At 45.8% G+C, this 72,089-nt stretch overlaps 2 protein-coding genes and 1 pseudogene across 2 annotated transcripts; 2 read left to right on the top strand and 1 right to left on the bottom strand.

Moving 5' to 3' along the window:
* Nucleotides 1-21,915: 21,915 nt before the first annotated feature.
* Nucleotides 21,916-22,251, bottom strand: LOC136466560 (uncharacterized mitochondrial protein AtMg00810-like). Its single transcript, XM_066465006.1, has one exon. It carries the CDS (start codon nucleotides 22,249-22,251, stop codon nucleotides 21,916-21,918), a length of 336 nt encoding a protein of 111 aa, XP_066321103.1.
* A 5,828-nt stretch (nucleotides 22,252-28,079) lies between these two features.
* LOC136546244 (transcription factor Y1-like) lies at nucleotides 28,080-32,839 on the top strand. Its single transcript, XM_066538210.1, has 3 exons — nucleotides 28,080-28,554; nucleotides 28,757-28,886; nucleotides 31,710-32,839. Exons 1-3 carry the CDS (start codon nucleotides 28,422-28,424, stop codon nucleotides 32,596-32,598), a joined length of 1,152 nt encoding a protein of 383 aa, XP_066394307.1. The 5' UTR covers nucleotides 28,080-28,421; the 3' UTR covers nucleotides 32,599-32,839.
* Nucleotides 32,840-35,655: 2,816 nt separating this feature from the next.
* Nucleotides 35,656-41,520, top strand: LOC136466569 (transcription factor Y1-like; annotated as a pseudogene).
* The last annotated feature ends 30,569 nt before the right edge of the window (nucleotides 41,521-72,089 follow it).

Here is a 72,089-nt window from a genome sequence, read left to right on the forward strand (position 1 = left end):
ACAACATCGCATTAAAACCACAATGATACAAAATCCTGAAGGAAATAACAGAGTAAAGTGCAAAATGCATTAAGCCTTCCAAACATCTACAAGGGCACGAAGGCCAGTCAAATAAATTGACATAAATCTAACACTAAGTCAGCAGTCGAGACCCTTGCCAAGCAAGGGACCTAGCAAACTCAACACGTTCATCATCTATATCGTTCATCATGAAGGCCCACATGTTACAAACAGAATGACTTGGGAAAGTCTCACGCCAATACCCCCATAGTTCGCCGCTAAAATAAACACCATCCTGATATAAAGTTAAAGGAAGCACGTCTTGCACAGGCCCAGAAGAAGAAACCTGTGCAGGACAAGTTTTATGATTAAACATCCACTAGGCGAAGGTGCCAACAAGACAGCAAAATCTTCAATATACATGGAGGACCATTGTCCCCAACACATATATCCTAACATGTATAGCTAACAGCTAAAAAGCCTAAAACACTACACCTCCAAATCAATAGGGGTAGGCATAGCTTCCCTAGACTTTTGTACTTTAGCTGCACCGGAGGGAGCCTTTGGAGTCATCGCCTCTATAGCCAGGGAAGACTACGCCCTAGCAGTACCATGCGCAGCCTCTGCCTTCTTCAACTCCTGCAAAACAACACAAAGCCTATAAACACAACAAACAAAGGACGTGCAACCTAGGGAAAGAACAACAAGCCACAAAAAAGGAGTGGAAGAGAAGAAATAACAAACCTCAGTGCGTCGTGCCTCTGCCCATCTAAACTTTACCCAGAATGACTTCATAAAGTTACGAACGGATGTTCTAACACCACGGGAAGTCGCTACAAGATCGGTCGGGCCATCAAGATCTTTCTCCTTCATGCCTTCGACGTGTGAGCAGACATCCTATGTCAGCATCTTGGAGAAGTTGGTGGTAGAAGATAGCACTCCAAAGTCAATAGCTATGCCAACAAAGTCAGGAAGCTTGAGGAAGTTGGCCTTGATCTAGGAGAAGATGTTGCACACCGAAGGATCAAAAGGCAGTGAAGACGTGGAGCCCCCGAATTGTTCAAGGGCACCCACATAAAGCTCAACTGCGGCTAGTCCAACAGCTTTGGCATCCTCTAGGTGCTTAGTTAGCACATCCACCTGCACCTTCAAGGCAACATCGGACTCCCTCTCGGCGTCCACCGCCTTGTGAAGGTTATCATCCGTCTCAATGGCCTTTAGGGCACGTTCGGCAGCCAATTGATCGGCAGCCTTTGTAACACCCTCGTGTTACACCCTAACAAACTACTGAACCATGTCATAAGCATCATGTTTACGTGATAATGCATGTGATAAAGTGTGTAGATAAATTTCTTGTAACAAAAAATAACTAATAAAAATGCTAAATGAAAGTTGATTCAATAGCTCATGTATATTAAGTAGGGTTAAAAACCAATTTTTCTTGAGCAAAGATACTATAGAACATATATGTGGCACCTAAATAAAGCTTGAAGTACAAACTTTGTAGATGGCAATGCAACCTTTGCTGTAGAAAAATAACATTGCTAGCTAGTCTTTCCAATAGCTTAGAAATGAAACTTGAAATCAAAACTAGCTTAAAGACTTAGAAAATTCTCAAGTTTAAAAATAGTTTGACAACACCGGGTTTGTGAATTTATTCTGAGAAATCTAGTTAAAGATTAGTACTATGTTTTAGTTTTTAGGGGTAGCCTAATATGTTCTCTTGAGCATGGTGAAGGTGGCTTGGTTCTAAGATCAATCATTTAGTTTTTATGGGTGCTTTAAAATTCATGCACGTACTCAGGCTCAGGCCCTTAGCCCTAGGCGCGTGGTCATCGCGCATGGCCGCACATCGGTCAGACAATTTCATGCTTGGTTTGGTTGTGGCTTGGCTACCCTTGGCCATAGTGCCTGCTGCCAGCCGCTGGCCACCACACCCGACGACCACCCTACCCCACCCGCTACTGCACTGCTGCCTAGCTACCCGTCCCCTCCCCACCCCACCTTGAATGGTGCCCGATCGAGCTCTAATTTTGGAGTTTCCCTGCCGTCGAGCTGTTAAGGCCATGTTCGACCGCTGTGGGTGGCAACCCGTTCCACTTGCTATTTGGGCTCAACCTGCTGCACCAATAGCCTCATCTTGACTCCCTCTCCACCTTGCATGTGCCAGTGGAACCTCTACCACCACCCTGACACCGCTGACGTGGCCGTGTCCATCGTGGTGCGCCACCGCACTGCTTGGTCGCACGTGGCAAGCCCAGCTTGGCTAGTCTTCACTCGAACCATCACCTCAGCTAGGTTCATGGTGAGTCCTAGATGCTTACCCGCTACCCTACTGCTCCTTTAGAGCTGTGGCTCATCGAAACACTACCGTCATTGCCACAGGTTGGCCGCCACCGTGGGGGAGCCGCCCTACTTCATCTCTAGTCTTCGAATCACTGCCCATTGTTGTGCGTTGGCACGTAGGTAAGCATCGGACCACTAGATGGGTCGAGGGGTCCCTAGTTGGCCGGCGTAGCAGCCTAGTGCCAGCCAATGCCGTGCCAGCAAGAGCAGAGGAGTCGGGGACCTCTTCGATGCGAAGATGGGTTAATACGAGGGCCTTCTTGCATAAATGTTGTCTGTAGAAATACTGCGTATAGTCGCCATGTTAAGAGAGGATAGCGCGGGGGCATTTCTACAAAAATGCCAGCACACGCGGGCTTCCCACTGTGGACCGCCTCGCGCGTGTGGGCCGCGTCACGCATATGTGGGCCAAGCAGTGAAATCGTCTTTCTTTTTTCTAAATGAATTAGTTATTGCTTTTCTAATTAGTTTCTAAGCTAAACTTGTATATTTAATATAAATTCGTGTAGATGTCTAAAAATTATGAAACTAATTTTATTAGGTTCTTAAAATCATTGTCTACCTGATAGTGTAGTTAGTTCATACATATCTATGTTGATGCTAAGGCCTATCAAATTAGTTGAAAGTACTTAATATTAGTAGGGTAAATATTGTAGGAATTTTTGTGGTAAATTGGTGATAGCTTTAATCCTAAAAAATTTATAGTAGCTTCATTATATTATTATGTGCTTACTGTAATTTTTATAGCCTTAGAATAGACCAAGCATTAGGGTAGTTAATTGCTCTTTGTTTCAATATACATTAAATCATTAGTAGAAATAAAGATATGTCCTTAATTTGTAAAGTTAGGTGTTTGTTAGTTGAACCCAACACTTTGCTTGATGAAGATGATAGTTAGCTTAGTATCTTAGTCATTAGACCTAGCTTAGTAGCTTAATATGTGTATCCTTATTTTAAGAGTTGTTTTGCCTAAATGCTAAGTGTTGCATCATCATCGCATGTATGTAGAGAACGAGTTGGCGGAGATTGTGACCACCGGCGATCATGAGTTCGAGGAGACCATCGAGGGGTACGAGGAGGAGATTCTCGTGTAGGAGGAGGTCCCAGAGCCACCATTGACTGAATTAGCTGACATCACGCCTACCCAAGGCAAGCCCTGGTACATAACCCCTTTTTTGATAATCACTGTATATATATGTTATGTGCATTTACATTATAGGAATTTTATGAAAACCACATGCATAGATATATCTACCTATGAGTCCTACTAGTACAGGTTCGAGTAGCTGCTATGCTTAGATTTTTGGTAGCGTGAGTAACCTACCATTACTCACAATAGGTGATTATTATAATTACTCTCATGATAAAAATAATGAAAGAAAAATGGAGACTGGGCAGAGATATGGTATGGGTATTTGTGGGTGTGACAAGTTGTGTCCCGCGGCCACGAGGCATAGCTTGGTTACACTGTTTTAGGTGATTATTATAATTACTCTCATGGTAAAAATGATGAAAGAAAAATGGAGATTGGGCAGGGATATGGTATGGGTATTGGTCGGTGTGACGAGTTGTGTCCCGTGGCCACAGGGCATAGCTTGGTTACACCATTTTCTCTATCCATGTTGATTGAGGACCATCCATTGCTGTGGATGGTAGTCAGGTCATAGACTTATTATCCTGAGCACATACTTGCTTATGGGAGTGGGAAGGCTTGTTATGCTCTTGTCATGGGTTCTGGCTCTTTTTCGGACCGACTGATTAGAGGTAGAGAAAGGTAGAGGTCTAAGCACCATATTGAGACCAGGTCTCAAGTGTGGGGGCCTAGAGTCTAAGTTTGGATGGGGACCCAGACCCCATGATAGGAGTGCAATGAGTTGGTCTTGTTTATGCCTGGGTACAAATGGGTCGTGTGTTTTGAGGTACTCAGTTAGGATACATTAGTTCGCAAATCGCCATTTTCGTGAAACGGTATGACTTAGCTATGGTCTAGCACCGTACTAAGAACTGGAATATAGAAGATGGTAAATTGGTTCTAATTGCTCAACTCTTGCTTAAAAGTAGAACAGGTGCTTACCTAGAATGGTTAGCTAATAAAGTAATCATGACTGCTAATTAAACTTGATCTTAAGGATGTGCTTCTAGTAATGCTTTTCACAAACAAAAAAGAAAACAACAAACTCATATTGCCTATCATACCCCTTGGAGTCAAGAAACTATTCTCACTAGTCGGGTAAGTCTTGCGAGTACATTGTGTGCTTAGGGTTTATTTTACCTTGTTGCAGGTACAGCTTGAGGTGTAGCTCTTGTGTGGAGGATTCTTCTGGTGGGCATAGACAGATCCTTGTATCGTTTTCGCTATATGTTTATTTTCATTCCGTTGCATAATTATCGCACTCTGAACCATAGTACTATAATAAATAATTCCCAAGAACTCTTGTTGTATGAAATGGACTAAGTATTGTAAGCTCATACTCATTATTGGATTCTGGAGGTAAAATATGGATTGATTCGAGTTCTTTCGTGGGGTGTGCTCGATGGAACTGTCCGATGTAGCTAACTTTCGGGGTGCTTAGTGTCTAGTGAAAGACGAGTGACTCTGAAAGCGTGTTATTTTAGGCGGTTCTACCATAGCCTTTGCACCCTCTACCTCCATGTTTAGGGAATCAACCCTCCCCTATTGAACCTCCAAGTCACCACAGGCAGCGCATGAGACCCCCAACCTCCTCCACAAGTCAGGTCTTCTCGGCCTTAAGAATTTCCAGCTCCTTCTTCAAGGCTTCGATGGCTAGATTGCGGTCGACCACCTCTTGCGTGCCACGCTCTTCGATGGCCTCTGAAAGATAGTGACTCTACCAAGACAAAGGTTAGCCGTAGCACAGCGAAAAAAGAGAGGAAAAAAATGAAATATACCACGCAATGCTGCTCCAAGTTCATCCGTAGTAGCTTGAAATAATTGACATGTTTTAGATGGTGGTAGAGGCAGCCTAAAAGCAAAATCAACCATAAGAAACATAAGATTAAAAGTAGAAAAACAAAAATAGGAAAAGTAACTTCCTATATCATTGTAAACAGCCTCAAGAACATCCGCCCAACCACTTATTGTGCTGTCAAAAGCCCCTAAAACAATAACTAAACATCAGCAAAACTCAAATAAAATGGACATAGCGCAGGAATTGAAAACAACAAACAAATATAACCTTCGCCACCAGCCTGGCCTAGGCCAGATAGCCTGGGAGCTGTGTCCGTAAGCGGAGGCCTTGGAGGTGCCCCAAACCAATCCGAGAAAGATCCACACCCACATGATCATTAGGGTTCTCAGCAGCGTTCCCCTGAGCCTTCGTCAAACCAGCTAAAGCAAGCAAAATAAGTCAAGTCCAGATAAAATTTAAGGCTGACAGCAAGGCACAACAGAGCCAAGTGGCAACTCACCCAGATGCAAAGGGCTCAAAGTAGCATCTACGGCACAAACATCCTCGGCACATTGCGCCATAGGCCAAAATGCCATCCTCTAGAATGGAGCAGCTAGAGAAAGCGCCTCTGCCTCGTCCTTAGACACCTCCACAGTAGGAGCAACCATAGGATGGCGGCGGTCCACGCTGTCGGCCTCCGCATCTTTTGACGAGGAGGCATTTCCACCACTGGCACCTTCGCCCTCGGAGCCAAAAGAATAATCACCCAAAACGTAGGGCATATGTGCCACGATGGAGGGTTTAGTAGTAGGGCCACCACCCATTCCTTGAAGGGTGGTATCGACGAAGTCATCTCCACCAAGATCTAAAGAGGCGACAAAGCGCTTGCCTCCCATTCTGGCAGCAACAGAGCTAGAGCCTCCACCAATGTTCTCTGCAACCTCATCATCATTAGCAGCAGAGGCAGTAGTATAGGCATCGGTGGAGGTGACAACAGAAGCGGTCAAGGTCTTTTGTTTCTTGCTGACGACCTTGGACGCACCAGCCCCCTTTCATTTCTTCACCTCCACCGCAGCAGTGGTGTTCTTGGCGGCGGCCTTCTTCGCCTTGTCCTCCAAGGATTTGTGCACCTTCATAGGAACATCATGTTCCTCGTGGTGGATCCCAAACTCTTCAAAAACCATGTTAAGCTAGGGCATTGTCCCAGCAAGGACCTGGTGCTCCAGATACTCTTTGTCAGACATTTCGTTGAGTATCTCACGTGCCCCCGCCTCAGTGGACTTTACCAACTTCTCAGCAGCCCGACCCTCCATCTTCTCAAAGCCAAACCAGGGGAAGGGAACCCCAACTCCTTCGCCAAAGATAGGAAGGTTAACCATCTCAATAGTCATGGCGGGTCTATTCCTGCCAAGCGGCCAGCAGTTAGCTACCACCATTTCCTCCACTAGATCCTAGCCTTCGGAGTACCGATAGGCCAAGGCAAAAGCCTTATCGCAGGCTTCGTGCCCCTCAGAAGTCCCTAGACCCAGAGTTCCTTGACTCGAAGGCTTCATTGGGGTCATCACAGACACCAACGGATAATGAGTATTCTTCTTTCCATCCGAGCCAATAGAAGTTAAGCCCCCGGTCCTCATGTAAAACCAGTACTGCATCCAATCATTCGACCATTTGTTCTTCTGAGCGAAGGAATTTTCTAACTTCTCGCCCTTCTGATTCCCCGTGGCATGAATGCGTAGCTCCCATACTAGGATATTAGCTGGTCTTCACCAACCCATTTGGGCTGGCATTGGAGTTTGTAGTACTCACAAAAAGTACCAACATTGGGCTCCGCACCATAAGACAAATAGGCCCAACAGAATTTACATTGGGCGTGAGGTGATGTAGCTGTACCTCAAACGCTTCTAGGACTTGACAAAGGAAGCGGGCCGCTGGAAAACAAAGGCCGTAAATGAAGAAATCCCAAAAAACCACGGCATCAGCGGCCTATGGCTTGGGAACCGTGTCACCTTCCGAAGGCTTCACCTTGGCCTCACCAAAACAGCCCAACTTCCGCTGCTCTTCGATCATGTCCGTCGTCATGAGCGAAGGCTGAAGTCTCATGTCTTGCTCGGGCCGGCCATATCCTTTGCCTCCTCTACAGTTATGAGATCTGCAAGAGAGGCTTCAACACTTTTGAGATCCTCCACTAGCTCCTACGCCTCCACACTGGCAACCATGCACTCCTCAAAGCACGTGGACCACCCAATCGCCTTAACGCCGAGAAGACGGCGGTACGGACTGAAGAAACTAGCCCGGTGGGGAGGAGGACTAACGGGAGAAGCCACTACCAAAGCGTTGGCCAAGAACCAAAGGGAGCGAAGGCTAAAAGCAAATAGGTGAAGGCCAAGAGCAAGAGTGAAAAGCTTGGAAAGCAAAAGCTGGGAAAGCAACAGCATGATCGATACAATGCAACCTTCACCTACTGCCCCCTTATATAGCCCCCGCCCTGCCACTTCAACTTTAGGGGCCAACGGTCACATCCGTTCAAAATGTTTTGGTTCTAGAGCCACGACAGTGAACCAAACGGCGACACGTCACCAGCGCAACGGCCTAATTCAGGCAATCCAGGGAGAAAGGGGGGAAGCCTCCGCATGCGCAAGATCCTCCGCGCATCAGAACCTAAGGATCAGATTTGGAGGACAAGGCCCGCCAGCATCAAACCATGCCCTCAAGGGGGGAACTATTGGGACACGGTTATGAGTCGTGGAGGCTCCAAGGCTCGTAGTGGCATTAAGAACTAACGATTAACAAAGTTCTGTGAGCGTTGTGCAGGCGAAGGTGCCCGAATGCAGCCAAAGGCAATGGCTCTGGCGACATAGGCGGAGGCTACGGTTCAGGCGTCGGTGCGAAGGCCCTGGCGAAGGCAACTCAGGCGGAGGTTCTAGGAGCCAGGGAAGCTCCTACGAGATAGCGGTGCTGGGCCGTGGGCCACATACGGACTCACAGTAGCGGCCCAATAAGCAATGGAGGTTGAAGAAGAGGATACCCAAACTACCCCGGGTGGCTTGTATTAGCATAGGGATATACCGAGAATGTACCACGGCCGTCCGAGGTAGAGTTGTAATACGACGCATTTGTAAGCAGTGCCCTATAAAAAGGAGGAACAAATCATGTAAGAGGGGGAGGTTGATATATACATTTATGAAACTCTAATTGAGCTTGGGCCCACCTTCCACTTCTCATACCGAAGGTCCAGGACATTCGGCTAGGCGAAGGCCTTTCGTGTCCTACCTGCTGGAAACCCCGGTTTTCCAACCGTTTTCAATAATTACTCCTAAAATATAGAAGACAATAATTTTATAATAGAAATCCTATATTATTTTTAAATTATCCTAACCAATTTTATATATTCTTTCTCTTTTGTACATTTGCATCAGGAACCCTTTTCTACTCTTTATTCTTTTCGACGCCCTTCCACCTTGGATTGGCAAACAGATATGCGCGTGGAAGATGCATGCATATATCCGCGTGTTTGGTGATTTTTTTAAGTGCCAAAAGATTAGGAGTTGGGATTGGGAACTCTTGGAGATGTGTTTCTTCTATTATTGGCAAAAATCTTAGATTAGGAGGCTTTATTCAGAACTCTTGGAAATGCCCTGATATGTGAATATGTGATTGAGGTGTACATAAGTTAATTCATTTAAAATGTCATATACCTTGGTGCAAATTTAAAATTCTTTGATACCTTGTATTTTAAGACGGGTGGGGTAATAGTTTGAATCCTAACAATACGCCTACTAAAAACGAACGGAGAGACAATTCCTATCCAATCGAAAGCCTAGAAGGCTAGAATGTTATTTGCTCCGAAAATAAGTGTATATCTGAGTGCATGTAACAGTAACTCCTGCTGCTAAGTGGGCACCAATTGTTTTCATCTAAACCTCACATCCTTTTTAAATAATGATTATTTCTTTAATTTCTTCACTTGGCTATATATGCCTCCGGTAGCTTCTGTTTTGGTTATTGACAATATAAAAACACATATATGGTGTGCGTATATATCATTAACATAAGACCCTTGTTAATCCATGGTCGAGCACCCAGGCATGTGAAAGGCGTGCGTATATATATCACAATTGTATGAGCTGATCGAGAGCTTCCTAATGGCCCGTAAAAACGACATTGTAGTCTATTGTGACATAAATAAAAAATAATAATTTGGATACTAGGGAAAACGAACGATGGACAATATAATAGACAAATCCCACCATGTTTAATTTGATACCCTTAGTCGAAAGTGGAGTGTGTCATTTCAGCCAAAATATATAAGTGTATCTGAAGTCCATGTGATAGTGACCCTACTGCGCTTATTGGGCATCAATAACTGCAATAAGGCCAGGCTCAGTGAAGATTTCATAGGTGTTTTATGACACTAAATAAGCTAATACGGCATAATATAGATGAAAAGAGAGATAATGAAAATTTTATAATGAAATAAGCTTCAGAGGATAAAACTTGTCTATACATTGTTTCTAGCACAGAGAAATCTTAGAATCTGAAACATATATTATAAAATTCCCACAGAGACTGGCCTAATGCTATACCGCTGGTAGCTTCAGTTTTGTTAAGAACTAATATAAAACACATCTCTGACTCCACATATATCATGTGCTATTATGAGTTGTGACCTCTTAATGGGCGGGAATACATACGACATTGTCGTTTATTGTGATGTACGTATACATGTCGGCGCAAGTATAGGTCGAACGTCATATTTGCAGTTTATTACAGAGAGAGCAACCGAGAGCACATCTCGTGTCACTATACACTAGTATTAGTCTCAATTCCGAGAGAAGTAAATAATTGCAACCAAGCTATATAACATATACTAGTAACAATTTGAACACGGTTAGACCTCCAAAGTAACGACAGCGTCATTTTGGGTACCAAAGATACAAGTAGTGTCAGATAGAGATAGGAGATTTCCAACTTTGAAGGATCAAGGAAGGAATATTCATCTTTGTAGTGTCAAAATATAAGGATCTGAATTCTCTTCCTAATAAAATATGTGTAAAGACCAAACAAATAAAGGACGTGCATACGGCCGTGTCTCCAGTGCTGGATCGAGCATGGAAAAGATGCATGCATGCCGTCGTCGTGCAGCAGCTAGCTAGTGTTAAACCATTCGGATCGTCTAGGTAGGGATCTAGCCGGGGTGCATGATAGATCAAAGACTTAGAACTAATTCTAGTACTACCAGAGGAAAAACAGAGAGGGCTAGTTGAGATCTTAGGACCTGACACCGCTGAAGGGGTAGATCCAGAAGCCTCCATCGGGTTCGCTGTCGTAGGCTGCGTACGGGCAGCGACGGTCGGTGAAGAGTCGGTGAAGTCCGGCGAAGGGGTGCGGTGCAGTGAAGCCGACGGTGATGACAGTGGCGTCTTCCCATCGCTGGCTGCGCACCCTTGCTAGATCGGACTTAGGGTTTGTTGGTGGGGCGGATTGGCTCACGGTGAACCTCGTATCTTGAGCCGCCGGCCCCCACCACTTTATATAGCGCAGTGCGACGGGGGGCCACCAACCATGTAGGGTTGGGCGCCCCCGATCAGGGCGCGTGACCAAGGCCCAATAGGCCGTTAGGCTTATTGGCTGGGAGATCAATCTAACATTCTCCCCCTCGATCTCACACTATTACTTTTATCTTTAAACTTTAAACTTTAATCCTTTTATCCTTACTCATTTCTTCATAGATGATGCATAGAGCATGTTTCATCGTCACGGTCAATCGCCGATAGATGTAACAACTACAATGCACGTCTCTGATCTGAAATAGTTACTTTAACTTTTGGGCCCTTTATAGTCTAGGAATCATAGGCTTTCCCTTAAACCCATGCCAGCTACATGTTCTCTGAATACGTTGGGTGGTAAGCCTTTTGTAAGCGGATCCGCGAGCATCTTTTCAGTACTTATATGCTCAAGACTTATCATTTGATCCCGGACTTTATCCTTCACAACATAATACTTTATGTCAATGTGTTTGGCAGCTCCACTTGACCTATTGTTGTGAGCATATTGTACTGTTGGATTATTATCGCAGTATAACTTCAGTGGTCTATTGATGTCGTCAACCACCTTCAAACCGGGTATGAACTTCTTTAGCCAGTTCACCTGGCCTGTTGCCTCATAACACGCTACAAACTCGGCATACATTGTGGATGATGTAGTGACGGTTTGCTTTGAGCTTTTTCATGAAATAGCTCCCCCTGCGAGAGTGAATACATATCTAGACGTAGATTTTCTATTATCTCCCGCATAATCAGAATCTGAATATCCCACTATATGGAGTGAATCAGATCTTCTATATGTCATCATGAGGCCTTTCGTTCCTTACAAATAACGCAAGACTTTTTTTACCAATTTCTAGTGTTCTATTCCAGGATTGCTCTGGAATCTGCCAAGTAACCCGGTAACAAATGCTAAGTCAGGGCGCGTGCATACTTGAGCATATTACAAGCTTCCGACAACTGAAGCATATGGAACCACTTTTATTTGATCGATCTCATATTGGTTCCTGGGGCATTGAAAATCCCCATATCTGTCGTCCTTCACTATAGGAGCAGGTGAGGGACTACATTTGTGCATACTAAATTTCTTTAAGACTTTTTCTATGTATGTTTTTTTGTGACAGTCCTAATACCCCTTTTCTTCTATCTCGATGAATCTTGATCCCTACAACGAACGAAGCTTCACCAAGATCTTTCATATCAAATTTTGAGGACAAAAACTTCTTTGTCTCCAGTAGTAGACTGACATCACTGCTAGCAAGTAAGATATCATCCACATACAGGACAAGGAAGATAAACTTCCCATTCTTAAACTTTGCATAGACACAATTGTCCTCAACATTATCTTTAAACCCAAAATTCTTTATTGTCTGATCAAACTTCAAGTACCACTGTCTTGAAGCTTGTTTTAATCCATAAATGGATTTCTTTAGGCGGCATCCCAATCGTTCTTTTCCTTCCATGACAAAACCTTTTGGTTGTGCCATGTAAACATTTTCCTCTAAGTCTCCATTGAGAAATGTCGTCTTTACATCCATCTGATGTAATTCTAAATCATAATGTGCCACTAATGTCATTATGATTCTGAAGGAATCCTTACATGAGACTGAAGAAAAGGTCTCATTGTAATGAATCCCTTCTCTTTGTGTAAAGCCTTTTGCCATAAGTTGGGCTTTATATCTCTCTATATTCTCTTGAGAGTCAAGTTTTGTTTTGTAGACCCATTTACAGCCTACTGTTTTGGCTCCTTTAGGAATTGTCTCCAAATCCCAAACTTTATTTGCATTCATTGATTTTATTTCATCTTCCATGGCCTCAAGCCACTTTGATGAATGATCACTTTTCATGGCTTCTTCAAATGAAGTGGGATCATCCTCTATTTGAAATTCTTTAGTGTTGTACATTTCATAATCAGCAGGAATAGCTGATTTTCTAACTCTTTGAGACCTTCTAGGGGCCTCCTCATTTGGCATATTTTCTATTTGAGGCTGTTGTTGCTCCACCTCATGTGTGGCAATAGGTTCTATACTGAGGAACAGGTTCCTCATCATCATTCATTGTTACCACAGGCGGAATAACAACAGGTGCTGGCACCACAGTGTCTTATACTGTCGGTGCAGCAACCGCAGGTAGTGAGAAAAATGGCTCATGAATTATCGGAGTGGGCGCATACACCAGCTTCTCTTCAAGGTCAATTTCTCGAGCTACCATGCTCCCCCTTATCAATTCATCCTCTAGGAAGACAGCGTGTCTCGTTTCCACAAACTTTATATGTCTATTTGAACAGTAGAAACGAAAACCTTTTGATTTTTCTAGGTAGCCAATGAAATGGCAACTCACTGTTTTGGGATCTAATTTCCCAATATTTGGGTTAAATACTTTAGCCTTAGCAGGGCTCCCCCACACACGCAAGTGGTTTAGTGAGGGTACTCTTCCTGTCCACATCTCATACGGTGTTTTGGGCACCGACTTACTTGGTACTCTATTGATAATATGAATGGCGGTTTTTAACGCCTCCATCCACAGACTCATCGGTAAAGTGGAGTAACTTATCATACTGCGCACCATATCCATCAGGGTACGATTGCGTCTTTCAACTACTCCATTCTGCTGAGGTTCGCCCGGTGTGGAATACTGGGCTACTATGCCATTCTCCTGTAAGAACCTTGCAAAAGGTCTAGGAACTTGGCCATATGGGATATGCCGACCGTAGTACTCTCTACTACAGTCAGACCTGACTATCTTTATCTTCAAATTGTGTTGCTTTTCAACTTCTGCCTTAAATATCTTAAATTTATCCAATGCTTATGTTCTTTCTTTGATTGGATAAATATAGCCATAACGGGAGTAATCATCTGTTAATGTTATGAATGAATCAAAACCATCCACACTCTTTACAGGAAAAGGATCACAGATATCTGTGTGAATAATCTATAGAATTCTTGCACTTCATTTGGCATCTTTCTTAATTTTCTTTACATACTTTCCTTTTATGCAATCTCTACATTGTTCTAAATCTGAGAGCTCTAATGGAGGAAGAATATCATTCTTAACTAGTCTTTCTATTCTCTCCCTCGAAATATAGCCTAAACGACAGTGCCATAATTTCGACAACACATCGTGAGCTCTCTTTCGTTTTCTGTTTGCATTGTTCGATGAGGATACATTCTCATTCACATCACATACGGAATTCACATTTTCACGAAGTGATAACAAATAAAGCTCGTCTTGTCGGAAGGCAAGACCAATACATCTATTATTAAACAATATCTAACATTTGCCATTTCCAAAATGGCAATCATAACCATCATGGTCCAACTTTGATACACTAATCAAGTTTCTTTGCAAAGAAGGTACATAAAGAACATCTCTAAGAAAAAGTATGAAGCCATCAGCAAGCTCTAGCAGAAGATCGCCAACGGCCTCAACATCTGCTTGTACTCCATTTGCGACTTTAATGAAACTTTCGCTTCTTTGCAAAGTTCTCATCGAACGGAATCCCTGTAATGAATTAGCAACATGAATAGTTGCACCTGAATCAATCCACCAAGTAGATTTTGAAAACTTGACATACAAGGATTCATTTACGAACGTAATAATGGTCTCACCTTTATTTTTCATAATCATCTTTGAGAAATCGAGACAATTCTTCTTATAATGTCCCGTCTTCTTACAGTAGAGACACTAGTCTTTATCCACTAAGGAATTGCTTGTTCTGAGACTATTGCATGGGACCCTTTCCAGATGACTTAGAGGAAGAGTTGTTATTATAGTTCTTTTTCTTATCTTTTAGGTAGTTGACAGTACCACCCTATGAAACTTTTATTCTTTCCTTCTCCTGCACACACATGGCTATGAGCTTTTCTAAATCCCATTTTTCAGGCTGTTTAACAACAAAGGTGTCAAATTCTTTGGGCAAAGAAGCAAAAATCAAATGAATAAGAAACTCATCCTTGAGTGCCAAATCCATTGGTTTGAGCTTAGATGCCAAATTGCTCATTCTCAGTATGTGCTCTCTAATGCCACTGCCACCACCAGAGTACCTTTCTGTGACCAGCTGCTTGATCAGCTGGGTTGCATATGTCTTTGAAGAGCCAGTGAACTGACTCTTTATTCTTTCTAGGTACTCTGTGATCGTGTCATAGTCTGAAATTGAGCCCACTATTGCAGGCTTAATTGTATTCTTTATCACAGCCAAACATTTCTTATTGGCTGTGACCCACTTTTATGTTCAAGGTCAAAAGACATCTTTACGGGAGCAAAGTCCCACTCTCTGTTCTGCCATGCAGCATCAGTCTCATCTGTCTCTCTCAACAGTGCCACAGATTTTTTGGGACACGGTGTGATGACTACCCAGTCCACCTCAGCCAATATGAAGGTCGAGTCGATCTTTTTCTTTCATTCAATGTAGTTATCCCCTTTTAGAGTAGGGATCTCTTTGATACAACTCATCAAGTTGTATCCGCCTGAAAACACAATTCAAATAGTGTGAGAACACAAATAATAACGACAACAATTGCATGCCTTAGTTCAACGTTGGTCAAAATTAAAACATACAATTGTTTTATACATTAAATTTACATCACCGTTGGGCAGAAATATAAATAATGCATAACAAAAACCATAATAACATCAACATTATAATATTGCTATTAATCAACGTTGGTCAGAATAATAACAACATTATAATAACTGTAAAAATTATCTATGTTTCAAAATTAAATTCTCCCGTTGGTTCGAATTTAATAATGAAAGCAACAATTTTTAAGTACGCAGCGAAAACTTTAATAAATCTTTTAATTCTATTTTCCAGAAACTGTTACAACACTTTACTATTCTCTGAACAAAATTGACGTTGGATCAAAATTGTACAGATTTCAACATCAAAATTCAATTTGAATTTATCAAATATGAATCAAATCAGTTTCTGGAAAAAAAATTATACTGTGCATTTGGCCCCGTCCAGCAGCATTGCTCGCGGCCCAGCGCCAAAAGCCCGTTCGCGCAGACACGCGCGGCGCCTCCCCCGCGCCCAGGTCGCAACCTGGGCTTGGGCCGGGAATCCGGCCGAGCAGCATCGCCTGCTTGGGCCAAAAGAGGCCCGAGCCGCGGCGCGGTGAATCTTGATCGTCCAACTCGATCGGACGGTCGGCCTTCATTTTCGCTGGATCAAAACCAGCATTCGCCGTCGCTCCCTGAACCCTAACCCTCATTCCTTTCTCTTTCTCTTTGCCTCACTGCTCTCTCTTCTCTCCTACCGTAGCACCGAGCGAGCGAGCAATCCACGGCGAGAGCAAGCAGCGAGCCCCGGCGCCGTCGCTGGCCCCCTCGCCGGCGTGCGCGCTCCCCAGCGGGTGAGCGCGCCGCCGTCGAGCGGCCTGGCCACGGCGCCTCTGTGGTCGAATCCCGATGAGCAGTGCCCCCGGCCGGCCTTTCTTTTCCCCGCGCGCCGGCGTGACTACAGTGCCGCGCAACGGCGAGGTAGGCCACCCCCTTCCCTTTCTTCCCCTTTCTTTTGATTCATTTGTTCGGATTTCATCCGATTTCCTGATTAGGGTTAGGGTTAGGGTTTGGGATGGCCACTGTTTTTCTTTTTCCCCGATTTGATTTCTTCACGGGTATGATGTTCGGTTTCCGGATGAAACCATGTAATCATCTCTGTCCCAAAACCCGATCTAGGGTTTGGTTGTATCTGTTCTTCACTTTTCCCGAACCCGAGCTAGGGTTAGGGTTAGAGTTTCATTCATCCGAATCAAAAACTTTTCTCAGATCCGAAAGGATCGAAGTTAGGGTTCAACCGAACCCTTTGTCGGCCGAAGCCCCTTTCTAGTTTCTAAAACCACACTGGATTTCTAATCATCTTTTCCCTTTTCTAATTAATTCATCCGTTCTAGATCAAAACCCTAGAAAACATGCTCTGGTACCATTGTTAAACCATTCGGATCGTCTTGGTAGGGATCTAGCCGGGGTGCATAATAGATCAAAGACCTAGAACTAGTTCTAATACTACCAGAGGAAAAACAGAGAGGGGTAGTTGAGATCTTAGGACCTGACACCGCTGAAGGGGTAGATCCAGAAGCCTCCATCGGGTTCGCTGTTGTAGGCTGCGCACGGGCAGCGACGGTCGGTGAAGAGTCGGTGAAGTCCGGCGATGGGGTGCGGTGCAGTGAAGCCAACGATGATGATGGTGGCGTCTTCCCGTCGCTGGCTGCGCACCCTTGCTAGATCGGACTTAGGGTTTGTTGGTGGGGCGGATTGGCTCACGGTGAATCTCGTACCTTGAGCCGTCGGCCCCCACCACTTTATATAGCGCAGTGCGACGGGGCCCACCAACCATGTAGGGTTAGACGCCCCGATCAGGACACGTGACTAAGGTCATAGGCCGTTGAGCTTATTGGCTGTGAGATCAATCATGGATCCGGCCGGACTCTCACTTGTTGGTGGTTATTGGAACGGATCGCGTGACGACGTGACCGGCTGATCGGTCGACCTAATACTGCGTGTGCCGTGTGCCCCGCCGTCCCGGCCGAGCCGCTCTCGATCGATCGCGCGCGCACGGGGCCTGGAGCTGGCGGAGCCCTGGAGACGACGAGTAGGCAGCAGTCGTCCTCGCCTCATTGTGCATTATTGACTTATTGTGCCTGTGCAGCCATCACGCGCGAATAGTAACGCGCGCTGGTACGTGTAGATAGACGTCGCTTGGGCGTACAGAACAGAAGCCCGCCGGGCCGGGGGCGCGATGCGGCCGACGCACCTACTACCCGGCCGCTTCGATCGAGCTACAGAAGCTCCGTTTACGCGTCCGAATTCGATCGAAAGGGAGACCGTACCGTATGTATAGCGCGATATCACCGCCGTGAAAACGTAATAGGCATCGGGCCGGGGCGGTCCGCGCGCGTACAGCGGTCTGAATGGCAGGTGTAGGAGTAAAAATCAGCCGACCTACCTCGTGGTTCACGATCGAGCCCGGCCATTCGCCGAGCCGCGATTATTACTGCAGTCTTCCCGGCGGCAGCAGCATCAGTATTGGAGATTAATGGCTGCACAGGCTTTTTGCCAGCGTCGAGGCTACTGTCCGCCCGCGTGCACCACGAGTATGGTGCAGGTTTTTGTCCGCTGAATGCTCACGAGTTAGAATGCACATGCAAGCGGAGGCGGCCATCCTATTGGCGCCCAAGCTTATATCATATTACATATCATAAAAATATATGTACCTACAAGGCTAGCGCGTCCCCTTTAATTTTCTCAAGATCCGTCACTGCGTGCAAACTGCATGCTTTGGTCCGGTGAATGGTGACTGACAGATTGACTGGACAAGTTAGGGCATCTACAGCCCTATAGACAGCTGATGTCGGTAAGTAGACAACTTGTACAGTGTTTGTCGTTCGTTTAAATGTCTATCTATCTATGATCAACTGTAAATAAGATCTATATATGCTATTTTATTGCTTATTTTTAATATATACCTATATCTATCTATGATCAAGCGTAAATAAGCTGTATGTATGCTATTTTATTGCTTATTTTGATATAAGTGATAAGAGCATCTCCAAGAGTACCCTATTTTATCTTCCCAAAAACATGTTGTTTTTCAACTCCTAAAAAGGTATTAGGAGGAATAAATAAGATCATCTCCAACAGTTTGTAATAATCTACTCCTAAAATAAGAATACAATTTTGCATCAGGAATCCTATACTATTTCTAAATTATCCTAACCACTTTTATAAAGTGTTTCTCTCTTGTACATTTGCATCCGGAACTATTTACTGTTGTTTATTCTTTCCACGTCCTTCCACCTTTAGATTGGCCAACAAACACACACGGGGAGGGAAGATACGCGCGACTCGGAAGCGCGTAACTTTACGCGAAACAGTGTGACTTTTTTCAAGTTCTAAAAGATTAGGAGGATGAATTAGGAGTTGTTGGAGAGGGTCTTTTTCTCACCTTGCTAAAAAACAAGGATTAGAAAAGGGATTTAGGGAACTCTTGAGATGCTCTAACAAACATAAATAAGATAATCATCTATCTCTAATAACAAAGAGGCAAAATTTCTTGCACATCTAAATTTTCGTCCAACCTAATATTCCTGAAGTGACTCGACTTCGGCTTCTGCGTGTTCTAAGACTTCCTGAATTGAAATTCTATTCGAATCAGCCCGAGCGTCGTCCTGGCGTTTTGCGTCCTAGCTGGAGCCAAAATGAGGAACATAAAAGGAAAAGAAAAACTGAAATGAAATAAGAAAATCCCGGAAGGAAAAAACACGGGAAAGACACGGAAAAGGAACACAGGACGGAAAAGGGAAAATATGGAAGAAAACCGAAAAGAAAAAGGGAACTGAACATAGAAAGGAAAAAAGTAAGCGTGAAAAATAAAAAAACGTGAGAAAATATACACGAAACCGAAAACATAAAACCAAAAAACCAATCGGAACACAAAAGAGAAAAAAAAAACAATCGGAACGCAGGAAGCCAACAGCATGCCGACACGAGGGGAACGAAACGAAAACCAACTGGACACGGGAACATAACAGGACCCGTGAAAGAAACACCAGTGAAAAGACGAAACAAAAGAAATAAAAACGAGGTGGGAAAAAAGGGGGAAAAGACAAGAAAAGAAAAGATATAAAATGAAAAAGAACTAAATCAGGAAGCTCTTTGTGGTTTAATTTTGAGGTAGGTAAGATAAGATTAAAGTAAGATTTGTCTAATATGACCGTAAACTAAAATGTTGAGTTGTTTGCTATCCAATCCTGTCTAAATTAATATGTTTCTGCATTTTACACATGTACCGGTGCAACCCTGACGAGTGCCACCACATGTAAAATAGAGAGAAGTCTCGGTCTTGTCATAATCATCCCAGTACTTTATATATCGGCAACTAATTTCTTGTTGACTTGAATCAAATGTTAGAATAATGCTTTTATGGGTCTTCATCAAAGGAAGCACAAAAATTGATATTACTGTAATAATACATGTATACTATGAAAATTATACGATTAAATATTTTTGTGTTGTGCATGGGAAAAAACTTTCAAAAGTGTACTTTTGTATACAAAGACGTGCTATGATTGATATAGGTTTAATAAAACACTATCATATTATTAGCATCATTAACTTATACTATGGATCACAATAAATTATAGCTTTAAAAGTAAAACATAAATAGATGTATGCAGTTCCTGTTCTTGTTTCCTTTGAATATTTGATCGCTTATTTTCTCCCATCCCAACGCACGGGTATATTTGTTAGTAACAACAAAAATATTAAGAATCGTCAGTACAGTAGATATTTTGTACATATTCGTTATATCAAGCTGGGCCAATCTTCACAAAAGCATGATAAGATGGTTCCGATAGTACTGTACGTATGTAGGAGCATGCAGTCTACCTATTGTCGCGCCAGTGGCAGGCTTTGGGGTTTGCACTTTTGAGCCTCTCAGGTCTAGCTCATCAGTCGGCACAAAGTTGTGCATGTAATATGTATACGGAGTACGTAGTACTGCCTTCGAATAAACGAGTACTCCTAGTGCGGAAGTGCTCCTGTGTCCTATTCCGGCTTTCAGCGGCACAAGAAATTTGCGCACACGTGATCAGGTTATCCCACCGTCCAAAAAAGAAGGGTAGTTTTTCTTTGTAAAGAGTTCCGCGCTTTTAACTTTGATCAAATATATATAAAAATATTAATATTTATAGTACACAATTAGTATTACTAGATACATCGCTGAATTTATTTTTATAATAAACTTATTTATTGAAGACACAATTATTGTTAATATTTTTTAAAAATTTAGTCAAACTTAAAAAAATAACTGGCATGATTATCATAAAGGCACTTGTTTTGGGGACGACGATGCCTACAGCAGGGCTCCACCGTCGGTAAGTTCTGGGAGCCGCCCCCTTGGTCGCCTCATGAAACCACGACCATTCTCTCCCGTCTCATTTAATTGCCTCTAGGAAGGACTAATTTTCAAAAAGGACGCTAAATAGAGAGCCTAATAATGACCGTTGTACGTGCCCGTAGAATGCAGCTGCAAGCGGCCATCCTATTGGCGCGCAAGCGAATTTCATTTTGTGTGTGCCATTGATCCCAGGCAGCCAGATGTGCAATGCAACTATGCAAGGGGAATCTCTTGCAGGGCGAGGGGAGGGTGTTAGCAAGTGAATTCTTACTCTGGGTAGTAGTAGAATTCTTATTCTTATCGAGAGAGGATGACATTAGAAGTTGAGATAATTTTCTGATTTATTTCTCACACAAATGTCATGTCAACCTGAGGGTTTGGGGATACATATTTATAGGCTGCTAGCCAATCAAGCATATGCCAAGATGCTATATGCTAATATGCTGTCCTAAAACAGATGTTGTCCTATATGCTAAGATATTGTCCTAGACAGTCAAGGATGTTGTCCTAAATGCTAAGATATTGTCCTAGGCAGTCAAGGATGTTGTCCTTCATAGGCAGCAAGACCACCATGCGGCCACAAGGACCATATGCTGCAGTCCCACAAAGACCAGCCAACACAGAGATTTATCACATCATTCTTTCCCTAAGTCCTGTGCGTCGTCTTGTGGAAAAGTTGAACCATCCTGGTCCTGTAGCAGAGCTCAAGGAACTTGATCCTCCCAACAAGCTTGGTAAGCAGATCTGCAAACTAGTCCTTGGTGTTGATGTAGCTTGCCTTGATGCTCCCTTCCTCCAAACAGCCTCGGATAAAGTGGTACCTCACCCGGATGTGCTTACTCCGTTCAGGGAAAACGGGGTTCTTTGCCAGGGCCAGAGCGGGCTTATTGTCCATCCTGAGCTCCACCGCTCTAGTGTCTCTGCCGAGGAGATCACCAAGCAGTCGAGCGAGCCAGAGCGCTTGAGTCGAAGCGGTGGAGGTCGCTATGTACTCGGCCTCGCAGCTAGATAGGGCCACCACCTGCTGCTTGACTGACTGCCAGCTAACGAGGCACTTGCCGAGGAGGAAGAGGATCCCGCTCGTGCTCTTGCTGGTGTCGATGTCACCGGCGTGGTCGTTGTCGCAGTACCCGATGAACTGTGCTGCCCCAGCGCACCTAGGGTAGTAGAGGCTGTGGTCGAGAGTCCCCGTAACGTAGCGAATGATCCTCTTCATAGCCTACTGGTGCTCCGTCGTCGGTCGCTGCATGAACCGACTAACGTAGCCAACAGAGAATGCCAAGTCCGGCCGTGTGTGGGCGAGGTAGCGAAGGCTCCCCACAAGACGCCGGTACTGCGTAGCGTCCACCTCCTCCGTTGTGATGTCGTGGCTCAGCTTCAGCCTCTCCTCCATCGGAGTGAGAGCTGGGTTGCAGTCGGTGAGCCCAGCTAGCTCAACGACGCGCTTGGTGTAGGCGGTCTGTCGAAGCGTGATCCTAGAGTCATCCTGGTGCACCTCAATTCCCAGGTAAAAGTAGAGAGGCCCCAGATCACTCATCTGGAAGGTGGCCTTCATTTCTTCCTTGAATGCCGCCACCTTTGCATCCTTGGTGCCGGTGATCACCAAGTCATCGATGTAGACACCCACCAGCAGAGCATTTCTTCCACTGCCCCGTCGGTAGATGGCCGCCTCATGCGGGCTTTGCTCGAAGCCCATCCCCTTTAGCGTGGAATCTAACCTGGCATTCCACGTCCTTGGTGCCTACCGCAAGCCATAGAGGGCTTTGTGCAGGAGGAGCGCGTTGCCCTCCTTGCCGGGGATCGCAAATACCGACGACTGGTGCACGTAGACCTCCTTCTTCAAGTCACCGTTAAGGAACACTGACTTGACATCCATGTGATGAACACGCTAGCCCTTTTGGGCAGCTAGTGCAAGGAGGAGTCACACAGACTCCATCCGTGCTATGGGAGCAAAGGCGTCGTGGAAGTCGACCCCCTCCTGCTGCGCGAAACCTTGTGCCACCGAGCAAGCCTTGTGCTTGAAGATGGCATCGGCTTCATCCCTCTTCAGCTTGTACACCCACTTAAGGGTGATCGCGCGGTGGCCACGAGGAAGGTCAGCAAGCTCCCAAGTGTGGTTCTTCTCAATTGCATCCATCTCCAACTGCATCGCGGCGCACCATGCCACGTGCCTCTCGGCCTCAACAAACGATCGAGGCTCACCATCGTCACACGCAAGGTGCAACTATGCCTCCAGATCGTGAGGCACCAGTCCTGGCACCAGCTGGTCGCCGAGAAGGTTCTCCATTGTACGGTACCGCAATGGCTCGTCATCGTGGTACACGTCGATGCACTCCTCGTCGTGAGAGAGTAGAGTAGCAAGCTCAATCAGGCTGTGCTCGACACGAGCTAGTGTTGGAGTAGACATGCCCAGAGAGGTGCCTATCGGTGATGGAGTGCATGGCGGTGCCGGCTGTGGTGGAGCCGGCGAAGAACTCATCGTAGCCGAGGTCCTGGCTGGAGAGCGTGGTGCTGTCGGAGTAGCAGACGCCGGGGTTAGTGAAGGCTCGGGGACTAGGGTAGACGCGCTCGTTGAGGAAGAGCTGCCTACTCCCCTAGCTCCCTTGAAGTGAACATACTTGGTCGTGAAGTCATCGTACGTCGGAGCCGAGCCATCATCCACCGCCTTGTCCCACGCCCATCCTCGCCCTTCGTTGAACACAACGTCGCGTGCCGTGCACACACACTGTGCCTTTGGGTCGAGGATGCGGTAGGCCTTCGAGCCCTCTGCGTAGCTGATGAACACTCCTGGAGTGCTCCTATCGTCGAGCTTGTTGATGTGGCCAAGCTCCTTGGCGAACACGAGGCAGCCGAAGACCAACAAATGGGAGACCATCGACTTGCGCCCATGCCAAGCCTCGTACGACGTCCTGCCGTCGAGCGCCTTAGTAGGCGAGCGGTTGAGGATGTAGACGGCTAACACCACCTCCTCTCCCTAGAAGACAGCCGGCATCTCCCTCTGCTTGAGAAGGGTCTGAGCCGTCCCCACAACCGTCTGGTTGCGCTGCTCGGTGACGCCGTTCTGTTGTGGGCTGTACGATGCAGAGTAGTGGCGCTGAATGCCCTTATCAGCGCAGTACGACGCAAATTCAGCCACCGTGAATTCACTGTCATTGTTGGTGCACAGCACGCGTAGCCTGCAGCTACACTCCACCTCTGCGGTAGCCTACGCGCGCCTGATGGTGTTCGCAGCCTCTCCCTTGCTGCCGAGGACCATCACCCACATGTAGCGAGAGAGGTCATCGACGAGCAGCAGGAAGTAACGTCTCCTCCTGGTATGGCCGGTGTCACCAGACCACATAAGTCCCCATGCACAAGCTTGAGCCTCTCCTTGGCTCAAAAGCTCACCCGCTGGGGAAAGAGGAGTCGCCTCTGCTTCATCAACACGCAGACATCGCAGAGCTGCTCTACATGGTCGAGGCATGGCAGGCCTCGCACCATCTCCATGGCACTGAGTTGCTTCAGGGCCTCGAAGTGAAGGTGCCCGAAGCGCTCGTGCCACTGCCATGCCTCGTCATCCCGACGAGCAGCGAGACAGAGGGGTTGTGCCACCTGCACGTTAAGGACGTAGAGTCGATTTGCGCTTATGGTTACCTTGGCAAGAAGGCAACGACGGCGATCCCAAATCCTTATGACTCCATCCTCAACCACCATGCATGAACCGTTCTTAGCTAGCTGTCCTAAGCTGATGATAGAGTTCCTCAATGTGGGGATGTAGTAGACTCCGGTGAGCAGCCTGTGCTCACCAGACACAGCGGTGAACGTGACAGAGCCGATGCCCTTGATCTCTATGCCGGAGGCATCCCCAAACTGGACGAAGCCTCGGACGCTAGAGTCAAGCTGAGTGAAGAACTCCCATCGACTGGTCATGTGATGGGTGGCACCGGTGTCGAGGCACCACCCGTCAGTCTTGTCGTTGCCAGAGCCATCACCGAGGAGGTCGTGTGCTTTTGGCTCATCAAGGTGGAGTGCCGCTGCGACCAGTGCCACTAGAGGTAGCTCGATGCTTGCATGTGCCATGAACAGAGTCGGCTCCTCCTCCTCTGCCTGTGCGACATGGGCCTAGCCACGTTGTGGCTGTCGATAGTCCTTGGCCCAATGGCCAAGCTGGCCACAGTTGCGATAGGTGTCGTCTCGTGTCGGCTTGTGCTTGCCGACGGCGCTGCCCTAGGCGCCTCCGCGGGTATCACCCTCGGCATGTCCTCGCGCCCCCACCTGGGCGTCTCTACGCGCCTTACGCGGCTTGCCACGCTTGCGGCCGCCTATCGTGGAAGAAGGTTCCCCCTCCTTCCGGTTACCTTGGCAGGCAACCCACTGCTCCTGAGTGAGAAGGAGCTTCCCGCCAGTGGTGATGGGCCCCAAGAGAGACTGTGGCTCATCACTATCGACAACCTTGAGGTGACCTATCGCCTCCTCGATCGATGTCGTGGAGAAATCCAGCAGAGACTCGATCGAGCGAGCCATCTGCTTGTACTTATCGGGGGCACAGTGGAAGAGCTTTTCGACGGCTCTCTCCTCGCCATAGGTGTCATCGCTGAACTGCACCATCTTCTGCAACAGAGTGTTGAGACGGAGAGCAAAGTCATCAACATCCTCACCTAGCTTGAAGGCTAGTTCTCCCACTCCTTGCGAAGTGCCTGCAGTGTGGATTTGTGGGCGCGGTCACCGTCGATGTGTGCCACAGCGATGGCGTCCCAAGCCTTCTTGGCAGTCCGCTTGTTGGTAAGCGAGAACTGCATCTCGGATGGGACTACAGCGATGAGGGCATCCAGCGTCCGTCGATCCATAGTCAACATCGTCGTACCGAACTGCCTCCCACATGTGCCGCACCTGGAGCTTTACCCTCATCACCGCAGCCCACTCGACGTAGTTGGTCTTAGTGAGGGTAGGCCACCCATCGTCGGGGCCGACGTCCCTGACAACAGCCTGGAGCCCGTGGTAACCATGGTACCGATCCAGGGAGAGAGAGCCATGCTACCTGTGAAGGCCGCGCTCTCCATCGACCCGTCCACCACCGTTGCCGTGCGCGCCACCTCCAGGAGCGCCACCACCATGCGCGCCTCCTCCAGGAGCGCCATCGGCGCGTCCGCCCCTGTCAGGGCTGCCGCCGCGCTCGTGGGCGTGCACGGTTGGACATCGCGCCGCCCACGCTCGTGTTGCCTCCCTCTCCAACAGCCCAAGGTCCGCGTCGGCGCTGTCGTCAGCAGAAATGGAGCTGCTGATGCTGCCGCGCAGAACCTCGACCTCTGCTGCCAGCTCCGCCGCTGCCAGCTTCGACGCCCTTGCCACCGCCACAGCGGTCTCTACCGCCGCTCGCTCGCGTTCCTCTGTCGTGACAAGTTCGGCCTCCTGTTGACGCAACGTGCTCGAGGCGACCGAGCGCTGAGACTGTCCTGCGGACATGACGCACTACCGGGGGGCTGCTGTGTGGGGAGAGGGCTGCTTCAGACGCGCAGAGGGAGATGAGTGAGCAGGAGTGGCCGGAGCTGCTGCTGCTCCCAGCTGTTGTTGTTGCGAGGCTGAGAAGGGAGATGAGCAGGAGATGCTCAGGCTACAGGATAGTACGGCTCTGATACCAGTTGTTAGTCGCTGAATTCTTACTCTAGGTAGTAGCAGAATTCTTACTCTCATAGAGAGAGGATGACACTAGGAGTTGGGACAATTTTCTGATTTATTTCTCACACAAATACCATGCCAACCTGAGAGGTTGGGGATACATATTTATAGGTTGTTAGCCAGCCAAGCATATACCAAGATGCTAGATGCTAACATGCTATCCTAAAACAGATGTTGTCCTAGATGCTAAGATGTTGTCCTAGCCAGTCAAGAACGCTGTCCTAGATGCTAAGATGTTGTCTTAGCCAGTCAAAGATGCTATCGTTGATGGACAGCAAGACCATCATACAGTCACAGAGACCATATATTGTTGCCCCACAAAAATCAGCCAACAGATAGACTTATACCATCAGTGTGAGGCAAGAAAATCATACTATGCGGCCTCGCTCTAGCCATTCCTGGTTGCACACAATCACGGGCTCTAGCCAGTCCTGGTTGCACACAATCACGGGCTCTAGCTCATCAGTCGGCAGAAAGTTGTGCATGTAATATGTATCCGTAGTACTGCCTTCGAATAAACGAGTACTCCTGTGTCCTATTCCGGCTTTTAGCGGCACAAGAAATTAGGGTAGAATATTAATATTTATGCTGTCCAAAAAAATGTAGCTTTTTCTTAAAGAGTCAAACGCTTTCAACTTTGATCAAATATATAAAAAAATATTAATATTTATAGTACATAATTAATATTACTAGATACATCGCTAAATTTATTTTTATAATAAACTTATTTATTGAAGACACAATTATTGTTAATATTTAAAAAAAAATAGTCAAACTTAAAAAAAATAACTGGCATGATTGTCATAAAGGCACTTGTTTTGGGGACGACGATGCCTACAACGAGGGCTTCACCGTCGGTAAGTTCTGGGAGCCGCCCCCTTGGTCGCCTCATGAAACCACGACCATCCTCTCCCGTCTCATTTAATTGCCTCTAGGAAGACTAATTTTCAAAAAGGACGCTAAATAGAGAGCCTAATAATGACCGTTGTACGTGCCCGTAGAATGCAGCTGCAAGCGGCCATCCTATTGGCGCGCAAGCGAATTTCATTTTTTGTGTGCCATTGATCCCAGGCAGCCAGACGTGCAATGCAACTATGCAAGGGGGGAATCTTGCAGGGCGAGGGGAGGGAGGCAAGAAAATCATACTATGCGGCCTCGCTCTAGCCAGTCCTGGTTGCACACAATCACGGGCTCACGGCGCCGGCTTGTTGGCTGGTGGCCGAGGAGCGAGGATGCGCCAGGGCAGGACAAGGCCAACCAAATCAAATCATACGTTTTTTTTTTTTTGCTTAAAGTAAACAACCTGACTATGGTCGGGTCGTGGATCGATCAGTATTTCAGTAGCGAGCACTCCACGTTGCTACTGAGATGCGCAGTGACAGGGCTGGCACATCCGCTACAGGAGATAATAAAGCGCGGGGGGCGCCGCTGACAACGTGGTCGCTGGCGAGGCCGCTTGAGCGGACGGTGGTGCGGCCTCGCGCCACGGCGCCCACTTTGCCGGGCGCGCCCACGTGCCCGCGCCAGCAGCCACACGTACGGCCGCCGCGGTCCGCTAGCTACTCGCTCGCTCCCCACTTACCGTTCCCCCACGTCGTAACGGACCGGCCGGTCCGTTACGTGGAAGCGCCAGCGAACCCCATTTGGGTGCACACGCAGCCCGCGAGCCCGCGCGCCACTGCTATATTATGGGCGGCCGTGGCGTGGCCTCTCTAGCCAGCACACACACGCACACACTGCGAGCTGAGAGCGTGTGTCCGGCGCCCTTCCGCGCGGCAACGAGCGAGCGAGCGAGCGCGGCCGGGTACTACGGTCACCAACTCCCTTGGACGCACGCGACCTGCTAACCGTGCGCAGTCGTGTGGGAGCTAAGCTAGTGCGAGTGAGAGTGGGCACTCAGCAGCTCCGCGGGTACGCCGCCGGGGTCTCGCTCGATCGGCGGTAGTACCAGGTACTACGGTGTGATCAGCGGCCGGGCCGGGGAACGTAACCACGCTATAGCTAGCTAGCTGCGGGCGAGGGCAGACGTCGTTGGGGGGATCCGATCGATCCGGCCGGCGGCGGCGCGCGATGGGGAGGGCGCCGTGCTGCGACAAGGTGGGGCTCAAGCGTGGGAGGTGGACGGCGGAGGAGGACCAGATACTCGCCAACTACATTGCAGAGCACGGCGAGGGATCCTGGAGGTCGCTGCCCAAGAATGCAGGTAACCATTTGCAAGCAAGCTATACAATAGACGCCACGCACGCATCATCACTTACCAGCAGCTCTATCTTGCAACTCCGATCCATCTTGTCCGTCGTCCGATCCTTAGGTAGCTAGCAGCAATAGCAAATGATGATATGATATGATTAGCCCGCCGCCGCACTTTATTAAGATCTTTCTGCTGGTGGTACGGTGATGTGCAGGGCTGCTCCGGTGCGGCAAGAGCTGCCGGCTGCGGTGGATCAACTACCTTCGGGCGGACGTCAAGAGGGGGAACATCTCCAAGGAGGAAGAGGACGTCATCATCAAGCTCCACGCCACCCTCGGCAACAGGTAACTAATGCGCGCCCGGCCTCCCTAATATAATAGTGCTAATCAACACTGAGAGCGAGTGTGCATCCGACTAGAAAATACTTCCTCCATACACAACATGGGGTGTCAATGCACGCCACGTATATGTCAATCTTGGTACTTAGCTTCCTCCTTTACACAAAGAAAATGGAAACCTGGTTGGACAGTATCAGGTTTGATCAAATATATAAAAATAGAAGTAATAATTTACGATGTGTATTATGAAATATATTTTATAATAAACTTACTTAGCTTGTTGAATATACAAATGTTGGTATTATTATAAATCTAGTTGATTGAGCGAGTTTCCTTAAATTGAGGGAGTACCATGTGTGCTTATTACTTATAAACACATGCTTCCCGACAAATTTTAAACTATTTTTGGGGAAAAAAAGAATCTCAGGCAGAAGACTAGAAGAATCAACACTCACAATAAAGGCGTGCATAGGGTCAGTATCGAGTAGTATAGTAACAAGTGGCTGCTTTCAATAAATGAAGCCCCTGCTTATAATTTTAATGGCGAATCGGTTGAGAGTTGAGACACTGCACCATATACACCATACACGTACACAGTACGAATTTGAGGTTTTTATGAAATAGACCAGGGCACACCCTGCTGGAATAGGGGTGTAGCAATAGTAGGCTAAATAAAGACTGCATGGCTGAAAACAGCATGGCCATCCGATCCCTCTAATAGTAAGCAACTTCTCGCTCGAGCCCAACAGCCTCAGTAGTTACTAGTACTGCTCATATATGTACACGTGGGCTCTAGGGTACGCACGCTTGCTCTACAGAGGGCATTCTCCACTTGACTGTTGGTCCGGTCCTTGTCACTGGCTCACTGCATGTGTCGCTGAAGTTGTCCGTACGTGTGGCAGAAGCCAAAAGGGCGTGCTGCGTGTGAAGATTTCCAGAGTCAGATGCGTGGGTGATTTCGGAGGCCACGTGCACGTGCATGCAAGGCAATATGCCAATATGGCATGATGCCCGCCAGTGCTCGTGGCTTCGTCGTAATTCGCATATATAATGTGGTACTAAGGGCTAAAAACAAACCTAATCGCAAAAAAAAAAGCCGACCGTAATCGGTCATATGGTCGTTACATCTCTAAGACGAAAAGCAACAGCACGAGGAAATGCTCCATCTATAGGCACTTTCTCGTGTTCAAAGATACATACAATTAAAGGGAGAGATTAGAAAGCTACTATTAAGCAGTACTGTGATAGCATCGTGCACATCAGCACATGTATATACTCCTTCCATTCCATAAAATGCAGTTTTTTTTTGCTACATCAAATTTGTTTGACATTTTTTCAAAAAACTTATTTGATTTTGACTGAACATGGGAAAAAATATACTAGCCGTATTATTTCTATATACTACCAAAAAAATTACAAAGTCAAGACATTTCTTAACAATAGATTTTTTTAAATTAAACTGATTTGATCGATTTACCGAAAATTTAGGACAACCAATACGATCAATAATTTAGAATAGTGAGAGTAGTATATATATAGCCATAACAGAAAAATCTTTCCAAAAAAAAACAGCACACAAAAGCATGCGATTCGTCGACAGCATCTTTCATCTGACAACACTATTCACGAACGAGGGACGGATGGAGAATCCCCAGTGTCAGAAGGAACCGAGTCCAAGTGTCAGCAAGCGTACAGTTTTTTCTTCTTATAGAATGGCAAAAGTGTGTGTGTGCATACACATACACGACGGTATATAATAGTAAATAAAAGGAAGAAAAAGCGTAGCGTTTTGTCACTGTAGCGGCATAGTGACGGGCGTGTTATTCTCCCTGCTACAGTACTATGCAATCCCACAGCCCACATGGTCTTGCGAGAGCGGTAGTGCAACACTCATCAAAACATGGAGGACGGACGGAGCTAGCTAGCCTGCAGCTTACAAAGCCTTGGCGAAGCAGCTTAATTAGGTGTCAAATCGTGAGCGGCTGAGAGTGAGAGGAAGGAGAGGAGAGGACCACGTACGGTACGAAGCGACAGTTTAGTCCAACGCTCTCTTCAAGTCCTGAGAGCGAACTCGCATGCCAGAGCCAGACGACTAGGCCCTGCAGGCTGCCGTGCGGACGGGCCACGGTCTTCTTGAGGCGCGCGCGCGCGCGCACAGGGGCGCCTTTCCGTCCATCGATCTACTGTGCAAAGACGCACTTTGGCTACTAGGTCGGTCCCCTGTTGCCGTCATCTGATCGCGCGCGCGCTCCTAAGATGTCCCTGTCCATGGCCCCGTGGGATTAATGGAGAGCGAGGTGCAGCTGTGGACGGCGAGACCGCGAGAGCTCCGGCTCCGACCCACTGGCGCCTGCTTTGGACAGTATACGGGAGCTTTTCATTCAGCCTGCGCTAGCTTCGTACACGGTCCATCGATCGCCGGCCCGTCCGTCGTTACGTAAACGATCGATGTATACGAGTACTGTACATTATAGCGCAATACACACGCAGGCACATGATTACAACGGCCTACGTCATGAGCGGCGCGATCAATGAGTGAATTGCGCTAAAATTGTCAAGTTGCATCAAAGAGTACTATATATACACTACTACTATAGATGCTGTACTCATGTTACTAGTAGTAGGTTAAGAAACACGTACGATGCCACGCACTGTAGTCACCAGTGAAATGTCGCCTTCGGTTCTCCTGCAGTATGCTGTCCTCGGTTGTCCTTTTTGCTGTGCCGTGCGTGTAAAATCTGCCAAGTGTGCAACAAGCAGTGTTCATTGTCACTCACCAGAATCGTCCTTGCGATTTAATGACGTATTTGCTCCGATGCCTGTATGCAGGTGGTCCCTGATCGCCAGCCACCTCCCCGGCCGAACAGACAACGAGATCAAGAACTACTGGAACTCGCACCTCAGCCGGCAGATCCACACGTACCGCCGGAAATACACCGCCGGCCCGGACACCACCGTCACCATCGACATGAGCAAGCTGCAAAGCGCCAACAAGCGGCGCGGCGGCAGGACCCCGGCCCGGTCGGCGAAGAGCGCCACCAACACCAACACCAGCAGCACCAAGACCAACAAGAGCAAGCAACCGGACCCTGAGCCTGAACCGGAGTCCGGCGACGCGAAAGGCGCGTCGTCTAGCCCGGGCACCGCGGCGACGTCGGCCGCGTCGAGCCCGCGGCACAGCGACGGGGCGCGAAGCGCCGTGGTGGACCCGGATCCGAACAACCAGCCCAACAGCAGCAGCGGCAGCTCGGCCGAGGGGCCCTGCAGCGAGGACGCGACTGGGCCGTGGGAGCTCGACCCGATAGAGCTCGGGGACCTCTGGGAGGCCGAGAGTGAGATCGACGCCCTGATGTCTATAGACGCACCCCTGGAAGGATTTGACCCGGTCGGCGGTGAGGCCCAGGTGGGCGACCTGTTCGACATGGACATCGACTGGGATGGCTTCGCGGCCCATCTATGGGGCGGACCGGAGCAGAACGACCACAGCGCGGAGCTGCAGCAGGCCGCCGAGCCGCAGGCTGCTGAACACGAGCCGCAGGCTGCTGCTGCTGCTGCTCCTGCGGCCTGCACCCCGGACGAACACGGGCCGCAGGCTGCTGCTGCTGCTGCTCCTGCGGCCTGCACCCCGGACGAACACGAGCAGCAGGCGGCGGCGGCTGCTGGTCACGAACACGAGCTGGAGGCGTTCGAGACTTGGCTCCTGTCCGACTCGTTCTGACAGTCCCGTCATCAGACCGATCAGACCAACCAGGTGGCCATATGATCGACGCAGCTAGGTGTTGTTCGTGTGTACAGCTCTTGTAGATTTTGTTTTTAGCTCGCAATAGGAGACCTAATGTGGAATCCAAACTTAAAATAGTCTACAACACAATACATATAGTCTCCAACAGAGTACATATAGGGAAGACCTATTTTATGTGCTAGGAAACGCATAATCCAAATCTGAGTATCCTCTCTCCTAGAGATCCATTTGCAGAAATGATTGTCTTTTATGTCTTGTTGTTTGAGAAGACCAAAAATAGTTATTGAACTCTTTGGCTGTAATGCTACCCAAAAGACGAATGAGTGTTGTATTTTGGGTCACCGATTGTTGGAGACAGTCTAATAACTAGGTGTTGTTCCGTGCATGCGTATTGGCATGTACACTTTTTGATGATTATTTCAGTTGTAGCATTTACTATACCTATTCAACTGCAGAAACTCAAGATTGAACTAGGGAATTTGGGAGCGGTAATAAGGGGTTGTTTGGCATGGCTCTGCTCCACGCGCTCCCCTGTTGGAGCCGAAGCCCTTCTGCCAGAGCCTGAAATCATGGCTTCGCCTGCCGTACGAAGAAATGGCTCCTCCTCATTCTACGACCTGCGTTGTTTGGTGCGACTCCGCTGCCGGAGCCAAAGCCGCACCAAACAAGCCCTAAATATGAGAGAACTCGGAGAAAAATAAATGAGTTGGTGGACGATTTAGCCTCCTAAAGATTGATTTAACATAGGAAGTATTAAGCAATACTGCGATAGCAACATGCATATATATATATATATATATATATATATATATATATATATATATATATATATATATATATATATATATATATATATATATATATTCTATAGAATGCAAAAAAATAGCTACATAAAAAAGATTAACTTTTTTTGAAGAAACTTCTTTGATTTTGACCCAACATGTAGAAAAATATACAGGCAATAGTATTTATAATACCAAATATATAAATACAATGTCAAGATATTTTTTAACAACAGATTTAATGTGTCGTAAATTTAGGACAATCAATACGAACAATAATATTTAGAATAGAGTGAGAGATAATATAGCTATATCTTTCCCTGGTACAATACACAAAATTCTTTCGAAAAAAGAACAGTATCTAAAAATACTATTAACGAACGATGCAGCTAGTTCACTGTCCTGGCTTTATTGCTACTCCCTCCGTTCTAAATTATAAGTTGTTTTGATCTTTTTTTGTTTATCTATTTTGCTATGCATATAGATAGCAGACTAGCAGTCAGAAGGAACCGAGTCCACTCAAGGTGTAGGTACAATTTTTCCTTGTTAGAAGGGCAAAAGTGTGGGTCTATTTGGTAGGGTTTTGGCTCCTCCAAAAACAGTTCCAATTCTAACTCTTATGAAGGAGCAGATTGTCTTAGGGAGCTAGAGCCGTTTTTTAGACCGTTTGACAAAACAACTTTTCAGGGTAGTTTTAGCTTATTTCAGCTTATTCTCTCTTACAGAATACTATTTAATCATCGAAACCATTCAAAAACACTGTTCACCGGACCATCCGAACGAGCACACATAAGAGTAAAAGGTCCATAGTACAATTTCTTTTCTTGCCTTATCCGTTCCCAACGGCCAGCGTTTCTTTTATTTCTCCTTATTTTCGGCCTGTTCGCTTGTTGGTTTCAGACAGCCTAAATTAGTCAGTCAACAGTGTTTTCCTCTCACAACAAACCAGCACCCGCCAGCTTAAACCAGTCCAGAAACCAACCAGCGAACAGGCTGTTTTTCTCTTCCCCTCCCCTTATTCTCTCTCCTCGGCCTCTCCCCAGCCGCTCGCCTCCTCCCGTAGGCTGCAGACGCAAGGAAGAGCCGGCGCTGTGCGCGGCGCTCGCGACCCCGCAGTCCGGCGACCTCACGCCCAGCGGCCCCGCAGTCCGGTGACCTCGCGCCCACCACGACGGTCACGCGCTCCGGCGAGCCAAGCCCGGACGGCGGCGCCGGCGACTACGCGCTCGCCCTCCCTCCCCGCATGCGCCTCCCTGACGTCGGGGGCAGACTGGTCCACTGGTGTCAGATCGGAACTGGGAGAAGCTCCATTATACAGCTTCACCTGCCGCACTGTGCCTGTGAGAGCGCAAAACGCGGAGCTCCTCAGGTGAATCAATCGAGGAAACAGGCGTTTGGCTGCAGGAGCTAAGAAACGGCTCCCGGAGCCACCGGAGAATCCGTACTAAGGCCCGTTTACTTCCCAAAATTTGATTTTTTTTCTACAGTAAAAAACATGCTTGACACATACATGGAGTATTAAATGTAGATAAAAAAACTAATTGCACGGTTCTCGATAAAATCGCGAGATGAATCTTTTAAGCCTAATTAGTCCATGAAAAGTCTTAAGTGCTACAGTAACCCCACATATGCTAATAACTAATTAATTAGTATCATTGGTTTCATCTCACAGCTTCTGTAATTTATTTTTTTATTAATATAAAACCTCTCCCGATATTCTTTCGCTCTAAAAATTTTTACTCTCCAACTAAATACACCCTAAAGGGCCCCTGTATGTACACATGCATACAGACGCTATCTGATGTAGTGATGATGTGATGTTACTGCTAGTACTATGTTAAGAAACACGACGCCACGCACTCTAGCCAGCCAGTGAAACTGAAATGTTGCCTTCGTTTCGCGTGCAGTATTTCGGTTGTCCTTTTTTGCTGTGCCGTGTAATACGGAGCCGCCAAGTTTTACAACAAGGGCCAGTAATGCTAAAATTTTTGACAAAACGTTTCTGTAGCGTTTTCGTTGTTATTTAGTAATTAGTGTCCAATCATAGTCTAATTAGACTTAAAAGATTCGTCTCGTGGATTTCGTCTAAACTGTGTAATTAGTTTTATTTTTTATTTATATTTAATGCTTCATGCATGCGTCCTAAGATTCGATGTAATGGGGAATACGTTTTGAAGAGAAACTAAACAGGCTCCAAGCAGTGATCACTCAGAATCGTCCTTGCGATTTACGTATTTGCTCCGATGCCTCCATGCAGTGGTCCGTGATCGCCAGCCACCTCCCCGGCCGAACAGACAACGAGATCAAGACTGGAACTCGCACCTCAGCCGGCAGATCCACAGGTACCGCCGGAAATACACCGCCGAGCCGGACAACACCGTCACCATCGACATGAGCAAGATGCACAGCGCTGACAAGCGGCGCGGCGGCAGGACCCCGGGCCGGTCGCCGAGGAGCGCCACCACCACCAGCAGCAGAAAGAGCAAGAGTAAGCAGCCGGACCCTGCCTGAACCGGAGTCCGGCGACGCGAAAGGCGTGTCCAGCCCGGTCACCGTGAAATTTTTTAACACTTTTTTAACTAATTTTAAATCTAATATTGTTTGTTTTTTCTCTCTAAAACTAACATTTTTTTTGTAACGGCTATTGTCATGACACGGCGAAACGTTTGTGCCGCGCTATAAATGGTGGCACGGCGGGAGGGGTGACCGAAATAACTGAATAGAATAAAAAATCGTGGTTGGGAAGGTTATAGTAGCAAAAGCCATGGCGAAGATCGGGCGTTGACCAGTGACGTGGCAGGGTCTGCCGCGCCATCGATCTTGGCGCGGCACTGACGCGTCATAGCCCACGGCGTGTCAGGACCTGGACGCAGACAGAAGACCAGCCTCAATTATAATTGAACGGGAGCTGCTGTCGGTGAGAATCGGCAACGACACCACCATGGACCTCGGCTTCGCGTCGCAGCTGAACAGCACCTACAGCTCCGACCCCAACGTCTTCGCCTTCCTCGACCCCTCGCCGATGGGCTTCAACAACGCCTTCTACCAGAACCTGTAGGTCGACAAGGGCCTCCTGGGCTCCGACCAGGTGCTCTACTCCGACATGAGGTCGTGCAGAACGGTCGTCTACTACGCGTTCAACCAGGGTGTATTCTTCGGTGGTGTCGTGGCGGCGATGACCAAGCTCGAGAGGATCGGGGTCAAGATGCCGGCAACCGGTGGCGAGATACGTCGGGACTGTCGGTTCCCGAACTAGTTGCTAGTTAATCTCACCGGCAGAGCTGCCGCGACGCATTAAAACAAATATGAATCAAATAAATGGAGTCCATGCACAAGTTGACAAGTTATCACATAACATCTGTTCGATATAAGTTTTGAACGGCAATATTTGTTCGACAGAAGTTCGACATAACCAACTAAGTCCCAGGAGTGTAAGTATCCCTCGGACATCTCTGTCTTTTTAGATTTATAGGAAACATATTGAGAGTGTAGCCAACGTCGGTGTGGTCGCGTTGCCGGTGCTTATGGCTCGTACCCTGCAAGTATATGATATACACGATTACTTATAATTTGTATGATCGTTAGTTCAAGGAGCCAACGTATTTAAAGAAACTATCTTTGTTACTACCTATGAGGCTCCTTAGGTACCAAGCGGGGCACCACCTAACTGAGACATGTTTATCTCATCCTGCTGCCAATCGTCCCACTGGTGGTGCTGTATGTGGAAGCACGAGGGGTCGTCGTCATCATCGTCCTCGCCGTCCTCGTTTGCAGGGTCCTTCCCAGCGCTATGATGTGGTGGTGTACGTACTACGGAAGCGGCACCTGTCACCGGCTGAGAAGAGCCGGCTGGTGTCCTCAGAAAGCCAGAAGACGTGCCACTCGACCACGCCAGGTAATCGAGTTCCACCCAAGGAGTGTCCATACAGCTCAGCTTCTGAGCTAGCTTCCTGCAGGTCTTCTTCACCTTCTGCATAAATAGACGTTAAAGTTAGTGCATTTTCTAAACGTATATACATTAAAAAAATATTTTTAGAATAGACAAGTTTATGTTTACCTCCACAAAAGCCTCGAGAACGCGTGACCTCTGCCCTCTAGACTCATGAAGCTGAAACGCTACTTCGTTGGATAGCCTGAACAATTATGTCGTCTAGGTACAGAAACACGATTTGATAGTTTTAGTATATATACTTAATATCAAATGGATAACAAATTATACCATTCAAGTATCTTACCATGTATCTTTGAAGCAGGGCTCTCTGTAGTTGTGTGTCATCCCTAGTGGCAATGTTGTACACATCTTCGATCACATCTTCCTCGTTGTCCTCGTCAATCGTCTCCTCAGTGTACGGGAGCTTGATATGTGTCCTCGTAGACCTATGAAACCACCGCAGGTACTCGTCGAAGGTGTGCTGGTCGTGTGGGGGACCCACATCAATCGGCTGCCGGTCCCTGTTCTGCCACAACTAGATGTACGTGTTGTGTGTCACGTGCCAATCCTTGGTCTTGTACCTCTTCCTACGTTCATACCTGCATGAAAACGATTATTAGTTGTATCATACACACCTCTTAATTGTAGCTTTGTTATTAATCGATAACATACCTGTGCAATTCTTGGTTGGTGGAGTAAAGCGGTGGTGGGTAGCCTGTCATTCTTCCACACTGCCTGCAAATCCTGATGGGCAAGTAAATCTCGACCACGTGGAAGAAAATAAGAGAGACATTGCGGCGATACTCGTCTGACTCATCCCTAGTGATATGACTCAGATAGTACTAGAGCTCTAGAGCATCCCAAGGACACTAATGCACCTGAACATTTCATAATTGAGTTAGGTTGTAATATAGTGTACATCAAACAAGACACATGTATAATAGTAAAGAGAACGTAACCTGGTGCTGTGTTAGGACGTCGAGATAGTCCGTGTACTCCCTGTACTTGCGCCTCACATTCTCTCTAACTAACTCTGCTTGTATCCAGATATACAGAGCTGTAGGGAGTGCATCCTGCCTATTCCAATATTGCATTGAACACGATAATGAATTAGCCATTAATAATTTCATCATATGTAACTTCCTCAAAGAATATAGTGAACCGAAGTACTTACTGATAAACCAGTAACAAGGGGGCTCCCAACGAGCCATCGTTTTCAACACCAAACCTGAAGTAGGTAGGAGCAACCCCAAGGTTCGCATACCCTGAGGTGCGATTTCAGGCAACACAAAGCTGTTGATACTTCCATGCCAGGACTGCGCTGTCCCAGCTGTACGTCGCTATGTTATCCCACGGCTGGCGTAGTATGTCAATAAAGATCCAGCTGATAATGTTGCTCGAGGCGTCTGGGAATAGGAAAGCACTAAGAAAGTGCCAGAGCCACACTCTAGCGAACCTATCGATCTGAGTCTCATCAGCCTATAGGTCCAAGTAATCAAAGCGCTCTATGATCCACGACGATGAAACATCAGAACTTTTTCTGAAATTCACCAAAGAAAATGAGACTCGGTGACTGTAGGAAAGCAATGTAAGTATTAAATAGGTTTGAATTGCTCACTTATTTTTATTGAAAATCTCGTTGTCCGATGGAAGAAAGCCAGTGAACTGAGCCACCAGCTTTCTCCAGTGATCGTTGTCAACTACACCTGTCACTAGAAGTCCCCCCAATCGAAGGCCAAAAATAGCCTTCACGTCCTGCATGGTCAAGATCAACTCGTCGTAAGGTAGGTGGAACATGTGGGTCTTAGGCCTCCACCTGTTATAAGAATAAACCGACTGTTAGTTACCTCAAATTTGTTATAAGAATGTTTACGTACAATGAAGACACTCGTAATTGTCTACAACTGCAGTAAGTAGTGCTGAGTTAAGGGTCAGAAGACCGTAGTTGACAATATGAACAAGCTCGAGGAAGCCGGCATGTCGTATGTACGGCGTATAACGCTCGCCCCACTGGTGCGCCCTGGTGTGCGTGTGGGGCCTCAAAGGAGGCAAGGGCACCTCTACGTCAGTGTCAATCAAGATGTGTGCTCGGTGCGGTTCGTCGTACTCCACATCAAGAAGGGGATACAACAGGTGCTGCGTGGAAGGAGCCATCCTGTTATAAATTAATAAACAAAAGGTTAGAGTATTCAAATTAACATTCTGTAGCATTGCAAAAATTGAACTACTTGTTATACAATAGAACACAATATGAAAGCACATGTATATATTCAAAGTAACATTAACAGACATATTAAACAACTTCACTAGAAAAATAGGCAACTTCTATGCATAGCTGTTCAGACACAAGACAACTATAAGATGTCATAACTGCATTTGCTATATAGGCTTCGTTCGGCTTATCCCATATTCGGCTTGTTTTTTTAGCCGAAACAGTGTTTTTCTCTCACAACAATTCAGACAGAATAATGTTTTTCAGCCAGTCTCAGCCAAGATTCAGCAAGCCGAGCAGAGCCATAGCTTTCCTTTCTTTTCCATTGCACTATTGATTTAAAGTATATAATTTACACAATCTATAATTGGAGAGGTGCCATAACTGTATTTGCTATATAGCTTTCCTTTCTTTCCTCTCATGATAGCCCGTTTTCATCCACCAGAAGCGACGATCTTTTTCTACTCGCTTCCCACATTTAAGCATTTACGCCCAACTTGAAAAGATAAATTAAAGCCACGGCTTCGTGCTAGCGAGTACACTAAAAGCTTCTTTGCCAACTTTAGAATGAAAACGAATACGGATAATACGGGAAGCTATTCACAGCACCGTGCTAATGAGTATGCTAGAGGTTACGTTACTAACTGCTATACGAAAATGGATGAATGTATCTATGAACGTGTGACGTATCTATAGACAATTTAGGAAAACAAAACCATGGTTTTGTACCGTTGAGTATGCTAAAAGCTTCTTTGCTAACTTTAAAATAAAAATAGATACAGATAATAAAGAAAGATAACCATAGCCCCACGATAATAATATATATACTAGAAGCTTCTTTGCCAACTCTAAAATAAAAGGTGATGTATATATTTTACAAAAGAAATTTAACAAAATATACACACAGAATTCATTACACACAAGACTGTTGATATCCCTAACAAATACCTATATGAATTTTACAAAGCCTTGCTGAATTTGTGAAAAAATATCTATGTACGTGGCCGAAGGGCGCGGCGGGCGGCCGGAGGGGGTGGTGCGTCGGCGTGCGGACGCGGCGGGCGCAGCGGGCGGCCGTGGCGCGGCCGGCGCGACCTGCGAGCGAGCGGCCGGCGGGGCAGACGGGCGCTGGCGGCGGGCGAGCGGGCGTGCGTGGCGGCGGGCAGGCAGACAGAGGGAAGACGGCTCGCGGACGATATTTACCTAGGCCTGCCGCGCCAAGATCGATGGCGTGGCAGACTGCCACGTCACCGGTTAGTGCCCCCGATCTTCACCACGTCACCCCTCCCGCCGCACCTGGCAATAGGCGCGGCAAAAAATATAAGTTTTGGAGGGAAAAAGACAAATAATGTTAGAATTAAAATTAATTTAAAAAATATTAAAAATAAACCATCCAAATTCCTCCAAAATTCCCATGCTCGTAATAAAAAAAAAACACCACCGTCAAGATCGACATGAGCAAGCTGCGCAGCGACAGGACCCCGGGCAGCAAGACCAAGAGCAATCAGCCGGACCCTGAGCCCGAACCGGAGTCCGGCGACGCGAAAGGCGGGTCCGGCCCGGCCACCGCCGCGACGTCGGCGGCGCACAGCGACGGGGAGCGACCCGGATCCGGATCCGAGGGGCCCTACAGCGATGACGCGACCGGGCCGTGGGAGCTGGACCAGATAGAGCTCGGTGACCTCTGGGAGGCCAAGAGCGATGACGCCCTGATGGCTATCGGGGCTGGCCACGATTCCACGGTTACCCCAGAAGGATTGGAATTTGACACGGTGATCGGTGAGGCCCAGGTGGACGACCTATTCGACATGGACTGGGATTGCTTCGCGGCCCATCTATGGGGCGGGCCGGAGCAGAACGACCACAGCGCGGAGCTGCAGCAGGCCGCCGAGCCGCAGGCTGCTGCTGCGGCCTGCACCCCGGACGAACAGCTTGAGGCGTTGGAGACTTGGCTCCTGTCCGACTCGTTCTGACAGTTCCGCCATCAAACCGATCAGACCAACCAGGTGGCCATATGATCGACGCAGCTAGGTGTTGTTCGTCTGTACAGCTTTTGTGGATTTTGTTTTTAGCTCGTAATAACTAGGTGATGTTTCGTGCATGCTGGACCCTTTTCTTCTTCACATTTGCTGTAGAATAGAGAGCAGAGAGTTGCATGATGCATGGCATGTAAGGGTAGTAGTAACCAGGTGCTCGTCCATCTCTCAGTGAAGTGAAGTGAAGACCAATAAAAGCGCAGCAGTAGACGTTGCTGTAGCTTGTAGGGAGGCGGCCGGTTTGGCAGTGTGTGCTATGGCTTTGTGAACAGGGATGAAAATGTTCCTTGTGATCTGAGTCCTGACAATCTCCTCGTTGGAAGAATATGCGAAGACCCCTTGACAGAGCTAGCGAATGAGCAACGCTGCACTGTCTCGAAGCTGAATGCCTGAATCATCGCATCGGCTGAAGGAATGAGCCGAACTTTCACTGCTCTACTAGACATTTTACAACTGTTACAAGTACCCATCTGGCTCGTGAGCAGTGAGCTCATTCCTCCTTGGATCAAGTGAAGGGATAGCCGACAGGAAGCAATGACACAGCACGAGCAGTCGAGCACTCCTGCTGAATTGCATGTATAGGCCGCCGCAGTGAACAGCTTGTGGCCGTGGCCTTCGTCCACCTCCGTGTCGACGCGAAAAAGGTTGGAGCAGGTTGGTACCGTGCGCGCGTGTACTGCGTACAGCCGGATAAGCTCTGCTCAGCGGATTTGTCCCTCGTCATAAGATCCTCTCCTTCTGATTAGGAATACATATAAACCTCTAGTGCTAGCTGTCAGATCGGAACATCAGATGCTGGACAAGTGGACATGCCCAATGTGTTCTTCACATCCTCACACGAAATCCGCCTTGGCCTCTGATTGCAGCCCCCTCCGCTCCGTACCGTCCCACAGACTCACAGTGCGTCTCGCCAACGCGTTCGCGGTCGACGTGGTAACCATTCACCAAGCACTTCACTTATTTGCCCTGAGTGGCCGAGTCCCTGACGATGATCATATCAAGCACCAGCAGCAGCACGGGGCACACGACGATTGACAAATGAAAGGAGGTGTCGCGGATCTGTCACAGGGGCATTCCAAGCTACGACGGCTCTGGGCGATCGGGCACGTTCTCCCGTCCCGTCAGGTCTCGCTCCGCACTGCACTGAACTGCACACCGCCAGTGGCCGCGCCCTGCTGTGCCGATCCAACCCAACTCCGCGCGAACTGCCTGCCTTGTATTACGGGCGGCGTTCGGTGGCCGGTCAGTGTCCGCGGCAGCCAACAGTCGCCGCTTGCCCGGCACGGCCGGGGGCAGACCGATCGGCCGTTTGGATCGCGCGATTGATGTATGTCTGGCCGGCTTCGCCTCCGGCAGGCTTCCCAATCGAAACGTCTTCCTCCGAGTCTTCCCGGCGTCAGATTTCTCAGGAAATGGGTGGGGGTGGCAATCTGTCGCTGCCGCCGTTACCATCTGGCGCTGCAGATCGATGTACCCATAGTGCCCTAGGACATGCTTGCCATGATCTGCGTCTGTCAGTTGATTTGCCACGGTACATTCTCCCCCTGCCCAATAGTCGCTATGAAAAAGCAGGTGCTGCGTCTGAATAGGCTCGATCGAAAGCGAGGTGTGGAAAGGCAGACGATGATGAGCTCGCTGAACCTAAGGTTCTCAACCTAAGGTTTGTTGCCTGCTCCAACTTTTTCTCGCCATCCATGTGTCCGCTGCTCCCTTGCGCAATTATTTGGCCATCGATCGATCGATCGATCTAGCCAAGATGTACTCGCTCGCTGCCGCTGCATTGCATGCATCTTCAGATGGCCAAATAATTGTGCCTGCGTGCCTACTGCGTACGAGAGCCGGGACCAATCGCCGCTGCAGCTGCGGCAGCGGCAGCAGTGAGTGCCCAGTGCCCACCACGCGCTTGTCAGCTTGCAAGCCGGGAGAGCCATCACATGCTTCCACATGAATGAGCCCTGATCTATCTATCCATGACGTCTCACCTCCTCAACCAAAGCGCTGTCCGTGAATGCTTTCTTTGCTTTCACACATCGATATCGATGGTCATGGATGATCATGCATGGTCGATAGATGATGTAGCAGCGGCTGCTTCTCGGTGTGTCGCTGGCTAATGTGCGCGTTTGTTCGTGCTAAACGAGAATCATTATTTGGGCGCCGTCGTCTGATGCTGATGGACCATCGAATTGTTGGATCGCTCACCGGCCTCGACTGCTGAATGTCATCATGAAAATTTGTCACTTTGGCATTGATCGCAACGCGGATAGCGGCAAACTCATCAACATGCTGTTCCAGGGGCCATTGCTTCGCTTCGGTTGGTGGTGCTACTTGCATGCATCATATCGCAGAGAGAAAAAAACAAACACACACATTTAACTAACGGACTGTTGTGCCACCCGTTGAATCAGTAATGAGAACGTCCAGTTATCTATCAACAGATTTTTATCTGGCCAAATCTATCAGATTATCTTATAAATGTGACCCAGTAGATAGTTGTAGCACAAATCTTAAAACACAATCAAACGTACAGAAATCTGACAGATTTAGTAAAAAAACTGTCAACAGATAAATAGCAAAAATCATGAATAATACTTCAATATATATTTTCTTGTGACGTTAACTGGCATATATATGCATGTACTTGTACCGTTTTGAAGGGAAAAAACAACACACACTATGAGGGCATGTTTAGATTGAAGGAATGCAAAACCCAGGAATTAGATGTGGAGTTCATATCAAAATAGAGGGAAAGAAAAACGTAGGAATACATAGGAACTGGTGTTTGGATCGAAAGAATTCGCAAAGGAGCACAAGAACTCACATTATGCATTTATGAGACACTGACACAAGGGTCCACTAGATAGAAGACCACATAATTCAAGTGCAGACCTACAGCAACATCAGCAAAGAAGCTAGTTTATTGTCGATGGCACACACAAGACAACGATAAAGTGTGTGCAGCTGTTTCGGTCTTCGTGAAGGAACAAAAACCAATGGGTCTAGGGTGTTTTATTTCCTATGCATTGTGTACACAAAATGAAGCCGTTCACGAGGAAAGGAATTTATCATTCCCTTGTTCCAAACACTAAAATGCTAAACCTTCTCATAGGAATAGATTTCTCCATAATTATTTTAGAATTCCTTCAATCCGAACGGACCCTTAAATTCTGAGCTCTTGGATTAGAGTTTGAATAGATAATATCTTGACAACGCCTCAAACAATCCTTAGCAGTTGTGTTCTCATGAATGATATGGCCAGAACCATGATACTTTACTATTTTACTTCTAGAAGCTTTTTACAATATAGATATGTACGTAATTGTTTAATAAATAAGGCCAGAACATGAAACGAAATTGTTCCTGAAACGTGTTGACAGGACGAGGGACATGACTGCCATTTCCAATTGCTAAGGAAAAACCCTAAAATGTTCTAATATGGCTAGAGGAGATGAATAGTCTATTTAAAAAACCTATAGGATACTAGAGCAATTGATTAGTACCACGAACGGTGTAATGCAATTTTGCTCTAACTCTACAAGGGTTGCAAGACATCTATCCCAACAATTCTAGTAGCTATGATCACTAGGTATACACAAGAGCTAAGTCACTACTCACTAAGTTAGTGTGCTCTCAAAGGCTAACTAAAGAGCCACACTAACTAAACTAACAAGCTCTCAAAGGCTAACTACACTAAAGAGCTTAGCAACTAGTTTGCAAGAAATGAAAAGGACTGAGTAGGGTGATTATACCGCCGTGTCGATCACAATATGAAGACAACCAATCACCGGGAGAAATCCAATCACAAGAATGACATGATTTTTCTTCCGAGGTTCACGTGCTTGCCGGCACGCTAGTTCCTGTTGCGTTGACCAACACATGGTGGTTGGGTGGCTAAGAGGTGCTACACGAACCTCGTCCAACAAATGGATACCGCAAGAACCTACCCCCAAGTGAGGTAACTCAATGACACGAGTAATTTACTAGAGCTACCTTGCGGCTCTTCATCGGGGAAGGTGCAAGACCCCACACAATCACCGGAGCCAGCCACGAACAATCACCAACACGTGTTGAAGCTCCTCCGCTGCTCCAAGCCGTCTAGGTGGCAGCAACCACTGTTGACATTCCTTAGCGTCGTTACTAAGAACAGAGTTGAATCTAGTCCCCGGCAACGGTGTCAGAAATGCTTATTGGAGTTTATTAACTTGTCACTTATTTTAGTAGCCACATATTAATTACCTACATCTCCTAATATTACTTTACTAAGTTGTCATCCCTAGTGATGGTGCCAGAGATGTTTGTTGGTACTGCCTAGCATCACTACTAGAATGATACTAAGTAGTTATTTATCATGTTATGTGACTAGAAAGAATATAAAGATATATGAATAAAAAGGAATCTGCAAGCGCACAGATAATTATACCATTGTAGCACTTCACCCGGGAGTATTCCAGGTATCGTTATTTATATTTTACCACAGGGAAGGTCTAGCATGGACAAGTATTGATAACTTATACCATTGATGGAGAAGTAAACCATAGCCAATATTCTACTCATAACAGGGGTAAGTCATATGAAATGTATTGATCGATGATGATGATAAATCACTCAGAGTACTCCTTTCTATGGCATTAGCATGGTCAGGCAGAATATTAAAGGAATAATTCCTAAGTCATTCTTAATTACAAGTCAAAGCATACATTGATTAGTGCAATTACACCTAGTAATCATGGCTAAGATCGTCTTTATATCTACACATAAGGGATATTACTAAGAAAGATTAAGAACAGAGCTTGTCTTCCTTCGTAACTAGATCCTACTTGTATACCTATATTTGGAGAGTGGACTACAAAGGACTCAACGGGAGTGTTACATCCGCGATCTACCACATGGCTCGGAATATTGGGTGTATCTGCAGGTAAACAACGTATACGCACCACGCTTACACAATGTCGACTACTCACCCCGTGTACTTTGGAGCTAGCGCTTTGTGAACTTATGCATAAACATAATGATAAACTAGCAATACTAAGTATATAATCAAAGTAGACGATGAACATTATAACAAAGAACATGAATAAGATAAATACTAATATTGTCATAACAATTGTAGCAAGCATATAAAAATAACAAAGATACAAAAGAGAGGGGGTACAAGGATTATACCAAACCATGCTCTTGACATGATCGGGAATCCAAGCGAAACCTGCTTGCCTCCCTCTAGATCTAACATAACTAGCTATGCCCTAGAATTGATGGAGCTCTGAGCATGATTAGGGTTTCTATCTTCTCAAATGACTTGATGCCTCAGGGGGGGTGGCAGGGCTGATGTATATAGGCTGGAGCATCCAACGTGAGCCCTTGGATCAAACCGACTTAAGAAATGGCGTAGATGCAACCTAGGAGGCGGTGGAGAATTGATATTGCGACACGGAGGCTGACAGTGGGCCTAGGGGCCGAGCGGCCTACAGGTGGGGCCGGCCCCACCTGGTAGCCTCTGCCTCTCTGCCTCAGCGTGGTGTCCTCTAGTGTCCTCTAGAACCTTCTAGTGTCTGTTTCATGGTGGATAAGCATAATTAAATCTAACATATAGGTCTACCTTAACAGTTTTCTGGATAAACCCTACAGAAAATACAGATTCACCAAAACTCATGGATTTATTAGTTTAAACCCCTAGACCTTTGTTGGTGATCATATTTATACTCTTATGTTTGTTTCTTTGACGGTTTATAATGGTTGTTAACTACCGTCAACAACCACCAAGAGAAATAAGAAATCCGTAGCCACAACGATCCTCAAGTGCCACTAGATGCAATTACTTAAGCAAATGCACTTGGAATCACTCCCAATCTTACTATGATAATGAATCAATAATATAGATGAGTGGGAGGTATTTGCTTAGGCTCACAAGGATGTCAAGTATGTCAAAATACCAAGAGAATGAACCCCAAGTCAGTGCCTTCCTATTTATAGAGCCCCAAAGCTAAGAGAGCCATTGAGAGCTCTCGGGCCAACCAGACACACTAACCGGATGCACCCAAGCGTCCGATCGCCATTAGCCATCCACGTGTCATCCCTTTGAATACCGCATGTCGGATCTCAACGGTCAAAATGTTTCCCTCACGTGGTTAAATAGTGACCGAACGTGCTGCTTGAGTCGATCGGACTCAGAACAACGTAGAGTCTAGCCAGGGGTCAAATTTACACTAAGAGCTCCTCGAGCGTGAAACCACAACTGGACACGCTGCTCAAACTGACCTGACGTGGCTCAACATAGAGTCCGGTCAGGAATAGAAACAACCCCAAGAGGTATTTCTAGGACTGGACACGTCCGCTCGTGGTTGATCAGACTTAGGCCAGAGTCTGGTCCTCTCTGTCTCATGCGCTGAGCTACCGAGTTGCTGACGCTAGTGTACATCAGCACTGACCTGATGCACCCCCTACGAGTCCGGTCACGCGCTGTCCATAGCGTTCGATCACGAAGACACTCTAGAACTACTGACCAGACGCATGCCCTATGTCTGGTGTAGCATTCGGTCTCTATTGTGCCACATCTCGAAGGCTAGGGTTAGCTACTGGACTCATAGGTCCACCCCGACAACAGCGTTTGGTCCTACACCAATTTCTCCTTTTCTTTTTATAACTCCTCAACCACTTCAACCTTGCTTCCAAGTTGCTAACCATAAAGTGTAGAACTTGTGTGCTCGTGTGTTAGCATTTTTCAAAGCATTTTACAAGGGTCAAAGTTAGCACACTAGGTTCCTAAATGCATATGCAGGAATCATGTCAACTTGTGGCACTCGATAAACTAGTTAGCCAAAGATTTCTCCTCTTTATAGTATGGCTATCGATCCTAAATGTGATCACACTCTATAGTATCTTGATCACCAAAACCAAAACCCTAACCGATACCTTTGCCTTGATCTCCAAAAGGGTTTTGTTTTTCTCTTTCTTCTTTTCCAAGTTGAGCACTTGATCATCTTTTGGTCATCACCATCCACCATAATCATCCTCTTGCTCCACCACTTGGAATGGACTATCCTCTCTTGTCTACACACTTAGCACTTAGGATTACTCCATAGGTTTCATCAATTATCCAAAATCAAACTAGGGCTTTCAATCTCCCCCTTTTTGTAATTGATGACAACTCTTTCACAAAGATATTCAATAAAATTTTCTTGGATTTATGTTGCTTGCCCAAGTGTATTACCATGTGTAAAGCTTATGGACAAGTTTCATAAACCCAATTTGGTAGCATTAGCTCCCCCTACATATGTGCTAAGAGTTTGGAATTGAAAGCTTGCACATATGCATGGATTAGAAAGTGTGGGGAAGTAATGTCTATCAAATGATTCTAAGGTGTAAAGAATGGACCTTTGAAGCGTGATACCAATTGGAGTTGCCATTTAAACACCATCCTTAGCACCATGATTTGCTAGATACCACTTGAAGACAAAAGACACTAGATACCTCGTGAGATCAACATTAGAAACATGGTTCTAGTACCACTTATAAAATCAATTCAAGTGTCTAGCTATTCTATGCATGCTAGTTTTCATTACATCAATCATTTTCTATAATCTAGCATACACCACACAAGCATAGATATTTGAATTTAAAACTTATGCCATGCAAGCAAACATATGCACTGCACATACAAATGCAACATATAAGTTTATGAGCTTGCTCCCTCTACTTATGCGCTTTGAATTTTAATTGATCCCCTTCCTTTGTCAAACACCTATCTTTGTGAAGTACTTCTCCCTCTTTGTCATCGATGGCCACAAAAGGTGAGCTCAAGTTTGAGATAGGTTATGAAAGTGAAGATCATTTTCCCAAATTTAGTTAAATCTAGATTACTTACAAAAGATATTTAACTCGGTTTGATCCAAGGGCAAGCTTCTTCACACCTTATTTCAAGGGTTATATTGACCATGCTGAGTTAAACACTTATACCTTATTCTCTAGATTAAACACTAGGTTCACAAGCCCACAAACAAGTCATATGCTACCACTAGATCATTTCAATCATACAAGCAATAGCAGTACCATACAAGCATCAAATTCATTTTATTTTCATGAATGAGCCTAAGACATGATTGGAATCACTAGATGCACTAAACAAGTCCTTAGCAATGGATGAATCACATGTCAATCAACTTTACCTTGCTTTGCTCGAAGGAGAGGCATGTCATATAATGGGGGTGCATCAACACATATTTGAGAAGTCAAGTATGCTTAATTCATTCCTTAGCTTGCAAAATCTCTTCTCATCAAGTGGTTTGGTGAATATGTTGGCAAGTTGATCTTCGGTGCCCACACTCTCAATGCAAATATCCCCTTTTTGTTAGTGATCTCTAACAAAATGATGACGGATATCTATGTAACTTTATTCTTGAATGTTGAACCAGGTTGTTGGTGAGTTTCATGGCACTCTCATTATTACATAACAATGGCACTTGTTTGAATTTGATTCCAAAGTCACTCAAAGTAGCCTTCATCCAAAGTAATTAAGCACAACAACTATTGGCCAAAATGTACTCTGCTTTGGCGGTTGAAAGTGCTACACTATTTTGCTTCTTTGATGACCAAGATATAAGTAATCTTCCCAATAATTGGCATGTGCCCGATATGCTCTTCCTCTGAACTTTGTATCCTGCATAATCGGAGTCCGAATATCCAATCAACTCAAATCTAGCTCCTTTGAGATACTATAATCTAATATTTTATGTATGCTTTAAATACCTCAATATTCTTTTTGTTGCTTTCAAATAACTTTCTCTTGGTAAGGCTTGAAATCTTACACACATGCACACACTAAACATCATATCCGGCCTTGATGCGGTCACATAGAGTAGGCTTCCAATCATAGATCGATACACATTTTGATCCAACATATTGCCACTAGCATCACTACCCAAGCTTCCATTTGTCCCTATTGATGTACTAATAGCTTTAGCATCATCCATTTCAAACTTCTTAAGCATGTTTTTGATGTACTTTCCTTGACTCACAAATGTGCCATTCTTCATTTGCTTGATTTGAAGAACAAGGAAATAACTAAGATCTCCAATCATGGACATCTTAAACTCACTTGCCATCATCTTTCCAAACTCCTCACAAAAATCTTGATTAGTTGATCCAAATATGATATCATCAATATAGATTTACAACATAAATAAGTCCTTGCCAATCTTCTTGATGAAGAGAGTGATGTCAACCTTGCCCATAATGAACCCCTTAGATAGTAGGAAATCCCACAATCTCTCATACCATGCTCTAGGTGCTTATTTCAATCTATACAAAGCCTTCTTCAACTTGTAGACATGGTTGAGTTTCTTCTCATATTTGAAACTAGGAGGTTGCTCAACATAGACAAGCTTATTGATGTGCCCACTGAGAAATGCACTCTTCACATCTATTTGATAAAGCTTTACGTTATGGGCATAAGCATAGGCTAACAAGATCCTAATTGCTTCCAATCTTACAACTGGGGCATAAGTTTCTCCAAAGTCAAGATTTTCAACTTGAGTGTATCCTTGAGCCACTAATTTTGATTTATTCTTTACAACTATCCCATCTTGATCTTGCTTGTTCCTAAAGACCCATTTGGTTCCAATCACATTATGATCCTTAGGCCTCTCAACTAAATCCCATACTTAATTTTTTGTGAAGTTGTTTAGCTCTTCATGCATAGCATTCACCCAATCAATATCCTTCAAAGCTTCATCTATCTTCTTAGGTTCAATGGATGACATAAATGATAAATGCTCACAAAATGATGTCAATCTTAATCTTGTTTGCACACCTCTTGAGATATCACCAATTATGGAGTCCAAAGGATGATCTCTAGCAACATTGGTTGGTTGGAGCACTTGATTGCCCATTTGGTTGAGATGATGTACTAGCCACTTGTTGTTGATCTTGCTCTTTATCATCACCTGCACTAGCTTCACTTTGATCATGAGAACCACTAGCTTACAAATTTGAGTTAGAGAGCACTTGATTCTTGTCATCTTCAACTTCAATCACCTCTCTAGGCCTTATATCACCAATATCCATGTTATTCATTGCATTTACCAATTGAGTGTCTCTCATATCATCTAGATTCTTATCTTCCTCTTGGGAACCATTGGTTTCATAAAAATTCCACATCATGACCCTCCTCAAAAGTACCACTAGCCAAATTCTAAACTCTATAAGCTTTGCTAGTAGTAGAGTAACCAAGCAAGAATCCTTTATCACATTTCTTCTCAAACTTGCTCAATCTAGTACCTTTCTTCAATATGTAGCATTTGCAACCAAAAACCAAAAAATATGCAATATTAGGCTTTCTTCCATTCAAGATCTCATAAGGAGTCTTCTCCAACATGGGGTGACAATAGAGGCGGTTGCTATAGTAGCAAGCCGTGTTGATTGCTTCGGCCCAAAAAGAATGACTCACATTGTACTCACTCAACATTGATCTTGCCATGTTAATCAAAGTTCTATTCTTCCTCTTAACTCAACCATTTGATTGAGGAGTGTACTTGGCTGAGAATTGATGCATAATTCCAAATTCATCACATAGCTCATCAACTCTAATATTCTTGAATTCACTTCCATTATCACTTCTCACTTTCTTGATTGTTGTTTCAAATTCATTGTGTATTCTCTTGATGAATGTCTTGAAGGTTGTAAACACATCACTCTTATCAACAAGAAAGAACACCCATATATATCTAGTAAGATCATCCACTATCATAAATCTATATTTGTTTCCACCAATGCTTGTGTATGTGGTTGGTCCAAATAAATCCATGTGCAACAATTCAAATGCCTTAGATGTACTCATCATGCTCTTTTTAGGGTGTGTGTTGCCAACTTACTTTCTGGCTTGACATGTATTACATAGCTTATCATTCTCAAATGTAACATCTTTCAAGCCTCTAACTAGATCATGCTTGATCAACTTGTTCAATTATTTCATTCCAACATGATCAAGGCTTCTATGCCATAACCAACCCACGCTAGACTTAGTGAGCAAACATGTTGACAATTAAGCTTCTCTAGCATTGAAATCAACAAAGTATAGATTCTCATATATAAATCCCTTGAATATCAAGTTAGAGCCATCTACACTTATGATCTCTACATCATCCACAACAAATATACACTTGAAACCAAGATCACGCAATTGAGCTACCGATAATAGATTGAAGTTCAAGCTCTCTACTTGTAGCACATTGGAAATGCTCAAGTCATTAGATATTGCAATGTTACCAAGCCCTTTGACCTTGCCTTTGCCATTGTCATCAAATGTGATACTATCAATCCCATTGCTCTTATTTTCATTGATTGAATTGAACATTCTTGAATCACTGGTCATGTGTTGTGTGCACCCACTATCAAGCACCCAATGCGTTCCTCCGGCTTTATAATTGACCTACAAAAGAAGATCAATTCTTTTTAGGTACCCAAACTTGCTTGGGTCCTTGAATGTTAGTTACCAAGGTCTTTGGTATCCAAATAGCATTCTTCTTTGGGCCCACAATTGGTGTACCAATGAACTTAGCCTTCACACCATTAGCACCCTTAAAAAGCATGTAATAAGAATCAAATTTAATTGAGGATATATTAGGTAGCTTGTTCTTGTTAATCTTACAATATTGCTCTACATGCCTAACTTGCTTGTATCTATTGAAAAACCGACCATTGCCCTTCACAAAGCTAACTTTGGAAGTGGCAAAGGCCGCCTTGCCTTTCTTGGGGGTATAGCTTAATCCCTCTTTATTGAGAGAAAACCTTTGGCTACTCAAGCACTTTAGCAAGCGGGCATCTCCACCATAGGCATTTCCTAAGGCATGAGTGAGCTCATTCACCTCCTTCTTGAGGGTCTCATTTTCCACCATTAGTGAGGCATCACAAGTGAGACCATCACTCAAAGGTGAAGTAGAAGTAGTAGTGCTACAAGAAGTGTTAGTGAGAGCAACTACAATTGGCTTATAAAAAGATTCATCAACAAGATCACAGTTAGTCCCACATCACAAGACACGATCACTTGATCCTTCTTGACTTGCTCGATGAGAGAGGAGTGAGCTTTTTCAAGCTTAGAGTGAGCCTTGTCAAGCTTCTCATGGGCTTCCATTAGCCTCTCATGAGTGACATTGAGCTCATCAAGAGATTGCTTAAGAAATTTGACTTTCTTGTTCAATTCTTTGCACTCCTTTCTCTTCATCTCAAAGCAAGTGTGCACTTTCTCACACATGTCCATGAACTCTTCCTTAGAGTATTCCTCATCATCATCATCACTCCTACAAGCATCACTTTAACATTCATCATCATCACTCACATCATATTTACCTTGGTAGGCTTTGCCATGAGGCATGTCGATAAAGTGTCGAAGATGGAGGGCTTGTTGTTGATGGCGATGCTTGCTAGTGCTCTCTTGATAGATTTCTTGTCATCATCACTAGAGTCATCACTATCTGAAGAGCCATCACTATCCCAAGTGACCACATAGCTTCCGCCCTTCTTCTTTTGGAAGGTCATCTTTTTCTTCTTCTTTTCCTTTTTTTCTTTCTTGTCCTTCTTATGTTTCTTCTTCCCATTCTCATCATTGTCACTATTGTAGGGATAATCTGCTACAACATAATCGAGACTCTTGCAATTGTAGCATCTTCTCACATATTCTTTGCTTTTGGTGTGATCTCTTCTCTTTCTTGCACCATACCCCATCTTCTTCATGAATTTGCCCATCTTGCGCACAAATAGAGCCATGGCCTCATCATCAATCTCACTAAGATCCTCATCATCACTTGATACTTTTTTAGACTTGCCCTTGTTCTTGGATGATGAGCTAGCCTTGAATGCTACACTCTTCTTCTTCTTCTTCCTTCTTGTCATCCTTGTCAACCCATTTCCTTTCCACATGGTATGTCTCTTGTGTCATGACATCACCTAGTACTTGGTTAGGGGTAATCTCCTTCAATCCTCCTCTTATGATAAGCAATCTCAACATCTCAAATCTTGAAGGTAGGCACATTAAGAACTGATAAGAGACATCATCATCCTTGATCTTCTCTCCCAAAGCCTTCAAGTCATTGATAATTACTTGCAACCGATGGAACATCTCTGGAATGCTTTCATCATTCTTCATCTTGAAGCTTGTCAACTTATCCTTGAGGGTGTATAACTTGGCACTTTTCACCACCGGTGTGCCCTCATATGTTTCCTCCAATCTCCTTCGCACCTCATTAGCTCTTTCACAATCCTTGATTTGCTCAAACACCTTGGAATCAATGGTATTGTATATGGTGTTGAGAGCCGTTGTATTGCATTGCTTGTTGGTCTTGTCTTGGTTGGTGGAATTGTCAGGATCAATGATAGCATAGTCATTCTTGATCACCTCCCATACTTGATCATTGATTGAATCAAGATACATCCTCATCTTTCTCTTCCAATAATCATAGCATGTGCCATCAAAGAATGGTGGTTTGCCCCCCCCCACATGGTTGAACACAACTTGAGCCATAATTTGACACCAAGGTTAAGCCTTTAATCAAACGGTGACCGTGGCTCCGATACCACTTGAAAGGTCCTAATATGGCTAGAGGGGGTGAATAGCCTATTTAAAATCTATAAATCAACTAGAGCAATTTGATTAGTATAACAAATAGCGAAATGCAAACTTGCTCTAGCTCTACAAGGGTTGCAAGCCACCTATCCAATAATTCTAGTTGTTATGATCACTAGGCACACAATCCACTAGGTCACTACTCACTAAGAGCTCACACAATTGCTATATTAAAGAGCTCCACTAGATGAACTTAATTCACAAAGCAAGCTCTCAATTCTAGCTACACTAAAGAACTTGATATAGCTAGTTTACGGGAATGTAAATGAGTAAGTGAGGTGATTATACTGCCGCGTAGAGGAGTGAACCAAGATAAATACTTTATCAATCACTGGGAGAATACCAAAGGGCAAGAGACAACCAATTTTCTCCCGAGGTTCACATGCTTGCCAACACGCTATGTCCCCATTGTGTCGACCAACACTTGATGGTTCAATGGCTAAGAGGTGTTGCACGAACCTCATCCACACAATTGGATACCGCAAGAACCTACCCACAAGTAAGATAACTCAATGACACAAGCAATCCACTAGAGTTATCTTTTGATGCTCCGCTGAAGAAGGTACAAATCCCCTCACAATCACCGGAGATGGCCGTGAACAATCACCAACTCATGCCAATCCTCTTCCACTGCTCCAAGCCATCTAGGTGGTGGCAACCACCAAGAGCAACAAGCAAATTCCACAGCAAAAACAAGAAAACCAAGTGCCTCTAGATGCAATCACTCAAGTAATGCACTTGGATTCTCTCCCAATCTCACAAAGATGATGAATCAATGATGGAGATGAGTGGGAGGGCTTTGGCTAAGCTCACAAGGTTGCCAAGTCAATGTAAATGACCAAGAGAGTGAGCTTGAGCTAGCTATGGGCTTAAATAGAAGCCCTCACAAAATAGAGCCGTTGTACCCCTTCACTGGGCACAACATGGGGTGACCGAACGCTTCAGTCAAATCGATCGGACACTGGACCTCAGCATCCAGTCATGCGATGCGTGCCACGTGTTCCCTCCCTTCAAAAGTTGATCGCCTGATCTCAATGGTCAAGTGATGACCGGACGCAGCAGCTCAAAGTGATCGAACGCTGAACCCTAGTGTTCGGTCGTTTCCAGTAAGCATCTAGAGACGACTTTTTACTACCAGACGCGTCCAGTCATGCTCGACCGGACACACCCAGTGTCCGGTCACACGACAACTCCCCTATGCGCTGCCACGTTAGTAGGATCGGACGCAACCTTCTAGCATATTTACAGTGACCTCTATCTTTTCTGTCTAGGGCGCCAGTGAAGTTTCTAACCCTTGCTTGAATATGCCAACCACCAAGTGTATCACCTTGTGCATATGTGCTAGCATATTTTCACAAATGTTTTCAAGGGTGTTAGCACTCCACAAGATCCTAAAGGCATATGCAATGAGTTAGAGCATCTAGTGGCACTTTGATAACCGCATTTCGATACGAGTTTCACCCCTCTTAATAGTATGGCTATCGAACCTAAATGTGATCACACTCTCTAAGTGTCTTTATCACCAAAACAAAATAGCTCCTACCATTTATTCCTTTGCCTTGAGCATTTTGTTTTTCTCTTTCTTCTTTTCAAGTCCAAGCGCTTGATCATCATCATGGCATCACCATCATCATGTTATGATCTTCATTTTCTTCACCACTTGGAATGTGCTACCTATCTCATAATCACTTTGATAAACTAGGTTAGCACTTAGGGTTTTATCAATTAACCAAAACCAAACTAGAGCTTTCAACATCCCATCATCAATTCATCGTAATATAACATCATACACCTTTTTGATAGATAAAAATGTTCTCCCTCTTTCAAACCAAAGCAGCTTCATAAAATTGGTTGCAACTAGTGGGTAATCCTTGTTCTTTGGACCCACAATTAGTGTACCAATGAACTTAGCCTTCACATCATTGGCACCCTTAACAAGCATGTAACAAGAATCAAACTTAATTGAGGATACATTAGCATGCTTATTCTTGTTCTTACAATATTGCTCTATGTGCCCAACTTGCTTGCATCTATTGTAAAACCGACTATTGTCCTTCACAAAACTAGTCTTGTGAGTGACAAAGGTCGCCTTGCCTTTCTTTGGGGTATAGCCTAATCCCTCTTTGCGCTTGTTCGCTTGAACTTATCAGCCAACTTATCAACTAGAATCTATAGTATTTTTTTCTCACAATAAAACAGCTTCAGCTAGCTTTAATACTAGCCGAACAGACAAATTTGTTAAGAGAAAACCTTTAGCTACCCAGGCACTTTAGCAAGCGGGCATCTCTACCATAGGCATTGCCTAAGGCACGAGTGAGCTTATTAACCTCCTTCTTGAGGGTCTCATTTTCCACCATTAGTGAGGCATCACAAGTGAAACCAACACTCAAAGGTGAAGTAGGAGTGGTAGTGCTACAAGAAGGGTTAGTGGGAGCAACAACAATGGGCTTATAAAAAGATTCATCAATAATATCACATATTAGTCCCACATTGCATGACACAATTACTTGCTCCTTCTTAGCTTCCTCCTTCTTGATTTGCTTGAGGAGAGAGGAGTGAGCTTTCTCAAGCTTAGTGTGAGCTTTGCCAAGCTTCTTATGGGCTTCCATTAGCCTCTCATGAGTGGCATTGAGCTCATCAAAGGATTGCTCAAGAGATTTGACCTTCTTATGCAACTCTTTGTACTCCTTTCTCTTTATCTCAAAGCAAGTGTGTACTTGCTCACATATGTCCAAGAGCTCCTCCTTGGTATACTCATCATCATCATCACTCCTACAATCATTACTTTCACAAGCATCATCATCACTCACATCATATTTTACCTTGGTAGGTTTCGCCATGAGGCATGTCGATGGAGTGTCGAAGATGGATGGCTTGTTGCTGATGGCGATGCTTGCTAGTGCCTTCTTGATGGATTTCTTGTCATCATCACTAGGGCCATCATCATCATCGGAGGTGCCATCACTATCCCTAGTGACTACATAGCCACTTCTATTCTTCTTCTTTGTGAAAGTCATTTTCTTCTACTTCTTCTCCTTCTTTTCCTTCTTCTCCTTCTTATGTTTCTTCTTCTCATCCTCATCATTGTCACTATTGTAGGGACAATCCACTACAATGTGATCCGGGCTCTTGCACTTGTAGCATCTCCTCACATACTCTTTGTTGTGATATCTTCTCTTTGTTGCACCATAGCCCTTCTTCTTCATGAATTTGCCTATCTTGCACACAAAGAGAGCCATGGCCTCATCATCAATGTCACTAGCATCTTCATCATCACTTGATTCTTGTTTCTTGGATTTGCCCTTATTCTTGGATGATGAACTAGCCTTGAATGCTACACTCTTCTTTTTCTTGTCTTCATCTTCCTTCTTCTCATCCTTGTCAACCCTCTCTCTTTCCACACGGTATGTCTCTTGTGTCATGACATCACCTAGTTCTTGGTTAGGAGTTAGTTGCTTCAATCCTCCTCTAATGATGATCAATCTCAATGTCTCAAATCTTAGGGGTAAGCACATCAAGAACCGATGAGAGACATCATCATCATTGATCTTCTCTCTCAAAGTCTTCAAGTTATTGACAATCACTTACAATCGATGGAACATCTCCAAAATGCTCTCATTATCCATTATCTTGAAGCTTGTCAACTTGTCCTTGAGGATGTAAAACTTGGCACTCTTCACCGTCGGTGTGCCCTCATAGGTCTCCTCCAACCTTTTCCATACCTCACTAACTCTCTCACAATCCTTGATTTGCTCAAACACCTTAGAATCAATGGCATTATAAATAGTATTGAGAGCCATTGTGTTGCATTGCCTATTGGTCTCGTCATGGTTGGTGAGATTGTCGAGATCAATAATAGCGTAATCACTCTCGGTCATATCCCACACTTGATCATTGATTGAACCAAGATACATCTTCATCTTTCTCTTCCAATAGTCATAGCATGTGCCATCAAAGAACGGTGGTTTACCCTCCACATAGTTGAACACAACTTGAGCCATCTTTTGACACTAAGGTTGTTAAGCCTTCAATCAAATGGTGACCATGGCTCCGATACCACTTGAAAGGTCTAAATATGGCTAGAGGGGGGTGAATAGCCTATTTAAAAATCTACAAGGCACTAGAGCAATTGATTAGTACAACAAACGGCTTAATTCAATTTTGCTCTAGCCCTAAAAGGGTTGCAAGCCACCTATCCCAATAATTCTAGTAGCTATGATCACTAGATACATACAAGAGCTAAGTCACTACTCACTAAGCTAGTGTGCTCTCAAAGGCTAACTACAGAGCCACACTAACCAAACTAGCAAGCTCTCAAAGACTAACTATGCTAAAGAGCTTGGCAACTAGTTTGCAAGAAATGTAAATGAGTGAATAGGGTGATTATACCACTATGTCGAGGAATGAACCAATCACAATATGAAGATAGCCAATCACCGAGAGAAATCCAATCACAAGAACGACACATGATTGTTCTCCCGAGGTTCACATGCTTGCCGGCACGCTAGTCTCCATTATGTCGACCAACACTTGGTGGCAACTAAGAGGTGTTACATGAATCTCGTCCAATAAATGGACACCGCAAGAACCTACCCACAAGTGAGGTAATTCAATGACACGAGCAATTTACTAGAGCTACCTTGAGGCTCTTCATAGGGGAAGGTGCAAACCACCTCACAATCACTGGAGCCGGCCATGAACAATTACCAACATGTGCCAAAGCTCATCCTCTACTCCAAGCCATCTAGGTGGCGGCAATCACCAAGAGAAACAAGAAATCCGCAACCACAACGATCCCCAAATATCACTAGATGCAATCACTCAAGCAAATGCACTTGGAATCACTCACAATCTCACTATGATGATGAATCAATGATGGAGATGAGTGGAAGGTGTTTGCTTAGTCTCACAAGGATGCCAAGTATGTCAAAGTGCCAAGAGAGTGAGCCCTAAGCCTGTACCTTCCTACTTATAGAGCCCCAAAGCTCAGAGAGGCATTGGGAGCTCTCGGGCTGATCTAACATACTGACTAGACGCACCCCAGTGTTCGGTTCACTAGCGTCCGACCGCCCTCAGTCGTCCACATGTCATCCCTTTGAATATCACGCATCGGATCTCAATGGTCAAAATGTTTCCCTCGTGTGGTTAAATAGTGATTGGACGCGCTGCTCGAGTCGATCGAACTTGGAACAACGCAGAGTCCGATCGAGGGTCAAATTTGCATCGAGAGCTCCCCAAGCGTGAAAACCACGACCGGACACACTGCTTAAACTGACCTGATGTGGCTCAACGCAGAGTCTGGTCAGGAATAGAAACTACCCCGAGAGGGATTTCTGTGACCGGACACATCCGCTCATGGTTGACCAAACTCGGGCCAGAGTCTGGTCCTCTCTATCACACACGCTGAGATGCCGAGCTGTTGACGCTAGTGTACATCAGCATGGACCTGACGCACCCCCTGCGAGTCTAGTCATGCGCTGTCCACAACGTCCAATCACGAAGACACTCTAGAACTACTGACCGGACACATGCCCTGCGTCTGGTATAGCATCTGGTCTCTGTTGTGCCATAGCCCGAAGGCTAGGGTTAGGTACCAGATGCATAGGTCCACCTTGACAATAGCATCCAGTCGTACACCAACTTCTCCTTTTCTTTTTCTAACTCCTCAACCACTTCACCCTTGCTTTCAAGTTGCTAACAACAAAGTGTGGAACTTGTTTGCTCATGTGTTAGCATTTTTCAAAGCATTTTACAAGGATAAAAGTTAGCACACTAGGTTCCTAAATGCATATGCAAGAATCATGTCACCTAATGGCACTCGATAAACCATTTTGCCAATGATTTCCCCTCTTTATAGTATGGCTATCGATCCTAAATGTGATCACACTCTCTATAGTGTCTTGATCACCGAAACCAAAACCCTAACCAATACCTTTGCCTTGATCTCCAAAAGGATTTTGTTTTTCTCTTTCTTCTTTTCCATGTTGAGCACTAGATCATCTTTTGGTCATCACCATCCACCATGATCATCCTCTTGCTCCACCACTTGGAATGGACTATCCTCTCTTGTCTACACACTTAGCACTTAGGATTAGTCCATAGGTTTCATCAATTATCCAAAACCAAACTAGGACTTTCAAACCCTACCAATCAACACCCTAACCCTGACCAACATCAACCATTATTTTTTGTCAAGCCTGCACGTGCCTCTAAATAGTCTGATATAGCTTTTTACAGGGCATGCACTTGCCCACTATGATATTGCTAATTGTATTCCTATTGTAGCTAAAAATGCTTTGGCTCCACTAAACACAATTATAGTCGGCACAATAGCGATCTACTACTGGTGGCAGCTCCCCACGTGGTGCTTGGGTGCAATGGTTTTTGGAGACGAGGAACTTTATCAAGTGAATGACTCTGAGTCATGGCCGGCAATGGTGATGCCTTGGACCACGATTCTTGTTGAAGGCGTTGTTGTTAGGTCCCTTGCCTCCTAGGAGTTCGGTTGAAAAAACCTATTCTCTGTTTGGCATTGGCAGCATTTGTGAATGTCGGTTCCCTTCTTAAAGGCTTTGTTATTTAGAACTCCCCCTCTCTCTCAAGCTCTTTGTTTGTTTGCTATTGCGTGCTTGATGGTGTCTGCTTACCGGTGCTTTGATGGTATGGTGTGATCTTTTTGTTGTGGTAGTGTCAAGTTGCCGCTTGTATTGTAAGTGTTTTGTTTTTATTTGGTATATGTTGTTGAATGTTGCTTTTCTTCTATGTTTATATACAAATGTCCGATGATTCTCTTGCCTGTGGCTTTTCAGGGGGAAATAACCATTTACTATAAAGGAAAAATGGGCATATGACAAGAATATATTTTTTATTGGGATGATAACTCTGAAAAGAGAGATTTCCTATCTTTTCTTTCAACTCAGGAGAAATACGGTTGGGCGGCGCTAATTTGAATCCCTCAGGAAAAATAAGAACAACACCCACATTCGACCCTCTTTAATAGTGAAAGTTGCTTGCCCATCATCTAGTGCACAGGCTATGAGATTTGTTATTTTCGTATGGAGTTTTTAGCTTGAGCTTGCATTTCAAATTTACATATGAGTAAAAATTTTCAAGTGACTGAGATTTTTTTTGAGTTTCTCATGTCACTACCACATATCAGCAAATATGAAAGGCAGTGTGCACACATGTAATAATGCTCAGGGCGCGGATCTAGATTTATGTATGTTTAGAGCACTTCCAATATTTACACATATTTTTTCACTTCTAGAGATAGAAGAGGTATGTCACCCGCACGAAGAGTTTAACTATTGTCTTCCCGCTAGTTTAAAAGCTTTTGGCCTCTTTCCGCTGCACGTGACATCTAATACTGGCTTAGAGGAAGGTGCTTTACATGGGGTGTTTGGCTCCAAGCCCATTTTGCCACACTTCACCTTATACAAGTTTGACTAAGTTGGCAAATGATTGACATATAAACATTGATATGTTTTTTAGACTTTACATGTCACAGACAAAAAAATGTATTTAGACATGATAAAATATAGTTCCAATTTTTCTAGCTATATTTGTTATGGCTTGGCACACTTGGTTAAGATTACTTATGGGCAACCTATGCCCGCTAGAACTAGGGTTGCAGCGACGAGACAACGCTGCGCGGGAGTGTCCACACGTTAGCGACGTGCTGAGGTGGTGATGTCATGGGGGCATGTCAGTTTTTGTCTGCACGCGTGTCCCGGATCTCGAAATGTCCGCAATGATGCCAATTTTTTTTACAATTTAGCCCTTTTTTGAAAGTTTCTCACAAATAGACCCCTGACGGAAAGAATTCAAAAAATGGACCCTTAGTTCGGCGCCATTGATGCTGGCACCGAGGTAGGCGCCTGCGTCTCTGGCGCCGAGCTCCTAGGAATGGTGGATGCCCTGGAAGGGAGCTCGACGCCAGTCACTCTAGCGCCGAGCTCGGCGCGAAGATCTTTGGCGCCGAACTCGGCGCCATAGTGACTGGCGCTAAGCTCCCAGCATTTAACCTTGGCCCAACCTTCCTGCCCGAGCATTCTTTCTCTTCTTTCTCCTCCCTCTTAGATTTTTTTCTCTCCCCACTTCACCCTACCTCACGAATCAGCATATTGGACCTTAAAAACCTTAATTTGATCCATAGATCTTCGAGAGCAAGGTATCCTCGCTCCCCTCCTAGTTTTTTTGCATCAATTCGGTATATATTAGTCAGATTTTTCAACCTAAGAATAGTCATCACTTAGGGTTTCATTGTATCCCTCAATATATATATTATACAACCATTGGATGATGCCAAGGCGTGGAAAAAGCTAGCAAACCTAGGCGCTTGTAGTTATGTTATGGGTTCATTGTTGTGCATCAAATGGGAAACCCTAGGTTTAGGGTTTAATATGAACTGCTTTCATTTCCTAGAACAAAATTAGTTGTATTGTAGTTATGGTTCTCATTGACATTTATTTATGATGTTTTGATTTATGTTTGTTAAATTACATCCATTTTGTTAGATGCAAGAAATGTTTTGGGAGGTGTGGGGTGTACGACCCTGGATACCCACGGCAGACCACATGGGCTACGCTTCTAGGGGTGGCCCAGCCCATGAGAAGAAGCCTTGCGAGGCACGACTCTACTCGGCGCCTTCTGCAAGATATCGGGAGGATATCCTGAAGATAATATAAGATCTATTAGGATATGTATGATCCCAAGATTCCTATAATCAGTTATTACTTTCTGGTTGTCTCTTAGATCTAATCGACTTGTAACCCTGCCTCCTAGACTATATAAGGTGGGTAGGGACTCCCTCTAAAATCATGGCATATCATACGATAGCTAATATAAACCAACAGACCACTGGAGTAGGGTATTACGTCATACTAACGGCCTGAACCTGTCTAACTCGTGTGTCTCTGTTGCCTTCTTATCCTTGATCTCGTGCTCCTCTACCGATCAATCTACCTTTGTGGGATACCCCTCGGAGGACTACCAACGATATTCTATCGACAGTTGGCGCACTAGGTAGAGGTGTGCGTGTTGTTTCCTTATCGAACAAGATGGCTTTTTCCGTAGGCTCTTTGTCCCTTCCATAGCCCAACCAGATCTTCATGGTCGGATCCATCTCATGGGTCATCAACGCTGACGGAGTCGGAGAGCTCCTCGAGCTGAAGCAGATCGTTTCTGCGCCAGCCACCCCTGCACCTGCAACTGCAGATCCAATCTCGGAGGCGATTCCGAGGTCTCTTTCAGCAACAACTCACCATCTGCTTCCTCGCTACCAGAGGAGGCCGATCAACAATGATGATCTGATTAAATCCATCGATCGGGTCGGACTAAAGCTCGCCGATTGTCTCTCCATCACCAAATCAGCACTAGACACTCTAGTTCAGCGCCGACCACCCTCCGATCTAGATCTATCAGAGGGTGCTCAGGAAATTGCAAGGGCTATGGCCCTACCCTTTAGATTCTCCAACACCGCCGCCACTTACTAGCACGCCCTAAGGGGCAAACTCGTCGACTAGATCATCGTCTAGCTCCCCCCAGCTGTCAATATGCTACACTTAGGTCGGAGCCTTGGGGTGCACCTCCAGACCATCCTGGAAGAAACTCTGGGCTCCAAGTCTCAGGGCTCTACGGAGACCCTCACCGAAACCTTCTCTGATCAATTTCTCCTTCCACCCTTCTGGGGTGGTGCAATCTTCAACGTCGGCATCGACAGCCCTCCTTGGAATGGCGAAACTGAGGAGGAGTGCGTTGCTTGGGAGAACCGAAATGTCAACCGCGCGCAGCGGCAAGAAAATGAGGCAGCCATCACGAGGGCCGAGGCTTCTCGGAATAATTGGCTTGACTCTCAAAGAAGACCGCTCCCGCTCTACCGTGACCTCGATGAAGAATTTCTCCATGTCGACGGCCACGATGTCTTCAAGACTCCAAGCACTAATTTGGCAGTAGCCGCTAACGAGCTCGCTCGTTTCCCTCAAACGCCCGAGCTTGCTAAGATCACCGCTATGCTTAAAGCGGCTCACTATCAGGTCAATGAGATTCGCGAGGATCAGAGGCCTTTGTGCTCTACGAGCATGATTCACCGATCAGCTGCGCCGAGGTCCAATCGCCACCCAAGTCAAAGCCGTTTTGCCGACCAGTCGTTACCTCTCCAAGGGGGACCCAGGGGGCATCGCACTGAACACCATCTCCAAAATGACTAGGAGGTCAAACAGGACATTAGAGTACATCTTAGCAACCTTCGGGATGTGTGGCGGCGTATCGAGCACCATCGCTTTGGTCGCCATGAAGACGAAGTATGTTGCCGCTAGGATTACGAAAGGGAGTATGGCAACCCAGACTCAGCCCTCGAGCCTATCCCTGACCACAACGCCATAGATTACGGTGTCGACAACCCTGAGGGGCCTTTGACTTTCACAAGGGCACTCCAAACGCTTCAATGGCCCCGTGGTTTTAAGATCACCGGGGTCAAGCCCTACGAAGGAAGAATGAACCCAACTTAGTGGCTATAGGCTTATGCCACTATCGTCCGTGCCATGGGAGGAGACACCAGCATCATGGCAAATTATCTCCCCGTCATGCTCACACCACCCGCCATGAGCTGGTTCACCAGCCTTGCGCCGGACTTCATCGGCTCATGGGAAGAGTTGAAGAAAGTCTTCACCGACAACTATATGGCCATGTGTACTTGACCCGGCACGAAGCATGATCTCAGCCGCATCAACCAGAAGCCATCTGAGCTCCTCCACAGCTATATCCGGCCTTTCTCCGAGATGAGGAACTCTATCCCCAACATCATGAAAACTGAAGTCATCACCGCCTTTATCCGAGGACTCCACCATCAATCATAAGTCGCTGACCGGCATCGACAAAATGATAACTACCACCAGCCAGTATGCCAATGCAGAGGAAGCCGAGGTACACTTCAACGAGGATGCATGCACTCAGCGACCACCTCACCGATATGATGATCACCCCCACGAACGATACCACAACGACCGCCATCCTGACGACCACAGCTATCATCACAATAGCGGCCGTGATCGAATAGGAGGACACAGGCCTGGCCAAAATCACCGCCGCCGGCCAGAACACATCTTTGCCACCATCAGTCAACCTCATGCCAAGCGTAACTACGATGAGCAGTACCAAAAGATACTTGACGGCCCATGCCCCCTTCATAAGAATGCCAAACACAAGATGAAGGACTGCATTGGTCTAGCTAGGGAGTTCCGGGACAAGAGGCTCGACGATGACGCCAACGATGGAGCTGGAGGTCAACGACCGCCTAGGAACAACAACAATGCCTTTCAGGACCACGACAAGGTGGTTGCCACCATCTTTGGGGGCCTCGCCTCCACTAAGAGTCAAAGGGAGCGGAAGCTTGCCTCTCGATGAGTGCTCGCCATCGCTTCAGAAGAAACTACCGCCGACCCCAGCTATCGCCCATGGTCCGAGATCCCCATCACCTTCAGTAGGGCTGACCAGTGGGTAGACATACAATATATAGGGCATTTCCCCCTCGTCCTCGACACAATCGTCTAGAAGGTGCTCTTCAGAAAAGTCCTTGTTGATGGTGGCAGTGCTTTGAACCTACTCTTCGCCGAAGCCCTAAGGGAGTTGGGCCTCACGATATCAGATCTCACACCCTCAGACTCCTCCTTCTAGGGTGTGGTACCTAGAAGGGCATCTAGGCCACTTGGAGAAATCACCCTACCAGTACAGTTCGACACAGCAAGCAACTACCGCATCGAGCATATCAACTTCTACGTCGCCGACTTCGACACCGCCTACCACGCCATACTTGGCCGGCTAGCTCTGGCCAAATTCATGGTCATACCGCACTACACATATCTAGTGTTGAAGATGCCTTCGCCCGTAGGAGTCCTGGCTCTACGGGCCAACCTTTCTATTGCCTACGCCTGCGAGACAGAGAGTCTCACTCTCACCAAAGCCACCAACCTCTCCATCTAGATGGCTAGCGTGGTTGCCAAAGCCAAGATAGTACCCGCTGATGACATGGAGATTCTAGAGCTAGAGCTTCCCCACGCCTCCGCCAAGTCTAAGGAAATCAAGGAGGTCAGCCTCGGCCTCAATGACGCCTCCAAGACCGTGAAGATTGGGGCTCACCTTGACCCCAAATAGGAAAGCGCGCTCGTCTCCTTCCTATGTGCCAACACCGATGTGTTTGCGTGGAAACCTATAGACATGCCGGGGGTACCACAGGAGAAGATTGAGCACTCCTTGAATGTCTTGCCGACCACCAAACCGATCAAGCAAAAACTCCGCCGATTCGTACCAAACAAGAAGGAGGCTATTAGGGTAGAAATAAAATGGCTCTTAGCTGCTAGGTTTATAAAAGAAGTGTATCATTCAGATTGGTTAGCAAATCCTATTCTCGTTTGAAAAAAGAATAAAGAATGGAGAATGCGCGTTGATTATACTGATCTTAACAAACACTGCCCTAAAGACCCCTTTGGCTTGCCTCGGATAGACGAGGTTGTAGACACTACCGCTGGCTGCGAACTACTCTCTTTCCTTGACTATTACTCCAGCTCTCATCAGATCTCCCTCATGGAAGAAGACCAGATAAAGACATCGTTCATTACACCTTTTGGTGCATACTACTACAAAACTATGTCCTTCGGACTCAAGAACATCGGGGCTACTTATCAAAGGGCCATTCAGATGTGCCTCGATTAGCAGATCGACCGCAACATCGAAGGCTACATCGATGACGTGGTCATCAAAACTAAGACATCCGACAACCTTATCGCCGACCTTGAAGAAACCTTCACCAATCTAAACAAGTACCGATGGAAGGTAAACCCTTCAAAGTCCATCTTTGGAGTTCCATCTGGTATATTGATGGGCTACATCATCAGTGCTTGAGGCATCGAGCCTAATCCTGACAAGGTCTCTGCCATCACCAATATGAAACGGCCAACATGTGTCAAGGATATACAAAAGCTTATAGGTTGCATGGCTACTTTAAGCCGCTTCATATCACGCCTCGGTGAAAAAGGACTACCTTTCTTCAAGCTCCTCAAGGCCTCCGAGCACTTTTCCTAGTCGAAGGAGGCAGACTCAGCTTTCGAGCAGCTCAAGTTGTTCTTAACAAAGCCACCGATCATGATAGCGCCAAGGCCAGATGAGACTCTACTAATATACATCGCCACCACTTCACGCGTCATGAGCATAGCTATCGTTGTTGAACACGAGGAAGCCAGGCATGCTTACAAGGTGTAATGTCCAGTCTACTTTATCAGTGAAGTACTTAATGAGCCAAAAACTCGTTATCCTTAGGTACAAAAGCTGTTATATGCAATTCTGATTACGTCGCGCAAGCTCTGACATTACTTCGAATACTATAAGATCGCTGTGATCACCGAGTTCCCCTTAGGGGACATTCTTCGCAACAAAGAAGCCAATGGCCATATCATTAAATGGGTCATTGAGCTTGGCACCTATTCCATTGAATTCAGAAGTAGACCTACCATTAAGTCATAGGCGCTCACAGACTTCGTCGCTGAATGGACCGAGATCTAAGAGTCCATCACCGCTGCTTGCCCTGAGCACTAGGTGATGTACTTCGACAGCACCCTTAACATCAACAGTGCTGGTGTGGGCATTCTGTTCATTACGCCGACCAAGGATAAGCTACGTTATGTTCTTTGGATACACTTCCTGGTCTCCAACAACGCCGTGGAATACAAATCGTGTCTCCATGGTCTTCATATAGCCGTCGAGCTCAGCATCAAATGCCTAATGGTGTACGGGGACTCCACATTGGTTATCAACCAGCTCAAAAAAACTGGTCCTGTTCCAGCGAGAAGATGGATGCTTACTGCGCTGAAATCAGAAAGCTTGAAGGAAAATTCTACGGTATCGAGTATCACCATGTGGTACGTGACCAAAATCAACTCGCTGATCACTTATCCAAGCTCGGTTCTTCTCACGCCATGATCCCATCGGGGGTTTTTATTCAAGATCTCCTGGCACCATCCATCAAGGAAGATATGGAAGTTGAAGAAGTTGCCCCTACCGAGTAGTTGGTACTTTCGGTACCTTCATCGGTCATCGATTAGAGGGAGCAATTCTTCAAGTACCTCACCAGTGCTGAAGTACCCATAGACAAGATTGAAACTAAATGTCTAGTTCGTTGAAGCAAGCTTTATGTGCTAGTGGACAACAGCTTGATGAGGAAAAGTGCCAAGGAAGGGATACTGCAGAAATGCATCACCCAAGAGGAGGAAGCAAAGCTGCTTCTTGAAATTCACTCTGGTTCCTGCGGCAACCATATGGCTTCAAGAACACTGGTCAGCAAGGCTTTTCGAGTAGGTTTTTATTGGCCCACATCCATCACTGATGCAAAAGATCTTGTTCGATGTTGTGAAGGATGTCAATTCTTCGCTAAGCAAATACACGTATCGGCGCAAGAGCTACAAACCATCCCAGCCTCCTAGCCCTTTGCATGCTAGGGACTGGACATGATTGGGCCTTTCAAGCCAACACCAGGTGGTTTCTGGTACATGTATATCGCCATTGACAAGTTCTCCAAGTGGATTGAATATAAACTGCTCGTCTCGGCTACTGCAAAAAAGGCAGTTGAGCTCTTTGAAGATATCATCCACAGATTTGGTCTACCAAATAGCATCATCACCGATCTCGAAACTACGTTTACTAGACATCACTTCTGGGACTTCTACGAAGACCATTGCATCTCCGTCAAATATGTTTCTGCTACCCATCCAAGAGCCAACGGTCAGGTTGAACGGGAGAACGGTATGATCCTTGTTGCCCTAAAAAATGACTGTATCAGAAAGAAGAAAACCACCCGGGTAGATGGCTCAAGGAACTTCCAGCTGCAGTCTAGGGACTACGTACTCAAGCTAGTCACAACACCGGTGTGACTCCATACTTTTTGGTCTATGGCTCAGAAGCCATACTACCAGCGGATGTTACTTTCTGAGCACCTAGACTAGAAAACTATGATGAAGAGCAGGCCGAGGTTGTTTGGTCTGAGAACATCGAGAGAGCTAAGGAAGAGCGCCTAATCACCTATGTCCATATAGCTAAGTATCTGGAAGGCTTGCGGAGGTACTACAACCGAAACGTCAAAGGTCATTCATTTGCTATTGGCGATCTCATTCTCCGCAGAAAACAAAAGACTGACAGTTTACACAAGCTCTCTTCCCCCTAGGAAGGACCTTATATCATCAAAGAGGTTACTCGACCAGGTTCTTATCACCTAAGTGACTTAGAAGGAGTCGATGTTCCCAACTCGTGGCACATCGAACACCTTATACGTTTCTATTCTTGAAACACTACAGATATATACTCTACAAATTTATATTAAGTAATGTTTTTTTGGTCTCCATAACTTGTCTTTGTTTTGTCCCTATCGTGGATTAACAAACACTTATGGTTGCCAAGCTATATGCTACATCATAATAAACTCCAGTACGCAATCACCGTAACTACGCCGAACATGATTTCTCCACAACGCTGACCACGTTTTCTCCAAAACGTCGAGCATGATTTCTCCATAACACCGACCACGTTTTCTCCAAAACGCCGAACATGATTTCTCCAAAACACCGAACATGATTTCTCCAAAACACCGAACACGATTTCTCTAAATCGCCGAACGATTTCTACAAATTGCCGACCATGATTTCTCCACATCGCCGACCACGATTTCTCCAAATCGCCAAACTCAATTTCTCCAAATTGCAGAGCATGTTTTCCATATAGCGAAAACATTTCTTGATTGGAAAGAAACAATTTTCTTTTCTATTATCTTCAGAGACGACCCAGTCTCTGACTTCTCCATGCATGTGCTACGGGCTCCACGCTCTGCGTTATGGGTGGTCGGCTGCGGTCCTTTGGTTACACCTGTTTTTTCTACATATCTACGGGCTCCGCGATCGACGTTATGGATTATGGGTCTACTAAGGCCGAGAGTTCAACATAGAATACATCGCTCGGACGACATTTGTTTTGCCTTTATCTCCAAGTCTGTATAACAGCTACCGACCCAAACACGTTCAGAGCTGTTTTTTATGGAAGACTCAGCCACCAATTTTTCCCTACACGTGCCACGGGCTATGCGCTCTACGTCATGGGTGGTCGGCTGTGGTTCCTAGGTCATGTCTATTACTCCTACACGTGCACGAGCTCCATGCTTGATGTTATGGACTATGGGCTGGCCAAGGCCATAGGAATCAGTAGCAGATCAACTGGTCGGATGTTAATTGAACTACGCATAATTGCGTCAAGTTTGAAACTTCGAAGATTATTTCACCGAACTACAAAAAACTGCATATATTTCAAACACCTTATGACAAATATTTGATAAGTACTTGTTTCTTGCGCTATCGTGTTTTCTAATACACAGTCAAGGTTTTACAGATGGTCTTCTATAATTGGATTAATGAGCTCCGCCATCGCCATTCGTCTCGTCAAACATATCTATATCGCCGGCCAGCACTTTTGCTGCTTCCTCCACTTCATCCTCTAGCTGCTTGGTCTTCGCGTCGCTTAGTCCTTCTGCGATACCACCCTCTATGGATTGAAGGTCGGTGGTTGGATAATGTGACCGAACAACCGCAAGGACATGGGTAGCGACGGTAGTAATGGCATCGCGGTTGAAGGTATTGAAGTTTTCCCATGCTGCCTTACACCTCTGAATGACGGTGTCAGGGTGTTGCCGCCTACCATCGTGCTGAGTGGCTGTCTTCAGGTCGATGCAGTCAAGCATCGGCATAATTGCGGCGACTACAATATTGAAGTTCTCCTTCTGGACTTTGGCCTCCTGCACCAGCACGTCGAATTGCGCTTTGGCTTTATGACGATAACCTACAAGAGTTACAATGATCCATTATACAAG

The sequence above is a fragment of the Miscanthus floridulus genome, chromosome 1, assembly GCF_019320115.1.
Source record: "Miscanthus floridulus cultivar M001 chromosome 1, ASM1932011v1, whole genome shotgun sequence".
NCBI classification, from domain to species: domain Eukaryota; kingdom Viridiplantae; phylum Streptophyta; class Magnoliopsida; order Poales; family Poaceae; genus Miscanthus; species Miscanthus floridulus.

Excerpts from the sequence above, each read along its gene's own strand:
- LOC136466560 (XM_066465006.1), bottom strand. The coding sequence starts at position 22,251 with ATGAAGGCCACCTTCCAGATGAGTGATCTGGGGCCTCTCTACTTTTAC.
- LOC136546244 (XM_066538210.1), top strand. The coding sequence starts at position 28,422 with ATGGGGAGGGCGCCGTGCTGCGACAAGGTGGGGCTCAAGCGTGGGAGG. Across the intron at positions 28,555-28,756 it reads GTCGCTGCCCAAGAATGCAG|GGCTGCTCCGGTGCGGCAAG; the intron begins GTAACCATTTGC and ends GGTGATGTGCAG. Across the intron at positions 28,887-31,709 it reads CACGCCACCCTCGGCAACAG|GTGGTCCCTGATCGCCAGCC; the intron begins GTAACTAATGCG and ends GCCTGTATGCAG.